Raw genomic sequence first — 72089 nt, 5'->3', positions numbered from 1 at the left:
CAGTTATTACCCCTCAACCATCAAGCTCTTGAACCAAAGTGGATAACTGAACTCAACTTCAATTGCCCCATCACTGAAATGTTCTCACAGCCTAAGGACTCACTTTCAAGGACTCTTCATCTCATGTTCTTGATATTTATTGCTGATTTATTTATTATTGTTACTATTATTTCTTTCCCTTTGGCTGCTGTGTCTGTGAACTTAGGGGCGATTTGCCCTGGCAATGTGATGAATTGAATACCGAGGCTTTGGGCCTACTCTGGGCTGCTCGGGGGATTTGCATCTTAGGACTCAATTTGGTAAGGAATGCTGTTGTTGCTCGCTTTTATTGTTTGTATGATGTGTGTTTTCTTTCTTTCTCGATGAGCATTGGGGGTTGGACTTTTTTTTAAGGTCATAAGACTATAAAACATAGATGCCAATATATCTTTATTTTAGATGAGGAGCCTAACGCTGTTCACAATGCTCAAGGTGAGGTCTCACCAGCATCACATCTTCCCTTTTGTATTCTAGCCCTCTTGAAATGAATGTTAACATTGCATTTGCCTTCCTCACCACCGACTCAAACTGCAAGTTAACCTTTAGGGTGTTCTGCACAAGAACTCCCAAGATTTTTGTATTTTCTCCCCATTTAGAAAATAGTCTGCACATCTATTTCTAATACCAAAGTGCATTTTAATTGGGTTCTTTTGGGATTCTTGCTTTGCGGCTGCCTGTAAGCAAACAAATCTCAACAAATTGTATAACTTTTTCATTCTTTGATAATAAATGTACTTTGATCTTTTTGTGCAATTTGCTGTCTTTCCACACTGGTTGAACACACATGGTCTTTCATTGATTCGGTTATGGTTATTATTCTATGGGTTTATTGAGTATGCACGCAAGACAATGAACCACAAGGTTGTATATGCATTTTTATAATTAATTTACTTTTCTGCCCCTGAGTTCAAGACCCCTTTTACTCTTTTAAAAAATTCTGTGACCATCCACCTTATCTATGCCTCCATGACTTTATAAACCTTGGTAAGCTCATCCTTCAGCCCCCTTTGCTCTGGAGAAACCAATCCCTGCCTAAGTTTCTCCCAAGTCCCAACAGTGGCCTTTGTCCTTCATGTCAGAGACAGTGGATTTGAGAGGTTCTGTCAGAGTAGCCTAGGTAATTAAGTGGACTTCATTAGGTAAAGCAGTCAGCAAAATCAAAGACAGTTCTTTCTTTTCCCTCCTCCCACCTGGCAGAAGGTACAAAAGCTTGAAAGCACGTATCACTGGACAAGGATAGCTTCTTTTCCGCCGTTATAAAACTATTAGATAGTCTCCTAGTACGATAAGATGGACTCACATTATGATCTTGTACCTTATTGTCTGCCAGTACTACACTTTCTCTGTAACCGTTATACTTATTCTGCATTCTGCTATTGTTTTACTTTGTACTACCTCAATGCATCATGTAATTAATTGATTTGTATGAACAATATGCAAAGCAGTCAGAATCAGGTTTAATATCACCAGCATATGTCATGAAATTTGTTAACTTTTTGGCAGCAGTACAGTGCAATACATGATAAGTGTAGAAAAAAACTGAATTACTGTAAATATTTATGTATATATTAAATAGTTAAATTAAGATGCAATATATATTATGTATATATATAATTATGTATATATTAAATTAATGCAACAACAGAAATTAAATAAAAAGCCTTTCACTGTACCTCAGTACATGTGACAATGATAAACCAATTTACCAATTTCGATGATGCACGTGAAGGTTTTCAAATGATACCACTATAGTTGGCCACATCTCAAATAACAATGAGTCGGAATACCGAAAGGAGACAGAGAGCTTAGTGACACGGTGTCATGACAACATCCTTTCCCTCAATGCCAACAAACCAAAAGAGTTGGCCATTGACTTCTGAAAGGAGTGGGGTGCCTTGCACGTGCTCCTGTCTACATCAACAAAGTTGAGTTTGAGATGTTGAGAGTTACAAATTCCTAGGAGTGAACATCACCAATAGCCTGTCCCATTCTAGCCACGTAGATACCCCCACAGTCAAGAAAGCTCACTAATGCCTTTACTTCTCCAGGAGCTAAAGATGATCAATTTTCATCAATGCCCCATAGAAAACTTTCTGTCTGGAAGTGTAACGGCTTGGAATGGCAACCGCTCTGCACATGACCACAGGAAAATGCAGAGAGTTGTGGGCACAGCTCAGCGCATCGCAGAAAGCAACCTCCATGCCAAGAGCTCTATCTATACCTTTTGCTGCTTCGGTAAAGCATCCATCATAATCAAAGACCCCACCCGCCCCGAGCGTTCTCTTTTCTTCCCTCTTCCATCGGGCAGATGATACAAAACCCTGAAAGCATGTACCACTTAGGTTCAAGTTAATTTCAGACTCTTGAACAGATAAGTTGCAAGGTAAGATGAACACATGACTTCACAATCTACCTTTTTAAGATCTTGCGCTTTTTCATTTACCTGCACTGCACCCTTTCAGTAGCCTTTACACTTTAACCTTCATTGTTATTATTTTACCTTATTCTAGTTCAATGCACTGTGCAATGATTTGATCTCAAGTCCAAGTTTATTACGACTCAACTTTAAACATGTATACCACCAATGAAACAATGTTCCTCTAGACCCGGGGTCCATGGACCCCTCAGTTAATGGTAGGGGTCCATGCCATGAAAAAGATTGGGAACCCCCGCTGTTTATTTTCCTTCCTCCCATCTGGCAGATGATACAAAAGCTTGAAAGCTCGTATCACCAGGCTCAAGGACAGCTTCTTTTCCGCTGTTATGAAACTATTAACTGGTCTCCTAGTATGATAATATGGACTGTTCACCTTTGAGTACAATATACCTCACACAGAACACATCAAGTAACATTACCAGAAATAAATTAACAAATAACAAGGTGCATTTATGACACAAGTCAAAAAATAAACAGTATACTGTTACCGGTGCTTCATATATGATGGGACCTGGGAGGTGGCAGGGAGCGCAATATAAACAGTATGCAAGACAAGCTGTTCATTTTATCTCGGTACTTCTGTTAATAATAAACCATAACAATGTCAAACATGATGTGTCAGATCTCTGTCAGCAGGACCCTCTACTCGACACCTTGCATTGCAAGTCTAATGCAATAAAATCTTAAAAGAGAAGTTGATCCCATTGACTTATTAACAGCTACAACCATGTTATTATTGGAACCCTGCTACTGCCTGGCACATGAAGGGTTAAAAGCCAAGCCAGCACTTTTAAAAGGAAATTAAATCTGCTGATATTTCTATGTATAATGTCACGAGTCCTTAGTATCCATGCAATTATATCCATAAACTAGCTCATTGGGGGATTTACTTATTTATGTTGGCAATATAATTGGCCCTAATAAACTCCATATCCTGTTCAGAATCAGTGGCATATTTATGGTTCTCTTAGTGAGTTGCTTAGCGGAAAATCAGGCTTCTGGTACAGGTGGAGATCTCCTCAAAGACCTAAAGTAAACAGCGTTTAATTGCTTCAGGTTTTTACCCCAGCCCCGGCTCAACCTACACTCCTTCCTTGCCTGTGTCAGACATCTGGGCAAGAGTCCTGTCATTTACTGCAGGCTCCCACCTTGTAAATCCTTTGTCTTCCTTCCCACTCTGGCGTGGCTGGAACAGTGCCAGTCCTTTCCATGCCCACTCTTGCTAGGAAAACCAAAATTTGTCAAGTTTATTGTCATGTTCATAACTAGAGTGAGATGCCGGCCAAATGAAAAAAAAAACAACTCCTGAGGAAGGGTCTCTGTCCGAATCGTCGACTGTACCTCTTCCTATAGATGCTGCCTGGCCTGCTGCGTTCACCAGCAACTTTTATGCATGTTGAATGAAAAACCTGTTTGCAGCAACATCTCAGAGAATAACAGGATGTAGAACAGAACAGCATGGTACCGGTCTTTCACCTCATGATATTGGAACATAGATCACTACAGCACAGTACAGGCCCTTCAGCCCGTGACCATTCAATCTACTCTAAGATCAATCTAGCCTTTCCCTCCTTCATAGTCCTCCATTTTCCTATCGCCCATGTGCCTATCTAAGGGTATCTGCCTCTATCGTCACTCTTGGCAAGGCTTTCCACATACCAACCACGCTCCGTCACAAACCACCACTGGCATTCTCTGTTTTACTGGTGGGAAGGAGATGATGATGATGACATTACCCCCCCCATACTTTCCTCCAATCACCTTCGAATTATGCCCCCTCATACTAGTCATTTCCACACTGGGAAAAAGCCTCAGGCTGTCCACTTGATCTATGCCTTCTATCATCTTTTACACCTGTTAGGGTTGTATGGGGTGTCAGGGAGGGGTAACACCTCTGGTGGGGGAACATGTCGCATCCTTTTCAGGGCGATTTGTCCACCTTTGGTCCCCACCTGGCACTCAGCTCTCACCTGTGGCTCCCCGTAGCTGTTTGCATGCGACAGCGGCCACACCCCGGGCAACAGTTTCGACAAGCCGGCTAAACCAGGTGAGGGTAGGCGACGGGTCTCGAACCCTCGGTGAGATAGGGAGTTGTCTATCCCAGCATGTGAAGACAGGCTCCGGCGGATTGAGCCGACAAGACCAATGGAAGGTCCAACGGTCAAGGCGGCGGTCTCTGCAAGCGTCGTGGAACGTGTAGAGCAGGACAAGACACAGAAAACGTCCTGGTCATCCACTGCGCCCAGTCCCATCTCCAGCCGTCTGGACTCTGTCTTGCCACTGGATCCAGATGGGAATTGGGAAGAGAGAGTGAGACTGACGCTGCACAACTCTCCCTCACTTAAATCCAAATCACGCGCTAGTCTCCACACCATCATAATGGTGTCGAGGTCCTCATCGATGACGACAACGGATGAACAACAACACCTCTGTCAGGTCATCTCTCATCTTTAGTTGCTCCAAAGTGAAAACCTGTAACTTGCTCAACCTATCCTCATAAGAGAATATCCTCTATATATTTATTACACCTGAACTTTCCTCCCACTTACCTTAAAGAGAGGGGGAAAGTGTAAAGCAGATATATGAGGCAAATCTTTCACACAGAGAGAGTTGAGTGTGTGCAATTCCCTGCCTAGGGTGATGGTAGAGGCAGAGAGCAAATGTGGGTTTAAGAAACTCTTAGATAAGTACATGGCTATGTAAGTTCGAGCTCAAGCTCAAGTTTATAGTCATTCAACTATTTACAGGTATACCAGCAAAAGAGACAATGTTGCTCCCGAACAAGGTGCACAACACCGTGCACGTAACTCGCACACACTAAGTAATATCACCACAAATAAATGAACAAATAATAAGGTGCATTTACAACACAAGTTAAAAAGTAAACAGTGTAACACCACTGGCGCTTCATACGCGATGAGACCTGGGTGGTGGCAGGGAGTTCAGTAGTCTCACAGCCTGGGGGAAGAAGCTGCCTCCCATCCTATCAATTCTTGGCCTAATGCTACAGTAGTTACTGACTGATGGTAAGGGGTCAAAGAGATTGTTGGACGGATGGAAGGGATCGTTGAGAATGCTAAGGGCCCTGCATATGCAGACCTCCTGTTAAGTATGTTGGATGGTTGGAAGAGAGACCCCATTTATCCTCTCAGCAATCCTCACAATCCTTTGTAGCCATTTGTGTTCAGATGCCTTGCAATTCCTCCACCAGATGGTGATACAGCTGGTCAGGACACTCTCAATAGATCTTCTGAAATATGGTGGTATGGCTGGTCAATGTGTGGGGGGAAAAGGGATTATATTAATTTGGAGTCATTGATTTAATTAGCTGAAAAGGAATGCCCTGTGCTGCACTGATCTATACTCTCTAATCTATAAATTATACATAAATTATACCTAGTTCAGCCTTGCCTTAGGCTGACTATCCAGCACAAGATCTCAGTATCAGCAGGTCACAGTAACATCTAAAAGGTTGAAAAGAAAACAGTATTCAGGGATGATCAAGATAAACAGCGAAGCATCAGCTACCTACTGACCCTTAAAGACAAAGGCTTTAAAAACGAGTTATAGGGAAAGATCGAATATGTTCGGGCTTTATTCCCTGGAGTAGCAGGAGAATGAGCGGATATTTTATAGATGTACTGTATACAGAATTAAGAGAGGTGTAATAGGGTGACTGTTTGCAGGCTCATTCCTTTCAGGCTGGGTGAGACTAGAAAAGGAAGTCATAGGTTTAAGGTGAAAGGTGAACTATGGAAGGTGAATCTGAGAGGGTAGTGTAGAGGCTTGTGTAATGCTTTATGCTAATCAACCGCTTTTTAACTCTCATCACTGAATGTACGTTCTCCCCATCACTGCATGAGTTTCCTCTAAGTGCCCCAGTTTCCTCCCACATCATAAACATGTACGGTTAATTGGTCACATGGGTGTAACTGGGCAACAGGGGCCCCTTACTGTGCTGTAACTCTAAATAAAACAAAGCTAAACTATGCTAAACTACATTCGGCGGCCTCTTTGTTACGTACCTTCATGGCCTTCTACTGCGTAGCCCATCCACTTCAAGGTTCAATATGTCGTGCATTCAGAGATGCTTTTCTGCACATCACTGTTGTAACACATTGTTATTTGAGTTACTGTCACCTTCCTGTCAGCTTGAACCAGTCTGGCTGTTCTCCTCTGACCTCTCTCATTAACAAGTTGTTTTCACCCACAGAACTGCCACTCACTGGATACTTTTTGTTTTTCGCACCATTCTCCGTAAACTCCAGAGACTGCTGTGCATGAAAATCCCAGGAGATTTGCAGTTTCTGAAATACTCAAACCGCCCCATTTTCCACCAACTATCATTCCATGGTCAAAGTCACTTAGATGACATTTCTTCCCCATTCTGATGTTTGGTTTGAACAACACTGAACCTCTTGACCATGTCTGCGTGCTTTTATATATTGAATTGCTGCTACATGATTATCTGATTAGATATTTGCATTAACGAGCAGGTATTCAGGTGTACCTAATAAAGTGGCCACTGAGCGTAACCTAAACTAAACTAAGAACATCGCAAACACAATTACATTAATGTAGTACAAAGGGAAAAGTAATAACAGGATATTGGCTTTGAATGTTTGCCTTCATAGGCTGGGGCATTGAAAACAGGATTTGGGAATAGTTTACAGCACCGGTTAGATTACACTTGGGGTGCGGAGTTCTGTTTTGCTATCCACACTAGGAAGAATGCGATTATACTGGAGAGAACAAAAAAGATATTCAACAGGACGTTGCTTGGATTGGAGGACATTAGTCATGAGGAGAGATTGGATAGGTTGAACTTAGAGCATAGAACATAGAACAGTACAATCCCTTCAACCCATTACGTTGTGCCAACTTTTAACCTGCTCCAAAATCAATCTAATTATTCTCTCCCATACAAATCCCTCCATTTTCTTTCATCCATGTGCCTGTCTAAGAGTCTCATAAGTATCAGTAACGTATCTGCCTCTACCACCACTCCTGGCAGAATATTCCACACGCCCACCAGTCTGTGTAAAAAATCTCTGTCTAATGTCTCCCCCTATATCAAAATTATGCCTTCTTGTCTTAGTCATTTTCACCCTGGGAAACATTTGCTGGCTGTCCACTTTCTCTGTGTCTCATATCATCATCACAAACCTCTATCAAGTTCCCTTTCATCCTCCACTCCAAAGAGCAAAGCCCTAGCTCACTCAACCTTTCTTCATAAGACATGATCTCTAATCCAGATAGCATCTTGGTTAATCTCCTCTGCACCATCTCTAAAGCTCTCACATACTTCCTATAGTGAAGGGACCGGACTGAGGCCCTCTATTGGTTGGGCTCGACCATGGTAGTTGTGTACTAGCTCTCTATGCCAGTATGCAAACCAGAGCAGTACGACATGGAGAGCGAGCTGTTGTCCATAAAGCAGGCTCACCTTCTCCACGCAGCTGATGAATGCAAAGGAAGGGCAGAGACTGACGCAGTTTGGCTCCAGCGGCATTGCAGGAGTTGCCAGTAGGCATTGAACTCAATATAGTGACTCCAACCCCAGATTTTTCCCTCAGGGTTTACTCCCAAAGCCTTCCCTGTGGCAGCGGAGGATTGAGATCAGAGTTTTCCTTCTCCTGGATGAGCTGCCAACCATGGTTGACAAGACCTACCTACCTGAAGCAACTGGTTTTAAGAGGAAGAGAAGCTGATAGGTGAGGCCAGGTGGGTAGGGGAGGGGTTGAAGTGAGAAGCTGGGAGGTGATAGGTGGAAAAGATAAAGGACTGAAGAAGATGGAATCTGATAAGACAGGAGAGTGGACCATGGCAGAAAGGAAAGGAGGAGGGGCACCAGAGGGCATGTATGGGCAAATGAGGGGAAGGAAATAGGTAAGATAAGAGCCAGAATGCAAAGAAGAGAGAAGGGGGAGGGGGGATGAGAAATTTTATAAAGTATTCAGTTTATACCAAGATGCAGCGAAAAGCTTACGAAAAATAGTGATGATGTCCGCAAACACACACAAAATACTGAAGGAATTCAGCAGGTCAGGCAGCACCTGTGAAGAGGAAGAAAGAGCTGATGTTTTGGCCAGGATCATTCATTAAGACTGGCGATGGTACGTTTGCTGAGAAAGGAAGGTTCTAAGGAAAGACTAACTCAGGGAGTTCAGAATAGAACCAAACTGAATAAGGAGGCATGCTACAATATATTATGAAGATTGGTGATTGGCTGGAGGGTTGGAAGAACAACAAATTTTGAAATCAGTTAAGAATGGCTAAAAAAAATATAGCTCTGGAGAGAAGGTGAATGTAGAATGGAGAATTAAATAACAAATAATATAGCAAGAGCTTCTGTAGGTATATAAAAAGCAAGAAAAGTAGTTAAAGGGAACATTGGTCCCAGATGTGATGAATCCAGAAAATTAATAATGGAAAAAAAGAGAGATAATTTCAGATCTCTGCATGGTAGAAGACATAAAAAAACTAATAATGAAAGATAAACAAGAAACCACAGGGAGTAAGGGGCTGAGAATTTCTATGAAAAAGATGTCAGGTGATAGAGGTGTGCAAGATGATAAGAGGCATAGATCAAATAGATAGCCAGAGACTTTTTCTCAGAATCAGAATCAGGTTTAATACCACTGACATATATTGAGGAATTTAATATTTTGCAGCAGCAATACAATGCAAACATAATAATGAGAAAAATGTGAATTACAGTAATAGTTGAATTAATTAAGTAGTACTAAAATAGAAATTAAAAAATAGTGAAGTTGTCTTCATGGATACGATGTCCATTCAGAAATCTGATGGCAGAGAGGAAGAAGCTGTTCCTGAACGGTGAGTGAGTGCCTTCAAGCTCCTGTACCTGCTCCCTGATGGTAGCAATGAGAACATCCTGGGTGATGGTGGTGCTTAATGATGGATGGCGCATTTTTGAGGCATCGCTCCTTGAAGATGTCCTGGATACTATGGAGGCTAATGCCCCTGATGGGGCTGACTGAGTTTATAAGCCTCTGCAGCTTATTTCAGTCCTGTGCAGTCGACCTCTGCCCCACCCCCATGCCAGACAGTGTTGCAGCCAGTTAAAATGCTCTCCAGGGTGAAAATAGAAAATGGAAGGGGACATAATGTTGAGGCAATTGGACGGAAGTATGGGGGGGGGGAGGTGGATGTCAGAGGTAAGTCTTTTACACAGAGAGTGGTGGGTACGTGGGACGTGTTGCCAGGGGTGGTGGTAGAGGCAGGAACATTGAGGACATTTAAGAGACTCTTAGATGAGCACATGGATGAAAGGAAAATGGAGGGCTTTTTGTGGGAGGGAAGAGTTAGACGGATTTAAGAGTAGTTTATAAAATCGGCTCCACATTGTGGTTTGAAAGGCCTGTATTGTGCTGTAATGGTTTATGATCTATGTGCACTGAATGATCAAAGGCTGATAAGTCAACTGCAATATTGTGTATCTGAGAGTCTTAATGAATGGTGGATGGGTAACTATAGAATTCCCTGGATTCGACAGATGTCTCAGGGCTATTAATGGAACAGTATCTGTAGTGTTGTATATAGTTTGTTTTTTATATACTTAAGATTAGTAGTATCTGTACTGGAGGCTGTTACAAAAAAGATTCACTAGGTTGCTCAATATTCTGAATTTGCTCGACATTTTGAATTTTTTGCACTTGGCCCCAGAGGAACACAGTCTTGTTCAGCTGTATCTATGTAAGGTTTGAATGATAATTAAACTTGATTTGATTTGATGGACGGGTTGATGTACGAAGAGAGATTCCACAGGGTTTGGTGTGTGGCTCTTTACTGCTTATGATACATATTCACAATGTAAATATTAAAGATTTTCTTTATTTGTCACATGGATATTGAACATACAGTGAAATCTATCACTTGTGTCATCATTCACCACAGTCCGAGGATGTGCTGAAGGCAGCCAAAGATGTAGCCACTCTTCCAGCGCCAACTTTGCAAGCCCGTATCTTACTAACTCTAACCCTTCTGTCTTTGAAACGTGAAAGGAAGCTGGAGCTCCTGGGGAAAACCAGCGGGGTCACAAGGAGAACACACAACCTCCCTACAGACTGTGAACTCTGATTGCTGGCTCTGTTATAGCGTTATGCTAACCGCCACACTACCATGCCATTCAGTTTGGATGTGAATGCAGGAGCATAATTGGCAATATGGAGACAGCACAATAATGTGGTGTTATGATTAGTGAGGAGGGTTGTCTAAGGCTTTAACTAGAGTGAGGTCAGATGGAAATTGGGCAGAGCACTGGCAGATGGAACTTAATCCTGACAAATACAATGTGATGCACTCTACAAAGTTAAATAAGCATTTGATATGTATGATAAATGGTTAGGCATTAAGGAATTAATGTCCAAGTTCATAGTCGATGAACTTAGTAGATAGGGTGGTAAAGAGGCAATATATCTTACTTGTCTTCTCAGTCTGGGCACAGAATATAAGAGTCAGGACATTATGTTGAAATTTTATGAAACACTGGTTAGGCCACACTTGGAGGTTGTGTGCAGTTCTGGTCACCACACTGTAGAAAGGCTGAGATCGTACTGAAGAGAGTGCAGAGGAGATTCACCAAGCTGCTACCTGGACTGGAAGGGATTAGTTTTTTTTTAGCTGAAGGGCACAGCCTCAGAATAGAAGGGCATTCCTTGAGAGAGAGCTGAGAAGGAATTACTTTAGCCAGAGATGGGTGAATCTGTGGAATTCAGGTCCACAGATTGCAGTGGAGGGCAAGCCATTGGGTATATTTAAAGTGGAGGCTGATAGAATCTTGATTAGTAAGGGCATCAAAAATTATGGGGAGAAGGCAGGAGAATGCAGTTGAGGGGGATGATAAATCAGCCATGATGGAATGGCAGGGCAGAGTCAATGGGCTGAATGGCCCAATTGTGCTCCTGTGTCTACGGCCTTATGGTCTTACTGGGAGAGGTTGGACAGGTTGGTTCCCTGGAGAAAAGAAAGCTGAGGAGAAGTTGAAGGAACACACACAAGCTTTCATCGAAGGATCAGCATTGGAGAAGGTGAACAGTTTCAAGATGCTGGGTGTTAACATCTCCAATGATATAACCTGGGTGTAACATACTGATAAAATTACAAAGAAGGCACAACAGGTAGCGATATTTCATTAGGAGTTTCAAGAGATCTGTTATTTCACCAAAGATTATTACAAATTTCTACAGATGTACCATAGAGAGCAATCTAACTGGTTGCATCACCATCTGGTATGGAGGGGTCACTGACCAGGATCAGAAAAAGCTGCAGAGATTTGTAAACTCAGCCGGATCCATTATGGGCACTAGTCTCCCTAGCATTGAGGACATCTTCAAAAGGTGATTCCTCAGGAAGGTGGTATCCGTCATTAAATACCCCCATCACCCTGGTCATGCCCTCTTCACATTGCTACCATCAGGGAGGAGGTATAAGAGTCTAAAGACACACACTCAACATTTCAGGAATGGGTTCATCCCCTCCAACATCAGATTTTTGAATGGACAATGACCCATGAACACTACCTCATATTTTTCCCTCTTTTTTTGCACTACTTATTTAATTTAATTTTCTATTTTATGTATATTTGTTACTGTAATTTACTGTTTTTATTACTATGCATTACAATGAACTGCTGCCACATAGCAACAAATTTTGTGACATTCCAGTGATATTAACCTGTTCTTTGTTCTAATTCTGCTGACCTCCAACATAAGGACAGGTATAGATAGGGGGGATAGTCAGAATCTTTTTCCTGTGCTAGGGGTATTGAAAACGAGAGGACATTGGTTTAAGTTGAGAAGTAGGAGTTTGAAATAGGATCTGCAGGGTGCCTGATCAGAAATATAAAGTGCTTTCTCTTTCCACAGAGACTGTAGACTTGATGAGTTCTTCCACTGTTTCTGCTTTTGATTTAGTGTGCAGCATCCGCACCTTTCATTAGCTACACTCACAACACGCTGGAGGAACTTTGAGTTCCCGCTGAGTTCCTCCAGTGTGTTGTGAGTGTTGCTTTGACCCCAGCATCTGCAGATTATTTTGTGTTTACGCACCTTTCATTATGTGCCATATCATATGACATGGGTGATCGTGATCTTTTGATGACCTTGGCAAATTTTTCTACAGAAGTGGTTTGCCTTTGCTTTCTTCTGGGTAAACTACTTCTGTAGAAGTAAAAAGCAGCGGCCCCAACACTGACCCCTGCGGAACTCCACTGGTAACCGGCAGCCAGCCAGAATAGGATCCCTTTATTCCCACTCTCTGTTTCCTGCCGATCAGCCAATGCTGGTAACTTCCTTGTAATTCCATGGGCTCTTATCTTGCTGAGCAGCCTCATGTGTGGCACCTTGTCAAAGGCCTTCTGAAAAACCAAGAACACCACATCTACTGCATCTCCTTTGTCTATACTGCTTGTAATTTCCTCAAGGAATTGCAGTAGGTTAGTCAGACAGGATTTCCCTTTCAGGAAACCATGCTGGTTTTGGCCTATCTTGTCATGTGCCTCCAGGTGCTCTGTAATCTCATCCCTAACAATCAATTCAAACAATTTCCCAACCCCTGATGTCAGGCTAACAGGTCTATAGTCTCCTTTCTGCTGCCTCCCACCCTAGTAGGAGGAAGCTGGGTGGGAATGTGGGAAAATTAAAATGGATTAGACTAAAACTGGTAGGGTGAAATTGGGGTGGAATGGTAGCATAGTGGTTAATGCAATGGCTTTACAATGGCAGTGATGGCTAATCAATGATCGATTTGCACCACTGTCTGCAAGGAGTTTTTAAATTCTCTCTGCGATCTTGTGAGTTTCCTCCCACGTTTCAAGCACATACTGCTTTGGCTATTAAGTCTTGGGTATATGCTCTGTTGGACCGGAAGAATGGTGACATTTGTGGTCTGCCCCCAGCACAATCCCTGCTGGTCTGATTTGATGTAAATAATGCATTTTCCAATGTTCCAATGAACAGGTGATAAATAAAGATAGACATTGTCTTTAAAGTCTTTGATATCAAATGTTGATAGCCATCACAGACTTTGTGGGTCGAAGGGCCTCATTTCCATAATGTACTGTGAACGGTTTTGTGCCGCAATTTAGGAAAGGATGTGCTGGCATTAGAGATTATTCTGCAGAAGTTCACAAAAATGATTCTAGGATTGAAAGGCTTATCATATGAGGCACGCTTGATGGCTCTGGGTCTGTATTCAGTGGAGTTTGGAAGAAAGAAAGGGGATCTTATTGAAACTTATGAAAAATTGAAAATTCTAGATAGAGAGATCATGCAGAGGAGTTTCCTATAGTGGGGGAGTCTAGGGACCAGAGCGCACAGCCTCAGAAAAGGACACCCCTTCAGAATCAATATGAGGAGGAAGTTTGTTAGCCTGAGGGTGATGAATCTGAGGAATTCATAGTCACAGGCGGCTGTGGAGGCCAAGTCATTGGGTATTTTTAAAGTGGATGTTAATAGGTTCTTAGTTAGTAAGGGCATCAATGATTGCAGAGAAAAGGCAGGAGAATAGGGTTGAGAGGGATAATAAATCAGCATGAGGCAATGGCAGAGCAGACCCAATGGGTCAAGTGCCAGTTTCTGCACCTGTGGGTTACAGTGGAAGCAAATATAAAAATACAGGTTTAGGAGGTTGTTAGACAGACACATGAATACACTGGGAATGCTGGGATATGCATCACATATAGGCAGAAGAAGTTCGGTCTAATTTGACATTGTGTTTGTCACAGACATCATGTGCTGAAGAGTCCATTCATGTCTGTACTATTCTATGTTCCATATTCTACGCACATGCTTACAGATCTAGATTTCAAATAGCCTGCTCTTCTGAAATTAAGAGATAATTACAGACATAGAACAGTATAGCACAGAAGCAGGCCCTTCAGCCCATCTAGTCTGTGTGGTAAAAATCATTCTGCCTAGTCCATCGACTGTACTAATTGCTATATGATTGCTTAGAATAAAATAAAAGTTGTTTCATATGCTGAAAGGGTGGTGTTTAATTTATCAGCTGGCAGTCTCTTTCATGAGTCCGTAAAGACGAGGCGGGAGGGGAGATTGAAAGACCTGATACAGGGTTGACATCGTCACTGAGGGAACTGGAGTGGATGTGAGGATGAGGAAGGTTCCTGCAGTGAATGCACCAGGCCACCAGGTGGAGTGTGGACAACATGGTTGATGGGCCCGAGGCAAAAACAATTTAATTCTGATTAACTGATAACAAACTTCATCCAACCTCTTAAATGTTGCGGCTCACAGAAAGTGTCAGAGTTGTTGGAGCAGTACATTTTTCATTTCTCTGGCTCTTGGTAACATGAGAGTCTTCCGCAAACTGGGACAGGTGTGTTTATTACTTGCTGGTTAGAGGGTATAATGGTAAAGGCACTGAGACACTAACACACACACACACACACACACACACACACACCACCCAGGTCTCATCACACAAGAAGCGCCAGCAGCATTATACTGTTTACTTTTTAACTTGTGTTGTATTTGTGGTAGTATTACTTTATGTGTTGAGTATGTGAGTTATATGTACTGTGTTGTGCACATCCGTCCGGAGGAAGTTGTTTCGTTTAGCTGTATACATGTGTATGATTGAATGACAATAAACTTGAACATGAACACACACACACACACACACACACACACTCACACTCACAAATGCACCCGCACATAATTACACCCTCACACACAGAATTGCACTCACAGGCATACACAGACTAACAACACTCACAACCACATACACAGACTAACACACACAATCATGCTCACACAAAGACACATTATCACACTAACAAACACACAGTACATTTGTATACACACATTGACACACCAAAGCACAATCACAATGATGTACACATGTATGCACACACACTAACACGCTAACACATAATCACGTTGAAACATACAGCTGACACACACACACAAACACACTAACTTCATCCAAGATACTGGCATTCACGCACACAAGCCTGATGAAGGGTCATGGTTGTTCATTCCTCTCCACAGATGCTGAGTTGCCCTTGAATGTTATGTTTGTTGGTTTGATTTTGAAATTCGATTATTGTTGATACATAAGACCATAAGATAAAGAAACAGAATTAGGCCAGTTGGTCCAGCGTCTACTCCGTCACTTCGTCATAGCTGATCCAAATTTTCCTCAGCCCCTGCCTTCACCACATATCCCTTCATGCCCTGACCAACCAAGAATCTATCAGCCTCTGACTTAAATATACATGAAGACTTGGCCTCCACAGCTGCCTGCGGCAAAGAATTCCACAGGTTCTCCGCTTTCTGGCTTAAGAAATTCCTCCTCATCTTTGTTCTAAAAGGACCACCCTCTATTCTAAGGCTGCGTCCTTTGGCCTTAGACTCCCCCACCATGACATATCCTGGACCCTGGCACCTGGGAGGTAAAATGCCATCCAGCAATCTTTTTCTCACCCACAGAACTTCCTATCTGTTCCCCTAACAAACCCCCTATAACTACAGCATGCCTCTTCTCCCCATTTCCCTTCTGAGACACAGAGGTAGTGCCAGAGACCCGACTACTGTGACCTTCCTCTGCTGGGTCTTCCCTCCCAACAGTGATATACCTATTGCTGAGGGGCATGTCCACTGGAGTACTCTGCATGATGTCAATCTACAGTTCAATGTCCCAATGCACCTCACCCTTCCCCTCCAAGTAATATTACCCTCTTGGCTCTTGATCTGTCTCCACTTTTGCATTCTGCTACTGATGGCTATGCCTTCACTCCCTCCCTAAAACTTTCCCTCTACCCACTTCCCTTTCCTCCTTTTGAAACCTCAACCTCATCACCCAAACTCTTTGCCAATGCTCTGATGTCTCGTGAGATCTGTTGCCTCAAGAAGCTTTTAGCAGTGTTGGAAATGAGAACTAGTCATGGAATCATAGAATCATAGAACACCACAGAGCACAAACAGGCCCTTCAGCCCATCTAGTCCATGTCAAACTATCAATCTGCCTACTCAGACCATAGCTTTCTATACCCCTCCCATCTATAGACTTATCCAAACTTCTCTTAAATATTGAAATCAAACTTGCATCCACCACTTCCACTGGTAGCTTGTTCCACACTCTCATGACTCCTTGTGAAGAAGTTTCTCCTCATGTTTCCCTTAAACATTTCATCTTTCACCCTTAATCCATGACCTCTAGTTGTAGTCTCACCCAATCTCAGTGGAAAAAGTCTGCTTGCATTTACCCTGTATATACCCTTCATAATTTTGTATACCTCTATGAAATTTCCCCTCAATCTTCTACGCACTAGGGAATGAAGTTCTAACCTTTTCGACCTTTCCCTATAACTCAAGTCCTCAAGTCCTGGCAACATCCTTGTAAATTTTCTCTGTACTTTTTCAGACTTATTGACTTCTTTCCTGCAGGGGGATGATCAAAACCTGACATAATACCCCAAATTAGACCTCACCGATATCTTATACAACTTCAGCTTCAACGTCGCACCAGATAGTCAGAGAATTGTAGAGTTATATAGCAGAAAACAGGCCCTTTGGCTCAACTGGTCTATGCCAGCCAAGATGCCCAAATTTGGTCTGCATTTCTCTAAACTTCCTATCCATGTACCTGCCCAACTGTATTTTAAAAGCTGTTATTGTACCTGTCTTAACCACTTCCATTGCCAGCTCATCTATAAACTTACCAGCCTCATTGCCTGTCAGGACCCTTCTAAATTTTTTACCCTGAAATACATGATCTCCCTAAAAAAGATAGACATTGTATTCACACTAACTGTGTCCCTCCAGTTCTATAAGATCACCCTCAGTCTCCTAAGCTCCAGGGAATGAAGTTCTAGCCAGTCCAACCTCACCCCATAACTCAGTCTGTCAAGTCCTGGCAACGGCTTCATAAATCTTTTCTGCACCTTTTCTAGTTTAATAACATTATTGTTTTATCGGGGTAATCAAAACTGAATGTAATGCTACTTGTGCGGTCTTACCACAATGTACCATTACAACATCGATGCCCAGTTTCTAAATTGAGTTAAATGATTGATGATAACCGGCATGCCAAAAGCTTTCTTTACCAACCTGTCTACCTGTGACTTCGCTTTCTGTGAACTATGTACCCCGACACCAATGCCCTTGAAAGGAAATTCCTACTAAAAATAGTGCACAAGGCCCAGTCCATCATGGGAAAAGCCCTCCCCTCCATTGAACACACCTACATGAAATGCTGATGCAGGAAAGCAGCATGCAGCATCTGGGGCCCCCACTACCCAAGGCATGCTCTCTTCTCAATGCTACCATTAGGAAGAAGTTACAGGAACCTGAGAACTTGCACCGAAGGGTTTCTGCCTGAAACATAGACTGTACTTTTTTCCATTGATGCTGCTTGGCCTGCTGAGTTCCTCCAGCATTCTGTGTGTGTTGTTCCACCAGGTTAAGGAACAGTTATTACCCCTCAACCATCAGGCTCTTGAACCAGAGGGGATAACTTCACTCAAATTCCCTTGCCCCATCACTGAACTGTTCCCACACCCGGTGGATTTACTTTCAAAGACTTTTCATCTCATGCTCTTGACATTTATTGCTTATTTATTATTAATATTATTTCTTTCTTTTTGCACAGTGGTTTAATGCCCAAGTGGTGCAGTCTTTGATTGATTCTGTTATGGCTATTATTTTATGGATTTACTGAATAGTGAACTAAACATTGAATCTCAGGGTTGTATATGGTGATATATTCACTTTGCTAATGAATTTACTTTGCACTTTGAAATCTAAGTTCCCTCTCTTCTGCAATAGTCTCCAGGGCTCTAATATGTAAATCCTACCTTGATGGACTTTCCAAAATGCTGTACACATTTACCTGATACACACTTAACTCTGGTTGTGTAGTGAAACCTGACTTACAAAACCATCATTAAGGACCACCATCATCCAAGCAAAGCTCCCTCTAGTTATTTTTTACAGCGGTGTGGACTGAGCAGGAAATTTTTACATGGTCTGAAAAGTGCTCAGTACTTCACACAGATTTTTTCTTTTTTGTGTTCCGTACTTTAAATGATTTGTTTGTAATATGCATACTATCAATATTTAGAATTAAAATTCAAAAATCACATACTTTTGATTTTATTTATTAATGTAAGGGTATAATGAAATACAATACAACTGAGAAAATCTTTCACATTTTGTAAACTTTTTCTAGCTGTGGGGCAACAAAGACCATATGCGTGGGAGCATTTCAGTTACCACATGGCCATGCATCTGTGCGCCCAGAGGGATCAGTGCACCCCGGCCATGTTCTCTTCTCACTGCTGCCATCAGGGAGAAGGTACAGGAGCCTCAGGACTCACCCCACCAGGTTCAGGAACAGTTATTACCCCTCAACCATCAGGCTGTTGAACCAAAGGGGATAACTTCACTCAACTTCACTTGCCCCATCACTGAACTATTCCCACAACCTATGGACTCACTTTCAAAGACACTTCATCTCATGTTCTCGATATTTATTGCTTGCTTGTTTGTTTGTTTATTTATTTATTTATTATTTCTTCTTTTTCTTTTGTATTTGCACAGTTTGTTCTCTTGGTTGTCTGTCCGTCCTGTTGTGCGCGGTCTTTCATTGATTCTATTACGTTTCTTGGATTTACTGAGTATGCCTGCAAGTATAGTGTATGAGTGGGGCAGCACAGTAGCGCAGTGGTTAGCACAATGCTTTACAGTACAGACAACCTGGGTTCAATTCCCACCACTGGCTGTAAGGAATTTATACTTTCTCTCCGTGACCGTGTGGGTTTCCTCCGGGTGCTCCACTTTCCTCCCACAGTCCAAAGATGTACTGGTTGGTAGCATAATTGGCCAATTGCATTACTTATTTAATTTAATCTTTCAATATATTTTCTTATTGTAATTTGTAGTACAATATGGAGAGCAAACTGTTGCCCATTTAGCAAGCTCCCCCTCCCCACACATCTGATGAACCCAAAGGAGAGCAGAAACTGAAACGGTTTGTCACCAGCAACTTTGTGGGAGTTGTCAGCCAGCAGTGAAAGCAAAGCAACACACACAAGATGCTGATTGGGAGACCACTTTGCCGAGCATCTACACTCTGTCTGCCAAAAAATTGGGATCTCCCAGTAGCCACCCATTTTAATTCCACTTCCCATTCCCATTCCCATTCCGTCTATGACCTCCTCCACTGTCACGCTAAGACTACACTCAGGTTGAAGGAGCAAAACCTTGTATTCTGTTTGGGTAGCTTCCAACCTGATGGCATGAATATCAAGTTCTTGAACTTCTGGAAATGCCCCCCCCCCACCTCCTTCACTATCCCCTATTCCCATTTTCCTCTCTCACCTTATCTCCTTACCTGCCCATCACCTCCTTCTGGTGCTCCTCCCTCTTTTCTTTCTTCCATGGCCTTCTGTCCTCTCCTGTCAGATTCCCCCTTCTCCAGCCCTGTATCTCTTTCACCAATCTACTTCCCAGCCCTTTACTTCATCCCTCCTCCCAGCTTCACCTATCACCATGTGGTTCTTCCTTCCCCCGCCACCTACTCCACCCCCTCCCCCACTTTCTTACTCTGACTCCTCATCTTCTTTTCCAGGCCCGATGAAGGGTCTCGGCCCAAAGCATCAACTGTACTCTTTTCCATAGATGCTGCTTGGCTTGCTGAGTTCCTCCAGCATTTTGCGTGTGTTGCTTGGATTTCCAACATCTGCAGGGAGCAAAGTTCTAGGATCCTCCTCTTAACCTCTCTGTCTGTCCATTTCTCTCACTCTTCCTTTCAGTACGACCAATAAGGGGTTTTAGGTCAGTATACTGTATATTTACAAACCCTCCTGTGAATCCTCGTGGATAAACATGGAGTTTATTTATATATTTAGTGATACACTGCGGTGTAGGCCTTTCTGACCCTTTGAGCCACGCTGTCCCAGTAACCCCGACAAACCTGATAAACCCTAACCTCTTCATGGGATAATTTACAATGACTAATTAACCTAGCTGGTACATCTTTTTACAGTGGGAGGAAACTGGAGCACCTGGGGGGAAACTCACACATTTCACGGGGAGGACTTGCAGAGACTCCTTACAAAGCAGCACCAGAACTGACCTCTGAACTCCAGAATCCCCCCCAGCTGTAATAGCATCATGCTAACCACTATGCCTTTTTCTGTTGCTACTTCTTGAAATGGGTGTGAGAGATGGGAGATAAGAGAGGTAGATAGAGAGTGAGAGAATGCCAAGGGGAGAAGGCAAGAGAGAACAGGAGTAAAAGAGAGAGAGAAAGATGTGCGTGGGTGTGAGATGGGCATAAGAGAAGTGGATACAAGATGAGAGAGGGAATTTCAAAGACAGGGTGTGAGAGGATAAGAAAAATAGGGAAAGAGAGATGCCATGGTGAAAGTAGAGGGGAAGAGAAAGAGGCAGACATGAGATAGCAAGTGAAAGGGAGAGAGGGGGAGAAAGGGAGAAACGACATGCATATTTGTGTGAGAAAGAGATAAAGGAGCAAATGGAAACAGAGAAAGACTCCCACACAGGCAGGAAGCAAGTGAGAGAGGTTAATATGTAAACAACAGGAATTCTGCAGATGCTGGAAATTCAAGCAACACACATCAAAGTTGCTGGTGAACGCAGCAGGCCGGGCAGCAGCTGTAGGAAGAGGTGCAGTCTGGTCTGCTGCGTTCACCAGCAACTTTGATGGAGGTTAATATGTTCTTTGATTTGAAAGGAGATTTGATCATTTCTTCATCTTTCTATCCATCATGGAAGATAAGATTAAAAATACATATCAGCCCCCCTGAGGATTGAACAAAGGAAATGAGGGGAACTTATTTCCAGTGGGTTCTGGAATATACTCTTCAATGGTGTTCAAAGTACGTATGTGTCACCATGTATAACAATGAGACTCATTTTCTTCTGGGCATTCACAGTAAATACATTTGTACAAAGGAACACAATAGAATCACTGAAAGTCTGTACACAACAAGATGAACAAACAGCTAATGTGCAAAAGACAATAAACTGTGAAAACACAAAAACACAAAATAATAATAATAATAATAATAATAATAATCCATAAATGAAGACTGCTTCAGAGTGAGTCCATAGGATATGGGAACAGATCAGTGTTGGGTGAGTGAAGATGAGTGAAGTTATCCCTTCTGGTTCCAGAGTCTGATGGTTGAGAATTAATAACTGTTCTTGAACCTGGGGAAGTGTGGGTCCTGAGGCTCCTGTATTTTCTTCCTGAAGGCAGCAGTGAGAAGAGAGCGTGACTTGGATGGTGGAGGTCCCTGATGATGGATGCTGCTTTCTTACGACAATACTCAATGGTGCTCGATGTGATGGGCAAGTGGGTGGTTAGTGAGGTGGCACGGTGTCCTGCTGTTTACTCTGGGTTTCTCCCTGCTCTCGGTGAGGTACTCCATGCCATCCTGAATACCCTTTCCCAACTTATGGGCCAGGAATTCCCAGCATGGACCAGAAATTCCCAGCATGGACCATAAATTCCCAGCATGGGTCTGAAATTCCCAAAGTGGGCCAGAGAGGACATGGGCCAGAAATTCCCAGCATGGACCATAAATTCCCAGCATGGGTCTGAAATTCCCAGAGTGGGCCAGAGAGGACATGGGCCAGAAATTCCCAGCATGGACCATAAATTCCCAGCATGGGTCTGAAATTCCCAGAGTGGGCCAGAGAGGACATGAGCCAGAAATTCCCAGCATGGACCATAAATTCCCAGCATGGGCCTGAAATTCCCAGAGTGGGCCAGAGAGGAATGGGCTAAAAATTCCCAGCATGGTCCAGAGAGGACATGGGCTAGAAGTTTCTAGCGGTCAGAGAGTATGTGTTCAAACACATCTCTGAATTTTTTCCTTTGTCCTCCTTCAAATCTTCTTCCTTACATTTCAAAAGTGCCTATGTTTCAAAAATACTCTAAAAATCTAAGTTCTATATAATTAAAATTAAATGAAATCTTAACCTCACAATCTACCGTGTTAAGGGCTTGAGCAACAGACAAATAATGCTGAGGAACTCAGTAGGTCAGGCACCATCTATGGAGGGAGACAAAACCTAGTCCTGAGGAAGGCTCATGCTCTGAAACATCGACTGTTATTCCTCTCCATAGATACTGTCTGACCTGCCGAATCCCTCATGTCTCATTGTGGCCTTGCATTTTATTGTCTGCCTGCACTGCTCTTTTCTGTAACTATAACACTTTATTCTGCATTCTGATATTGTTTTCCCTTACATTACTGTTGTGCTTTCTTTTTAACTCCAAGATAGATCTTCAGAGACATTGACACTCAAAAACTGGAAACTACTCACCCTTTCCAATGCTGATCCCTCGGTGAGGACTGGTGTGTGTTTCCTTGGCTTCCCCTATCTACAGTCCACAATCAATTCCTTGGCCTTACTGACACTGAGTACAAGTTTGTTTAGATACACCTATCAACCATCTGATCTACCTTGCTCCTAAACACCTCCTTGTCATTATTGGAAATTCTGCCAGCAGTAGCTGTGTCATCGGCAAATTTATAGAGGGCAATTGAACAGTGTGTACGTCATTAAGGACCTCCATCACCCAAGACATGACTTCTTCTTATTGCTATCATCAAGGAAGAGGTACAGAGGACTAAAGATATGTTTCAGGGATAGCTGCTTCCCCTCCACCATCAGATTCCTGAATGGGGAATGAACGTGAACACCACTTCACAAATTTTTTTTCTTTTTTTTTAATTGCTCCCTTTGTTTCTCATATATATTAGTGATCTGGATGAATGGAATAGCAGACGGAATTTAATACAGACAAGAGCATGGTGTTGCACCTCAGTAGGACAAAACAGTGGACGATAGGACGCTGAGGAGTGAGGTAGAAAAAGGAGAGCTGGGAATACAGGTTCATGATTCATTAAGAGTGGCGTCACAAGCAGATAGGGTCATAAAGAAAGCTTCTGGCACATTGGCCTTCATAAATCAAGATATTGTATACAGGAGATGGGACATTATGCTGAAGTTGTATAAGATGTTGGTAAGGCCTAATCTGGAGTGTTGTGTGTAGTTTTGGTCACTCACCTACAGGAAAGATATAAATAAGGTTGAAGTAGTACAGAGAAAATTTACAAGGATGTTGCCGGGGGTGGAGGACCTGAGTTATAAGGAAAGGTTGGTTAGGACTTTGTTCTCTAGAGTGTAGAAAATTGAGGAGATTTGATAGAGTTGTACAAAATTATGAAGAGTATAGATAGGGTAAATGCAAGCAGGCTTTTTCCACTGAGGTTGGGTATGACTACAATCAGAGGTCATGGGTTAAGGGTAAAAGGTGAAAAGTTTAAGAGGCATATGAGGGGAAACTTCTTCACTCAGAGAGTTGTGAAAGTGTGGGATGAGCTGCCGTCAGTGCAAGTGGTGCATGCGAGCTCGATTTCAATGTTTAAGAGAAATTTGGATAGGTACATGGATGGGAGGGGTATGGGGGGCTATGGTCTGGATGCAGATTGATAGGAGTAGGCAGTTTAAATGCATTGGCATGGACTAGATGGGCTGAAGGGCTGTTTCTGTGTTGTACATTTCTATGACTCTCTGAATTTATGACACTTTTGGCACTATTTAATTTATATATATAAAATATATATATATATATAGTAGTGTGCAGAATCCTTAGGCACATATATATAGCTAGGGTGCTGAAGACTTTTGCTCAGTACTTTAGTAATTTTATCTATTGCACTGTACAGCTGCAAAAAAAAGTCATGACACATGTGAGTGATGATAAACCTGATTCTGATACGAGTCTCTACTGTGGACAAAGAATGGGAAGGGGGCAGGAGAGGGGGGATCATGGTTAGAACAAAGGAAAAAGAGGGGAGGGAGCAGGAAGCACCAGAGAGACATTCTGTAATGATCAATAAGTGAATTGTTTATAATCAAATGACCTTCCCTGGTTAAGAAGGCATACGGTGTATTAAGAAGGCATACAGTATATTGAACTTCATCAATCATTAAATTGAATTTAGGAGCCAAGAGGTAATGTTGCAGCTATATAGGACCCTGATCAGACCCCACTTGGAGTACTGTGCTCAGTTCTGGTCGCCTCACTACAGGAAGGATATGGAAACCATAGAAAGGGTGCAGAGGAGATTTACAAGGATGTTGCCTGGATTGGGGAGCATGCCTTATGAAAACAGGTTGAGTGAACTTGGCCTTTTCTCCTTGGAGCGACGGAGGATGAGAGGTGACCTGATAGAAGTGTATAAGATGATGAGAGGCATTGATCGTGTGGATAGTCAGAGGCTTTTTCCCAGGGCTGAGATGGCTAGCATGAGAGGACACAGGTTTAAGGTGCTGGGGAGTAGGTACAGAGGAGATGTCAGGGGTAAGTTTTTTACTGAGAGAGTGGTGAGAGCGTGGGATGGGCTGCTGGCAACGGTGGTGGAGGCGGATATGATAGGGTCTTTTAAGAGACTTTTGGATAGGTACATGGAGCTTAGAAAAATGAGGGCTATGGGTAAGACTAGTAATTTCTAAGGTAGGGACATGTTTGGCACAACTCTGTGGGCTGAAGGGCCTGTATTATGCTGTAGGTTTTCTATGTTTTCTATGTTTCTACGTCTCACGCTGGGCACCTGCACCACCACTCCCCATCCCTGGCACTCCTTCCCTGCCACCTGTACTATCTGTATTATCAGAGTATACAGATTCTCTGGTTAGCATGGAGCAGATGGGCTGAAGGGCCTTCTTCCATTCTCCAGGCAGCCATGAAATCAAGAAGGAAAAGAAAGGCTGCAAAATCAACAACCCCCAAATCCCCCAACCCGCACCAAAACTGAGCAAAATGGATCAGGCACCTTGACTCCCAAATTCCTCCACCCACTCAAAAAACAAAAAGAGCAAAAGGGACCAAGCACATTGACCTCATCCCCTTCCCCCCAATCCTTGTTCCTGCACAACAACACAAACAAAGTGGATCAGGCTCATTGACCCCCCCCCCCCAAATCCCTCCTTCTTGCGCAAAAAAATGAGAAGATCGGGTGAAAAATGCAGAATATAATGACCATAAGACTGAAAAAGAAGAGTTTACAGTCCAAGTCCACATCCAAAACACAGAAAAAACCTGGACTACATTCTTATGGCACAGTGGCAGGCTCTCCTTTCTCTGGTACATAGCAACTGATCAAAAGGCAAGCAGCCAGTGCCCAGCCTCTGCACTCGCTTGGATATTTCAATTTCCCTCATCATCCTAATCGGCAAAATGGAGCCAAACATTAACTTGCACCCTGTCCTGCAACCTGCCCACTACGAGGTTCGTGCACGCTGCCTCTGTCTCTCGGAGACTGTAGAGCGCTGGAACACCCAAACAATCTCTGAACTTCTACTCTTTCCTTGATGTTTCAATTGCCCTTGTCGCTTTAATCGGTGAAGAGTGTAAGCTGTAATCAACGAAATGGGGTCAACCATCAGCTCGCCAACCTGCAGCCTTCACACCGCAAGGTTTGGTCACACTGCGTCTGCCTCCTGGAATCCTCTCGGAGACTGCAGAGTGCTGAAGAACTTGAACAATCTCCAAACAGCAAAACACAAGCTCCATCAGATCCAGAGTCACATTCAAGATGCGAAACAAACATAAAAGACATAAAAGAAGTGAAAAAGATAGTTTCATGATCTATCTAGAAGCGTTGTATGTAGGCGCCAACCTGACTGGATGACCTTACTGTTGCAATGAAATGATATGTATGGATGGCATGCAAAATGATGTAGTTCACTGCACCTCAACACATGTGATGACAAACTGATTTATAAATTGGCCCCAGGGTAAGAAGCCAACCATTTAAGACGAAGATGAGAAGTATCAGAAGAGAGGTTTGGAACTTTGAAATCCTCCTATCTAGTGGGGTTCACAATCTCAGCTGGTGTGTATTCAAGGATAAGTATGACAAATTTTTCAACATTATTTGAATAACAAGATCAGTAGTAAAGTGGCACACTGACATTTTCACCAATAAGGGCATATTGGTGGACTAGGTTCAAAGTTAAAAGTAAATTTATTATCAAGGTGCATATATGTCACTATATGTAACGCTGAGATTTGTTTTCTTGCCGGCATACTCAATAAATTCAATAACCAATGAAAGACTATACCAGCAGGATGGACAAACAACCAATGTGCAAAAGGCAACAAACCATGCAAATATAAAAATAAAGAAAAAATATGATAATAACAAATAGATATGTAATAAATATTGAGAACATGACACATTGAAAGTGAGTCAAAAGATTGTGGGAACAATTCGATGATGGGCTAAGTGAAGTTGAGTGAAATTATCCCCTTGGGTTCAAGATCCTGATGGTTGAGGGGTAATAAGTGTTCCTGAACCTGGTGGTGTGAGTTCTGAGGCTCCTGTACATTCTTCTTGATGGCAGCAGTGAGAAAAGAGCATGGCCTGAGTGTTGGGGGTCCCTGATAATGGATGCTGCTATCCTGTGATAACGCCTTATGTAGATGTGCTCAATGGTTGGGAGGGCTTTACCCGTGATGGACTGGGCCGTATCCACTAGTTTTTATAGGATTTTCTGTTCAAGGGCACTGATATTTTCATTCCAGGCTGTAAAGCAACCAGTCAATATACTTTCTATCACACATATATAGAGGTTTGTCAAGGTGACGGATAGAAAAGGTTTAGAAGGGTTAATTGAGCTGTGGGGCTGAATACTGACTAGCTTTGATGGGCATCTTGGTCAGCATGGAGCAGACGGTCTGAAAGGCCTGCTTCCATGCAATACGTCTCTACAACTTTATGTCTACAGCCTCAGTATCCTAGAGATTCCATTTCTCACTCCAGATCAAGAGAAATTAAAACATATGCAAGTATTTCATAGTCTGAAAAATGGAAAACCAATTATGACCAGAATCCAAAGTTTAAACCCTTAAGCTGTAAAGAAGGCTGAAAATGAGACTTTACTATAGAAAATATTTTTTCATGGTCGGTGATGCAATGATATAGATAGATTGTGTGTCCATGAGTTATCTCACAAATCCAGCTGCCCAAGGAAAGAAAGAGAAGAATGCTTGTGGCTTACTTCATCCAAGGAACACTGGTTTCAAAATACTTCAACCAGCTCATAAATAACTGAGTCCCAAGGGTCCCTAAGCCCACTCCCAAGGTCTGGTTTCAGTTGCAAGAGGCACATGAGTTACTTGGCCCATCACCATGTGGTCTTGGGTTACCTCATTCTCCACTCTCTAACAACTGGCCCATTGCTTTCTTTATTTTGCTTTCCATGTTCGCAGCCAGGAGGTCATGGGTTCAAATCCCATTCCAGAAAATGAGCTCCAAAGAAAACGCGGTATACAAAATTATGAGGGGCATAGACAGAGTAAATGCAAGCAGGCATTTTCCATCTGAGGTTGAGGTTGGAGGAGACGAGAACTAGGGGTCAAAGGTTAAGGGTGAAAGGTGAAATGTTTAAGGGGAACATGAGAGGGAATGTCTTCACTTGGAGGGTGGTGAGAGTGTGGATTGAGCTGCCAGTGGAAATGGGGGATGAGGTTCTGATTTCAACGTTTAAGAGAAATTTGGATAGGTGCACGGATGGGAGGGGCATAGAGGACTGTGTGCGAACGTCAATGAGACTAGGCAGAATAACAGTTCAGCACGGACTAGATGGGCCAAAGGGCCTGTTTCTGTGCTGTAGTACTCTATGACTCCATGACTCCAGATCAGGTGGACACTTTGGCCCAGTAATGGACTCCACATAAGGTATTCTCTCAGAGGAATGAAAAATCCCTTGGCCACCATTTCAGAAGGAGGTGGTGATTTCTTTTGTGTTCCAGACAATATTTATCCAAAGACTGAGTATCTGTTGCTCATTACTTGAAGCTTACTGTGCATAATTTAGTTGCAATTGTACAGTGAGTGCATTTTAAGGGTGTTATTAAGTCACATGTACAATGATAGAACGGAAAAAAAACTTGTGCTAACATACTATTCAGGCAGATCAGAATCAGATTCAGGTTTATTATCACTACCATACACAGTATTATTAAAAATCATAGGCCAAATATATAGCTAGAGTGCCGAGGGCAATTGCACAGTAGTGTCGTAATTTTATGTGTGGCAATGTATTGCTGCCAGAGATAAAACATATGTGAGTGATGATAAACCTGATTCTGATTTGTGGACTGAGAGTGGGAAGGGCAGCAGGGAGAGGGGAATCATAGATCATAAGACCATGAGATATAGGAGCAGAATTAGGCCATTTGGCCCATCGATCTGCTCTGTCATTTCATCATGTCTGATCCAATTTTCCTCTCAGCCCCAATCTCCTGCCTCCTCCCCGTATCCCTTCATATCCTGACCAATCAAAAATCTATCAAACTCTGCCTTAAATGTGTGGCATGTGGCCAAGTGGTTAGGGCATTGGACTAGCAATCTGAAGGTCATGGGTTCGAGCCTCGGACGAGGCAGGGTGTGTGTTCTTGAGCAAGGCACTTAACCGCACAATGCTCCAGTCTACCCAGCTGAGAATAGGTACTGGCAAAAATGCTGGGGGTTAACCTCGCGATAGACTGATGTCCTATCCGGGAGGGAGTCTCGTACTCTCAGTCGCTTCACGCCATGGAAACCGGCATAAGCACCAGCCTGATGGGCCACAAGGCTCGTGACAGACCTTAATCTAATCTGCCTTAAATACACATATACAACAGCTGCTTGTGGCAAAGAATTCCACAGATTCACCACTATCTGGCTGAAGAAATTCCTCCACATCTCCGTTCTAAAAGGATGGCCCTCCGTTCTAAAGCTGTGTCCTCTGGTCTTAAACTCTCCCAGTATAGGAATCATCTTCACCGCATTCCACTCTATCAAGGCCTTTCACCATTTGTTAGGTTTCAATAAGGTCACCCCTGATTCTTCTTCAATTCACAAGAATAAAGGGCTAGAGCCATCAAATGCTCTTCATATGCTCATCAAATTATTTTTGTGAACCTCCTTTGAACCCCTTCCAGTTTCAGCACATCCTTTATAAGATGAGGCACCCAAAAATGCTCACAATACTCCAGTGAGGCCTCTCCAGTGCTTTATAAAGTCTTATCCTTGCTTTTATATTCTAGTCTTGAAATGAATGCTAACATCGAATTTGCCTTCCTCACTACAGACTCAACCTGAAAATTAACCTTTAGGGAATCCTGCACAAGGAATCCCAAGTCCCTTTGCATCTCAGTTTTTTTTTTGTATTTTCTCTCCAATAATATAATCCAAGAAAATAGTCAATCCTTTCATTTCTTCTACCAAAGTGCATGACCATAAACTTCCTGACACTGTATTCCATCTGCCACATCTTTGCCCATTCTCCTGCTATGTCTAAGTCCTTCTGCAGCCCTGAAAAGTACCTGCCCCTCCATCTACTTTCATACCATCTGCAAACTTTGTAACAAGGCCTTCAATTCCATCATCCAAATCATTGACACATAATGTAAAAAGAATCGCTCCCAACACAGAGCCCTGTGGAACACCACTAGTCACCAACAGCCAGACAAAAAAGGTTACCTTTATTCCCACTCTTTGTCTCCTGCCAATCAGCCACTGCTTTATCCATGCTAGAATCTTTCCTGTAATACCATGGGCTCGTAGTTTGATAAGCAGCCTCTTTTAAAGGCCTTTTAAAAATCCAAGTACCCAACATCAACCAATTCTCCTTCGTCTATCCTGCTTGTTACTTCTTCAAAGAATTCCAACAGATTTGTAAGGCAAGATTTTCCCTTGAGGAAACCATTTTATGATGTGCCACTAAGTACTCTGAGACCTCGTCCTTAATAACCAACTCCGACATCTTCCCAACCACTGAGGTCAGACTAAATGGCCTATAGTTTCCTTTCTTCTGCCTCTCTCCCTTCTTGAAGAGTGGAATTACATTTACAACTTTCCAGTCTTCCGGAACCATTCCAGAATCTAGTGATTCTTGAAAGATCATTCCTAATGCCTCCACGATCTCTTCAGCCACCTCTTTCAGAACGCTGGGGCGTAGACCATCTGGTCCAGGTGACTTACCTACCTTCAGAACTTTCAGTTTCCCAAGAACCTTTTATTTAGTTATGGTAACTTCGCACAATTCATGATCTCTAACACCTGGATCTTCCATTATATGGCTAGTATCTTCGGTAGTGAAGACTGACACAAAATACTTATTCAATTTATCCACCATCTTGCTGTCCCCATTATACTACCTCTCCAACATCATTTTCCAGCAGTCTGATATGCACTCTCGCCTCTCTTTTACACTTTATGTATTGGAAGAAACTTTTGGTATTCTTTTTAATATTATTGGCTAGCTTATTTTCATATTCCATCTTTACCTTCTTAATGACTTTTTTAGTTGCCTCTGTTGGTTCTTAAAAACTCCCCAATCCTCTAATTTCCCAATAATTTTTGCTCCATTATATGCCCTCTCTTCGGCTTTTATGTTGGTTTCGTTGTCTTTTCCTGCCACAATTGTGTCTTCTTACCTTTAGAATACTTCCTCTTTGGGACATAAATATCCTTTGCCTTCTGAACTGCTTCCAGAAGTTCCAGCTATTGCTGCTCTTGCCGTTATCTCTACCAGTGTTCTTTTCCAATCAATTCTGACCAACTCCTCTCTGACCAACTCCTCTCTCATGCCTCTGTAAACCCCTTTACTCCACTGTAACACTGATACATCTGATTTTAGCTTCTCCTTCTCAAGTTTCAGGGTGAATTTGATCATATCATGATCACTTGCCTCTAAGGGTTCTTTTACCTTAAGCTCTCTAATCAATTCTGATTCATTGCACAGCACCCAGTTCAGAATAGCTGATGCCCTAGCTGGTTCAAGCAAGAGCTGTTCTGAAAAAAACAACTTGTGGCTCTCTCAAAAACCTCCTCCTGGGATCAAGCACCAGCCTGATTTTCCCAATCTACCTGCATATTGAAATCCCCAATGACTATTGTAACATTGCCTTCTTGGCATGCATTTTCTATCTCCCATTGTAATTTGTAGACCACATGCTTACTGCTGTTGGTCTGTATATAACTTCTGTCAGGGACTTTTTACCCTTAGCTCTATCCACAATGATTCAACACCTTCTGAGCCTAATGATTTGATTTCATTTTTTACCAAAAGATCAATGCCACCTCCTCTGCTTTCCTGCCTGTCTTTCAATACAATGTTTATCCTTGGACATTAAACTCCCAGCTATAATCTTCTTTCAGCCATGATTCAGTAATGCCTATAACATCACACATGTCAATCTGCAGCAGTGCTGCAAGTTCATCTACCTTATTCTGTATACTGAGCACATTCAGATACAACACCTTCAGTCCTGCATTCACACTTTTTGATTTTGTCCGCCTTTTATGTTGCAACTCATCCTGTTGACTGCAATTTTGCCTTATCAACAGCCTCTCCTCGCCACACATTCCCTCTTCTTGTAAACCAGCGCTATCATCTGCACTGTCAGCACTATCATTCACCTTTCCAATGATATTTCTTGCATTGAACTACAGACAGCTCGGGAACTAGTCGCACCATGTTCAGCCTTTTGTTTCCAAACATGTCTGAGATTTTACCAACATCTGTCTCCACAACCTCTCCACTAACTGTTCTGACACTCTGGTTCCCATCCCCCTGCCACTCTAGTTTAAACCCCACTGTGCAGCATTAACAAACCTTCCTGCTGAGATATTAGTCCCCCTCCAGTTCAGGTGCTAACTGTCCCATCTGTACAGGTCCCACCTTCCTTGGAAGAGAGCTCAATTATCCAAAATTCTTGTGCCCTCCCTCCTACACCAACTCCTTAGCCACATATTAAATTTTAGCCACATATTAAATTGTATAATCTGTCCTTTAACTTAGCACCTAAGTCCCTGAACTCTCTATGCAGAACCTTGTCACTCGTGCTACCCATGTGATTAGTATTTAAAGGGACCATGGCTTCTGGCTGTTCACCCTCCCACTAAAGAATGCTAAGAACTCAATTCGAGATATCACAGACACTGGCACCCAGGAGGCAACATACCTATCAGGGAATCTCATTCTCGCCCACAGAACCTCCTGTCTGTTCCCCCAACTAACGAATTCCCTATCACCACAGCATGCCTCTTCTCCCCCACTTCCCTTCTCAGGCTCAGAGGCAGACTCAGTGCCAGAGACACGATCACTGGGACTTTTCTCTGTTAGTTCAACCCCACCCCCCCAACAGTATCCAAAGTGATATACTTGTTGTTGAGGGGGATGGTCACAGTAGATACTCTGCACTGGCTCCTTAATCCCTTTCCCCTTCCTGACTGTCACCCACTCTACCGTGTCCTGAACTTTGGTTGTAACTATCTCTCTATATGTGCTATCTACCCCCTCAGTGCCCGGAATGATCTAGAGTTCAACCAGTTCCAGCCCCAACTCCTTAACATGGATTATTAGAAGCTGCAGCTGTATGGACCTCACAGTTGTTGTCATCAGGGACACTGGAGGTCTCCCTGCCTTCCCACATCCTGCAAGAGCAGCATTCCACATGCCTGGCCTCTCCACTATCCTAACTGAGCGGGTATAAAGAAGGGAAGGAAAAAAAAACTTGACCTTGAGCTTTTCTTTCCTTTCCTTTCTCTGACTGAAGCCTCGAAGGGCAAAAGCCTTAAGACCACCACTCTGACTCTGTCCACTACAATGATGGCTTGACCCTGCCTTCCCTTAATTTGCTCTTGCGAATCAATCCCAAATGCCTCTGCTATCAGATTTATATATGCCCATGAACCCATGAACACTACCTAATTATTCTTTTCCTTTACACTATTTATTTTGTAATTTATAGAAATTTACGACTTTGCACTGCACCATTGCCATAAAACAACAAATTTCATAACATACTGTACTGTGCAAAATCCTTATGTACATATATATAACTAGGATGCCTAAGACTTTTGCACAGTACTGTATTTGATATCATGGAGAGGATCAAGTCAGTAAATCTGGTGGGAGCAAAGGATACTGGGAATGGTGAGGGTGGAGCACCATGGGATGGGTGAGGGACAGGTGGCAGAGAAGAGGTGCTGGGGCTGTGGAGGGAGGATCACCCAAGTGAAGAGACACCCAGCCCTGCTGAAGGGTCTCAGCCTGAAACATCGACTGTATTCTTTTGCATAGATGCTCTCTGGCCTGCTGAGTTCCACCAGCATTTTGTGTGTGTTACTTGGATTTCCACTTGTTTGTGAGCAAACTATTTTCAAAAGAATGTTTCTTTTCATGAATCATGGTTGGGAAGAGGGGAAGGGAGAGGGGAGGGAGCACAAAGCACCGAAGAGACATTCTGTAAGGATCAATAAACCAATTGTTTGGAATCAAATGACCTTGCCTGGTGTGTCAGGGCTGAATGTGTCTTCACTGGGCCATACCCGCTGCAGAGCCCCTGGCACTTCTTCTCTGCCACCTGATCCTCCCCCTCTGGGGCTGACAGAGCAATCTAGCACATAGCTGTCTCTAGGGGAGTTTGGTGAAGCTCAGAGCAGGGTGTGAAACCAGGAGGCCAGGAATCCGGCAGATGAGCCCAAACCCATGATCAACCCCATCTCTCAATTATCTCGCCAATTAAAGCATCGAGCAAGATTGAAATTGATGAGGACAAGAGCAGAAATTGAGTTGGTGTTTAGCACCATCTGCCTGCGCTTGACTGACCCCCGTTTCCCTCTTGCTCGCTTTTGCCAGCGTCTTTTGGGCACTAAGCAGGGTTTGACCATTGTGGCTTGTGGATTGGACTTGGTTTTAGGGAACTCTGCAGTTCATGTTTTGTGTGTTTCAGATTTCTGGTTAGTCCTCTTTTATTGCTATTCTGTGTGATTTTGATTGGGGTAGACTGGCTCTGCGGTCTGTGGAAAACCAATGACACAAACTTATATTGAACTGAACACTCCTAGACTTTTTCAATGCTCTGCATTTTGATGTTACATTTTCTGTGTGTTACTCACTCGCTTTTTGCCATTTGCACAATTCGTTTGGTTTTTTTTGCACGTTGGGTGTTTGATGCTGAACGAGTTCCAAGTGTTCCTTTGTTTTGTGAATATCTGCAGGAAGAAGATTCTCAGGGTTGTATACCGTATCCATACTTTGATATTAATGTACTTTGAATCTTTGAATCTTGGAATCCTCATTGCCATCTGAGATTTTACTAACCACAGTAATTGGAGAACTGAGTTTCAGAGTAATGAGGTCATGTTGCAGCCATAAAGTAGGCGTAGTCAGCATCGTTTCCTCAAGGGAAAATCTTGCCTGACAAATCCGTTGTAATTCTTTGAAGAAGTAATAAGACAATGGATAGACAAGTAGGATAGACAATAGTTGATGTTGTGTACTTGGATTTTCAGAACACCTTTAACAAGGAGCCAAACATGAGGCTGCCTAACAAGCTATGAGCCCATAATATTACAGGAAAGATCATAGGATGGATAAAGCAGTAACTGATTGGCAGGAAGCAAAGAGTGGAAATAAAGGGAGCCTTTTTTGACTGGCTGCTGGTGACAAGTAGTGTTCCACAGGGGTCTGTGTTGGGACCAATTCTTTTTACACTATGTGTCAAAGATTTGGATGATGGAATTGATGGCTTTGCTGCAAAGTTTACAGTCAATATGAAGATAGGTGGAGGGGTAGGTAGCTTTAAGGAAGTAGAGAAAATATAGAAGGACTTATATTAGGAGAATGGGCAAAGAAATGGCAGATAGAATACACTATCAGGAAATGCTTCGTCATGTACTTTGATAGAAGAAATAAAAAAGTAGACTATTTTCTAAATGGAGAGAAATACAAAAACCTGAGATGCAAGGAGACTTGTGAGTCCTTGTGCCGGATTCCCTAAAGGTTAATTTGCAAGTTGAGTCTGTGGTGAGGAAGGCAAATACAATGTTAGCATTCATTTCCAGAGGACTAGAATATAAAAGCAAGGATGTGATGCTGAGGCTTTATATAGCACTAATGAGGCCTCACTTGTAGTATTGTGAGCAGTTTTGGGCCCCTTATCTTAGAAAAGATGTGCTGAAACTGGAGAGGGTTCAAATGAGTTTCTCATAAATGATTCCAGGATTGAATGACTTGTCATATGAAGAGTCTCTGGGCCTGTATTCACTAGAATTCAGAAGAATGAGGGTGACCTAATTGAAACCTGTTGAATGTTGAAAGGCCGTGATAGAGTGGATGTGGAGAGGATGTTTCCTATGATGGAAGAGTCTAGGACCAGAGGACACAGCCTCAGAATAGAGGGGCATCCTTTTAAAATAGAGATGAGGAGGAATTTCTTTAACCAGAGAGTAGTGAATCTGTGGAATTCTTTGCCACAGGCAGCTGTGGAGGCCCAGTCTTTATGTATATTTAAAGCTGAGGTTGATAGATCCTTGATTGGTCAGGGCATGAAAGGATAGGGGAGAAAGCAAGAGATTGGGGCTGAGAAGAATATTGGCTCAGCCATGATGAAATGGTGGAACAGACTCGATAGTCCAAATGGCCTAATTCTACTCCTATACCTTATGATCTTATGGTCATTACAAAGCTTTAGTTAGGCCACGCTTGGAGCATTGTGTGCAATTATGAATGCCACATAAAAGGGAGGATCTGGAAGAGGATTATTAGGACACTGTTGGAATTAGAGGAGAGGCTGGACAAGCATAGGTTGTTTTCTCCGGCGCATCAGAAGATAAGTAGAGACCTGATAGAAGTTCCTAAGTTTATGAGAGGTATAGATATAGTCAAAACCTTTTTTTATTCTCCTGGGTCAAATTCTCTGTACTAATGGGCGTACATTTAAGATGAGAGTTGGTTAAGATAAAGGACATGTGTCGGGCATCTCCCACACATGTGTGGTGGGTGCCTGGAATGCTTTGGCGAGGGTAGTAGTGGAGTTGTTTAACAGACCCCTAGACAGGTGTATGTAAATGAAGAGAATGAAGATATTTGGTTTAGTTAGGCACTTAATTATTGTAGGAATTAGCTCACAGCAGCAATGTGAGCTGAAGGGCCTATTTCTGTGCTGTACTCTTCTATCTTATAACCACCTCCGCTGTTAGCTATCTATCTGTGATGTGAACGCCCTTTTCTCCAACCTTTTGCGAATCCTGATCTGCCGAGCATGTCTCACAGTCCCGCTAATTGCCACACACTACACCCTGAATGCCCCATTTACCCATTTCACACAAATTATTCCTGAACCAACCCCAGAGACAGAAGAGACTGCAGATGCTGCACTCTGGAACATCCACCAATCTGCTGTTGAAGGGTCTTGGCCCAAAGCATTGACTATTTGTTCATTTCCATAGACACTCTCTGACCTGCTGAGCTCCTCCAGCATTGTGTGAGTGTTACGCTAGATTTCTAGAATCTGCAGAATCTCTTACATTTATGACATCCAACAATTTGTTCTGATGCAAGGTTTGGACTCTAAATATAGACTATTTCTTTCTCTACAGATGCTGATCAACACACTGCGGTTCTCCGGAAGACTGTTACTCTGCTCCTGTTGTCCTGTTGTCCAGTCAGCCCTCACCCATCCACTCGATAACTTATATCCAAAACATTTTTCTCTTTCAAAGTTACAGGAAGAGATTAGCTTTATTTGTCATTAATGCATTGAAACGTGTTTTAATGTCCTCAGCATCACATCAAATCAGCCCAGATTGCCCATAAGCGTCACCATGCTTCCAGCACCAACATATCATACTTACAGCTAAGCATTTGAAATGTGGGAAAAAAAATTCAAATCACCTAGTGGAAACCCACACAGTCACAAGGAGAAAGTGCAAACACCTTACAGGCAATGGTGGGAATCGATCCCGATTGGTTATGGCTGGCACCGGCGTAAAGCAAGTCGGCTAATTGCTGTATTACCATTCCACCCCAAGCTCTCACAAAAGTATTTCTGTCTGAGATGTCCACTCTGTTTTTGATTTTATTTGAGTCTGTACATCAGAGGCGGGGTGGAGATATGTCGCTACCAAAGGAGGTGTAAGGTGCTTCTTCCTTCTGCTAGTTTGCAGGTCACCCTTGGGTAAGGTGTAGCATCTGCTTATTCAAGGTCACGTGAAGTCATGGGAGCAGGTGGTGGATGGTCGTATGAGCAGCTGGTGCATATCACAAGTCCTGGTTATGCGACCACTGACGCCAGGCAGACAATCTCTGAAGAGTATTGATAATGGCTGAGGCCACCCTCCTTGTAAAGATACTGCCCAGAAGAAGGCAATGACAAACCGCTTCTGGAGAAAAATTCACCAGGAACAATCATGTTGTCCGCCCAGTTCAGATGACATGGCACATAACAAACAAACAAACCTAGAGCACTGTCATATAATTTGTTAATTTTTATTTCGAGATACAGTACGGTTTCAGGCCCTTCAGGCCCAACAAGCCCACGCTGCCCAATTATACCCATGTGACCAATTACTCTACTAACTCGTCCGTCTTTGGAATGTGGGAGGAAACCGGAGCACCCGGAGGAAACCCAAGCAGTCACGGGAAGAACGTACAAACTCCTTATAGATGGTGGCAGAACTGAAACTGGGTCACGGTCCCTGCAATTGCTTTATGCTAACATCTAAGCTACCATGCTGGCCCTAACAAGAAACAAAGGCAATGATGGAAACCAGTGGAAGCTCAGTGTTCGGAAAGCTTGTTTCCTTTGTAATTCATCACGTAATTACTCTGAGAAAGCATGGATTGTTTGACCACACATGAAAACATTGCCGAAACCTCACTTTTCTTGTCCACAGAAAGCATTCTGTGTTATCACTGTGCAAACAGCCGCTCACCAAAGTCAATGCCAAACTAACTTATCTCAGCGAGGAGGATGAAAAGCTAACAGGTCACACAATGGAACAATAACTACTGTACTTGATTGTGTCCAGTTGATTAATGTGTAGTTAAACAGGGAAGTGGTAAAGACTACCTTGGGAAGAGAGAGTTAAAGCTCTCTCTTCCCAAGGTAGTCTTTACAACTTCCCTGCTTACAGCTCCACAGCTAAGATGATCAAGCAGTCATTTTGCCATCAGAATCCGAAGGGAGAACTCCACACAGGTTAGGATGTCACTATAGTAGTGTTGAATCTTTCTCAGAAAGTCACAGAGTTGTATGACATAGAAAACAGGTTGGACCCATGACCTGACAATTCATGTAACTAACTTGCACCTTATTATTTACCTGCACTGCCCTTTCTCTGTAGGTTCCATAAGTTTGTCATAGCTGGGGATAAGCTCCCACTGCTATTAAATTAGATTCTTGATTGGTTGGGGTATGAAGTAGTAAGGGGAGAAGACAGGAGATTGTGGCTGAGAGGAAAATTGGATTAACCGTGATGAAATGGCAGAGCAGACTCAATGGGCCAAATGGCCTAATTCTGCTCCTATATCTTATGGCCTTATAGTCTTAAATACTTCCAATGGCATATGTCTCAAATAGCCTCCGATAACCAAGTCCAGCTCCCGGCCTTCACGCGTGGCTTTACTACTAAGCCCAGCAGAACTATTTCTACCGACAGAAGGGGAAAGGCTAGTTACTGGTGCTTTAAAACCAGTCACTTTAATGCATTGAGTTGCTGCCACAGGATTGGCTGATTAACGAGCAGGTGTACAGGTGTACCTAATAAAGTGGCCAATCAGTGTATATCCACGCTGGCTGGTAAAAGAAAGATATAAGTAATAACCTCCTTCTGTAGTGCTCCTGCAGTTCGTGGAAACTATCTTTTACTGTTAAATGACAATAACCGCTTGTCCATCAAACCAACTGACTATATCCCTTAAAAACCCTTTAAAGCTCTTCATATCACATACCTGCAATCTGACTGGCAAGCCATTTATTGATTAGAGCAGAAAAGCTCCCTCAAGGTGGGAGAGGCCTGATTTCCTGAAGGTGTTTATGTTTTTTGGAAAAATAGAAACACCAGGAAGAAGCTGAGTTTCCTTTTCAAACTAATTACTTCATATCCTTTTACACCGTCCTTCTGGGTGAACGCTTTGAGTGTCACACTGGTGTTATTTAAGAAAAGTAAACCCACACAATCATTAAATGTGTGCGCTGTTGAAATCCTGCCCTTTTCCAAAGATTCGACCTTCAGTAATTGACACCCTTGGGTCTGTTATTGGCAAAAGGTTACCCTCTGGGCTGGCCCACTAATTAGGCCGAAGCGCTAATCTACTCTGGCCTGATTGACAAGGCAGCCTGCTCCTTGACTAATTGCCTACTGCGGGAAAGCACCTGGACCTGGGGCATCAAGGGATCCCAGCAAGCCTCCTTCATTCAGTTCGCTCGCCCTGCTCGCTCTTCCTTCACCCCTCTCACGGGCGTCTTGTCTTCAACAAAACACCAGCAGAGTAAGTGAGAGTGGAGCGGGGAACCAGGCAAAGGTTCACCGACAATAGGATGGGGCTTGATCATGCCAGGGTGGCGGGGCATCGCTGGTTGTGGCAAAGAGGTGAAGTTGCATTGCTGATAGAGCTGTGAGAGTGCTGCCAGAGGCCGAGGTCAATCCTGACGTCAGGCACTGTCCGTTGGGATTTTGTACCTCCCCCCACCCCATGACTGTGTGAGTTTCCTCACACATTCCAAACATGTGCGGATTGGTAGTGCGAGGATGTGGGTCAAAGAAAAGCAGGTTCAGTGCAGATGCGTGATATGTGTCTATGATGCTGCAGTAAGCAAGTCTCCTGTTGCATCTTACTTCACTGTACTCGTACACATGACAGTAAAAACCATAAGACCATAAGTCATAGGAGCAGAATCGGGCCACTTGGCCCATTGAGTCTGCCTTGCTATCCCATCATCAACCCTCCATTTTCCTGCCTTACCCCCGTAACAGTTACTAGTTAAAAACCTATCAGCCTCGGCTTTAAATATTCCCAATGGCTTGGACTCCACAGCCATTTGTGGCAATGAATTCCACAGATACACCACCCTCTTTATAAAGAAATTCTTCCTCATCTCTGTTCTAAAGGTACATCCCTCTATTCTGAGGCTGTGCCCTCTGGTCTTAGACTCCCCCACCATAGGAAACATCCTCTCCACGTCCACTCCATCTAGGCCTTTCAATATTCGAAACACCAGCAAGTACAGGCCCAGAGCGATCAAGCACACATCATACATTAATCTTTCATTCCTGGGATCATTCTTGTGAACCTCCTCTAGACTCTTTCCAATGCCAGCACCTCTTTTCTTAGATAAGGGACTCAAAACTGCCCACATTTCTCCAAGTGTGATCTCACCAGTGCCTTATAGGACCTCAGCATTACATCCTTGCTTTTATATTCTAGTCCTCTCGAAATGAATGTGAAGCCCTTCACGGACTTGATGGGCTGAATTGCCTGTTTCCATTCTGCATTTCCAAACCCCTATACTGTACCTACACCACTTACTCATATATGTGCTTCTCATAAAACACAGAAGAGCTCTGCCTTTTTCCTGTTATGCCACTGGCACTTAGGGCAGCAATGAAGGTCAAGTCAAGTCAAGTCAAATTTATTTATAAAGCACATTTAAAAACAACCCATGCTGACCAAAGTGCTGTACAATCCATAACAGGTAGCTAAAATCACAAATACAAGAAACACAGATATAAACACAAAGCATACAGTTTATATACTCAAAATAAACAACACATGAGCCTAGGCACAAGCCAAAAATCAGCCACATCAGGAAGATTCAAATGCTTGTGAATAAAGGTAAGTTTTGAGCCTGAACTTAAAAGAGTCAATGGAGGGGGCAGATCTGATAGGGAGGGGAATGCTGTTCCACAGTCTAGGGGCTACAACAGCAAAGGCACGGTCACCCCTGAGCTTAAATTTAGATCGCGGGACAGCCAGGAGCCCCAAGTCAGTCGACCTGAGGGACCTGGAAGTAGAATAAGGGGTTAGGAGGTCTGTGATATAGGAGGGGCCCAGTCCATTTAGGGCTTTAAAAACAAACAGGGGAACCTTAAAATCAATTCTAAACCGTACTGGTAGCTGGTGGAGAGAGGCCAGGATAGAAGTAATATGGTCCCTCTTCCGGACACCTGTCAGGAGCCTGGCTGCGGCGTTCTGAACCAGTTACAGGCGGGACAGGGACGACTGACTAATACCAGTATACAGGGAGTTGGAGTAATCCAAGCGGAAGGATATAAGGGCGTGGATGACTTTCTCAAGATCTTTGAAAGAGAGAAACAACTTGATTTTGGCAATAGTACGAAGCTGGAAAAAACTGGCTTTTACTACTGCATTAACTTACTTGTCAAACCTAAAGGCGGAATCAAATATCACACCAAGGTTTTTGACGTGGGGTTTGACAAGGGTGGACAGGTTACCAAGACTGTTGGTAATCACTTTGATGGAGTCAGGGGGCCAAATAGGACAACCTCAGACTTGCCTTCATTCAGCTGTAGAAAGTTTTGTGCCATCCCACACTTTATGTCCTCAAGGCAGTTCATGAGGCTGACTAGATTTGACTGGTCGTTTGGTTTCAAGGTCCTCCATCTCTGGCGTTGTTCACGGTTTCCTTCATCATGTCAGTAGTTTCCTCTCAGTTTTCACCACTGTCAGTCATGCAAGTCCAAGGGTGGAGACTCAGGAATATCTTCGCACTCAGATGTAGAAGGGTTCTTCACTGCAGTTTCTGTAACAATTTTGTTTTACAAGTCAAGATTGTCAGACTTGAGCTGAACCCCTGGAAATGGAGAACATAGAAGAGCACAGGACAGGATCTGACCATTTGGCCCACAATGTGTTGAAAACCAAGTCAACTGAAGCTGCATTTCTGTCTGCACCCGACCCCTATCCTTCCATCCCCAGTCTGTTCACATGGCTCTGTAAGTGCCTCCGCCACTTCCCGTACCCGTACTTGTATCACCTTGCACTTGTTGGATGGTGCACCACCCTTCAGTATGTAGGCAGGCAGAATGTGAAAGAAACCTGGCACGGTTCACAGGACATTCTGCAGATGCTGGAAATCCAGAGCAACACACACAAAATGCTGGAGGAACTCAACAAGTCAGGTAGCATCTACGGAGGGTTTAAAACAGCCAACGTTTTAGGACAAGACCCTTATCAGGACCAGAAATGTAGAGGAATTGGGGGAGGGGAGGAATACAATTTGCTAGGGTCTTTGGTGACGTACCAAATCTCTTCAGACCTCTAGGAAAGTAGAGTTGAAGTGCTTCAGTACAGTGATCCCCTTCCTCCATTTTGCTTCTGAGACATGACGGATTTACAGGGGACATCTTCGACATCGAGAGAGAGAGAGAGAGAGAGAGAGACCAAAAGCCGTGTCTCCACATAATCCTTCAATCTCAGTGTCAGGAAGTGTGAACAAACGTCAGTGGTCTCTCCCAGTCCAACACCCAATAAACACACTCAGTCAATTCCATTGCACTCACTAAGTTGATCGCATGTCCGTCACCGGGCTCCTGGAACAGACACTCTTCTCTGGGGAGATGAAGTTTGGGCCAGATCAGTCAGAATCATGTTGCTATTGGTAAACACAAGAGATCCTACAGATGCTGCAAATCCAGAGCAACACATACAAAATGGTAGAGGAACTCAGCAGGTCAGGCAGCATCCAGGAGAGGAATAAAGAGTCAACATTTCGTGCTGAGACCCTTCATCAGGTTTATTTTTTTACTATTGTTTATTTATTGAGACAAGCACGGAGTAGGCTCTTTTAGCCTATGGAGCCGCACTGCCCAGAAATCCCCGATTTAATCCTAGCCTAATTGCAGGACAATTTACGATGACCAATTAACCTACCAACTAGTACGTCTTTAGACTGTAGGAGGAAACCAGAGCACCCCGAAGAATCTCATGTGGTCACGGGGGGAGTGTACAAACTCCTGACAGGTTCGGGGGGGGGGCTTTATGAGAATTTGACAGTTAACACTGACAACTTTTGTACTTCCTTTTGCTGGCATTGAGAAACCTGAAGAGAGACCTGTCGTACGTGCGCGGCCTCTCCGGTGAACGATATCTGTAATCTGTCAAGTAGGGGACCGTGCACAATTCTGATTTGATGGAGACGTACGTGAGAGTACAGAGGAACATCTGGAAAACTTCTGAACTGCCCGCTTCGCTGCCGCTGCTACTGTGTGGTAACCAGAATCTCTGGAGCAGAAGGCCCCGAATGCTCGGCTTTGCTTGTTTCAGCGGCCGGGGCGAGGTCGAAGGCGCTCGGGAGGCTGTATCGGAGGGGCTGGTCAGAGGCTCGAAGTTTTCAGATGGACGGACTCAGTGTCGACTGTGGTCGGCTGCTTCCAAGGTATCGAAAGTTGACGGTGCCTGGAGGTTTATGGCAGGGAGTTTCTCCCTTTTGCCGCCTGCTATCGGGGACTCGGGGACTTTGAGACTTTTTTTACCGTGCCCATGGTTTGTTCTTTATCAAATTATGGTATTGCTTTGCACTGCTGTAACTATATGTTATAATTATGTGGTTCTGTCAGTGTTAGTCTTTGGTTTGTCCTGTTTTCTGTGATATCACTCCGGAGAAACATAGTATCATTTCTTAATGCATGTATGCATTTCTAAATGACAATAAAAGAGGACTGAGTGTTCTCATAATCTAATATGCAATGATGAAAGGTGTGTTCAGAGAGGATGGGGGGCGTTGTTGTCTTCAGTGGAGGGGTTTAAGGGGATGCCCAATCCAATTGTTATTTTCAAACCTTTATAACTTTCTTTCAAGGCCGTCACTCCTACACAGGCCACCGACAGCAGCTCGTCATAGTCCATTGTCCTGGGCCGAAGTTTGATCAGCCCTGTGGCTTCCACTTCCACCACACAATTTTGTACGTCTGCTAGGCGAGGATCTTTTCTCTCTCAGGGATGGGGTCTTTGGAACTTCTGTAGCCATTTCTGTGGCTCAGGGTCCCAACCCTCCACCTTTCGCAACTGGGCTTGGGAGCATCAATGGCAGTTTTCCTTTATAATGGGTGCTAGCATTTCCCTCACTATTGCTGTAAGGCTAACTCTTTTGTAGTTCCTGAATTTTTGTCCTTTCTTAAACAGTGGGGTTACATTTATTGCCTACCATTCTGAGGGAACTGTTGTGGAATCCGTGGAAATTTAGAAGCTGTCGACATGTATGCCCACAGGCACAACTTTCAGTCTTGCAATGTGTGTCATCAGATCCCAGACATTTAGCAGCTTTCCCCTGCAACGTGTGCCATTAGGCCTCAGGCATTTACCAGCTTTCAGTCCCATTATTTTCTCCTTCACTATTTTTCACTAATTTGAATTTTCTTTTAGTTTGTCGTTCATTCTCAGTCTCTTTCAGGCTGAGTGGCTACACAAGTTAGTCGGGAGGTTAAGAAGGCATATGGCATTTTTGACTTTATTAGTTGAGGCATTGAATTCAAAAGTCAGGAAGCTATGATGAAGCTTTACAAACTCTAGTTAGGCCATATCTGGAGTACTACATACAGTTCTGGTCGCCCTGTTATAGGAAGGATGTTGAGGCTTTGGAGAGGGTGCTGAAGAGGTTTACCAGGTTGCTGCCTGATTAGAGGACATGTGTTATAATGAGAGATTGGACAAACTGGATTGTTTTCTCTGGAGAGGCAGAGACTGAGCAGAGATCTGATGGAGATTTACAAAATTATGAGAAGAACAGGTGGAGTAGACAGATGGAATCTTTTTCCCAGGGTAGAAATGTATAATAGCAAAGGTGAGAGGAGGTAATTTCAAAGGAGGTGTGATGGGCAACTTTTTTTTACAAACAGTGTGGTGGGTACTGGGAATGCACTGTCGGGGTTGGTGGTAGAGGTAGATACATTAGGAATATTTAAGAGATGTTTAGATAGGCACGTGAATGTGAGGACAATGGAAGGATATGGATTAGTTTAGTTGGATATTTGGTTACTAATTTATTTGGTTCAGCACAACATTGTGGGCTGAAGGGCCTTTCCTGTGTTGTACTGTCTGTGCTCTATGTTCTCTGTTACTCTCTACTTCTGAAAGGTTTCCTACATCGTTCTATGAAATCAGACAAAAATATGTTCAATATTTCTGCCATTTCCTTCTGCCCTATTATAATTTCTTCAGTTTAACCCGGTAATTAACTTTCAGTCATCTTTTCCTTTATGCATATTTATCAAAACTTTTCCCAATTCTTTGTATTTTACTTGCCAGCTTAGTGTGGCTATTAGTCTGCCCAAGAACGCAAGAAGTTGCAGAGATTCATAAATGCAAGGTTCATGCAGATGCTGGAAATCCAGAGCAAAGCACCCAAAAATGTTGGAGGAACTCAGCAGGTCAGGCAGCATCAATGGAGAGGAATAAAGAGACAATGTTTCAGGCAGAGTCCCTTCATCAGGAGCACAGCAATTGTACTGTGGACTCAGACCAGTCCATCACACAAAGTAACCTCCCTTCCACTGACTACGTCTACATTTACTGCTGCCTCAGAAAATCAGCCAGCATAATGAAGGGGGTTGATGTTCTGTTGTGCTCTGTTAGTTTTTTTGAGCGGGGGAGAGTGGTTTATGGGGGAATCAATGTTCCTGTTCCATTTTGTGTGGGGGAACGGTGTTTTTTTGGGGGCTGATGATCAGAATGCCATTCTTTTTGCACGGGTTTTCTGTTTCTCTCTGAATGGTTTTCATGTTCTTTCTTTGTTTTGTGGCTATCTGGAGAATACAAATTTCAGAGTTGTGTATGAGCACGTGCTTTTATAGTAAATAAGCCTCTGAACTTTGAACTTTGAGAACATCTCTCACCCTAGTTATTCATTTTTTTCCGACCTTTCCATTAGGCAGAAGATAAAAAAAAAAGCTTGAAAGCACTTTCCACGAGGCTTAGGAATCAGAATCGGAATCAAGTTTATTATCACCGGCATGTGACGTGAAATTTGTTAACTTAGCAGCAGCAGTTCAATGCAATACATAATCTAGCAGAGAGAGAGAAAAAAATAAAATTTTAAAAATAAATAAACAAGTAAATCAATTACGTATATTGAATAGGTTTAAAAAAACGTGAAAAAACAAAAATACTGTATATTTAAAAAAAAGTGAGGTAGTGTCCAAAGATTCACTGTCCATTCAGGAATCAGATGGCAGAGGGGAAGAAGCTGTTCCTGAATCAGTGAGTGTGTGCATTCAGGCTTCTGCACCTCCAACCTGATGGTAACGGTGAGAAAAGGGCATGCCCTGGGTGCTGGAGGTCCTTAATAATGGACGCTGCCTTTCTGAGACACCGCTCCCTAAAGATATCCTGGGTACTTTGTAGGCTAGTACCCAAGATGGAGCTGACTAGATTTACAAGCTTCTGCAGCTTCTTTCGGCCCCGTGCAGTAGCCCCTCCACACCAGACAGTGATGCAGCCTGTCAGAATGCTCTCCACGGTACAACTATAGAAGTTGTACCATGACATGCCAAATCTCTTCAAACTCCTAATGAAGTACAGCCGCTGTCTTGCCTTCTTTATGACTACATCAATATGTTGGGACCAGGTTAGATCCTCAGAGATCTTGACATACAGGAACTTGAAGCTGCTCACTCTCTCCACTTCTGATCCCTCTATGAGAATTGGTATGTGTTCCTTCATCTTACCCTTCCTTAAGTCCACAATCAGCTCTTTCTTCTTACTGACGTTGAGTGCCTGGTTTTTGCTGCAGCACCACTCCACTAGTTGGCATATCTCACTCCTGTACGCCCTCTCATCACCACCTGAGATTCTACCAAAAGTGGTTGTATTGTCAGCAAATTTATAGATGGTACTTGAGCTATGCCTAACCACACAGTCATGTGTATATAAGGAGTAGAGCAGTGGGCTAAGCACACACCCCTGAGGTGCACCAGTGTTAATCGTCAGCGAGGAGAATATGTTATCACCAATCCACACAGATTGTGATCTTCTGGTTAAGAAGTCGAGGATCCAATTGCAGAGGGAGGTACAGAGGCCCAGGTTCTGCAACTTCTCAGTCAGGATTGTGGGAATGATGGTATTAAATGCTGAACTATAGTTGATGAACAGGATCCTGATCTAGGTGTTTATGTTGTCCAGGTAGTCTAAAGCCATGTGGAGAGCCATTGAGATTGCGTCTGCTGTTGATCTATTGTGGCGATAGGCAAATTGCAATGGGTCTGGAACAACTTCTATCCTACTGTTATCAGACTCCTGAATGGACTAGAACCTTTTAGAAGATGAGCTTGTGATCTCCCAATCCACCTTGTTGTGACCTTTTCATTTTATTTCAAAGACTTCAAGATTCAAGATTCAAATTAGATTTATTATGAAAGCAGACAGCAGAAGAGAGCCAGAAGAAATGCAGCCATGGTTGCTACCACTACTACATATACATGTCCCACCTGCAACAGAGTTTGTGGGTCCAGGATAGGACTGTATAGTCATCAAAAATCTCACTGTTAAAGGAGTGGACGTCATCATCGAATTTCGATGGACAACCGTAGAGAGAGAGGGGTATGTAATATGCAACCCTGGGATTTGTCTTCCCACACGAAACAAAGAAATCGTGGAACCTGTTCAAAGAAAAACATCAAACCTTCAGCATGTACAAAAAAGGAACAAATTGCGCAAATGGCAAAATAATGAGCAAAAAACACAATATAAAACATCAAACTACAAAATGAATGAAAGTCTAGTAGAGTTCAGCTTCAACTCAGTTCAGTTCAGTCTAGTGCTGTGTTGTTTGTAGACTGCAGGTTGCAGAGTGTGACGAAGGCCCATCACTAACTACGGACGGCACATGGCACACTCAGTAAAACACTCATCCCCAGCAGTAATAGTGACTGGGTCTGAACCAGAGCTGCTGCATGGAGCTGTCTCATATCGAGGCAGCAGCAACCTGCACAGGTGTGCTGATGGTGGAGGATACCATCTTTAATTGGATAATTGAGTTAATTAGCTTTTGGTTGGTCTAGGGGGAGGGGCTTAGCAGTTATAAGCCTCAGGTTACCAAGGCTTTGGGTTTTTTTTCTTTTGTGTTTAGTCTGAGGATGGCTATATATATATTAGTATTTTTTTCCAGTTTTCTTTTCTTGTTTTGTGGTAAATAAAAACACCTCAATCTATTTTTGCGACTCAAGTCATCTTGTTATTTTTCTTAAACAATTGACCCACAGTTTTTTGTGACACAGAGCCAGCCTGCCCTGATCAAAATCGTATAAAAAAAGGAGCAAACTGTACGTAGAAACACATCATAACATGAACTACAGAGTCCAAACCATAAACCTCGTCGATTAAACTTTGCCCAAGACCCAAGGCTCTACCTACCCTGCATATTGTCTGTAACTATAACACTATACTCTCCATGATTTGCTTTTGACTATCTCCATGTACTTATGCAAAGGGTGATCTGTCTGGATGACAAACAAAAGTTGTTACCTGTATCTCAATCCATGTGACAATAATTAAACCAATATTGATAACATTCCTTAATCTTTTCTGTCTTTTTGCTTTTTCCTTGCCTGATTATTGTCAGTATCCCATTTGAGGAAATCTAAAATATTCCTAACATTCAACCTTAGTACTTCCTGTGGCAATATTATGAAACTTTTCCTTTAATCTAATGCAATATTTGACTTTTCCAGTTAACATGACTGGATCAACTTTCCAGTTGAATATTGTGCATTGAGAAGGTACAGTACATATTTAATGTGCAACATACATAAATACTTTAAATGTTAGCCATCGCTGATATCCCCAAGCTATGATCCACCATCCACCATTCATTTGTTTTTCAAAGTTCAAAGCTCAAAGTAAAATTTACTATCAAAATACATATATGTCACCACATACAAACCTGAGATTTTCTTGAGGGCATACTCAATAAATCTAAAATAGAATAATTACCATAATAGAATCAATGAAAGCCCACGCCAACTTGAGCATTCAACCAATGAGCTAATGTGCAAATGCATAAAGAAATAAATAATAATAATTAATAAATAAGCAATAAGTATTGAGATCAAGAGTCCTTGAAAATGTATCTATAATTTGCAGGAACATTTCAAGTGAAGTTGAGTGAAGTTATCCCCTTTGGTTGAAGGGTAATCACTGTTCCTGGACCTGGTGATGTGTGTCTTCAGGCTCCTTTATCTTCTTCCCGATGACAGCAGCGAGATTCAGCATGACTTCTAGAACTCTGACAAACTTCTAGGTATATAGTGGAGAGTATGCTGACTGGCTTCATCACAACCTGGTATGGAAACCCCAGTGCTTTGAATTGAAAATCCCGCAAAAATTACTGGATACGGCACCCAATATTGGATGCTGCTTTCCTGTGACAATGCTTCGAATAGATATGCCCAGTGGTGGGAGGACTTTACTTGTGATGGACTGGGCCATGTCCATTAATTTTGTAGGATTTTCCATTCGAGGGCATTGGTGTTTCCACACTAGGCTGTGATGAAGCCAGTTAGTATACTCTCCACTGTATACCTAGAACTTTGTCAGAGTTTGAGATGTCATGTGAATCTTCACAAATTCCTAAGTCGAGGCACTGTTGTACTTGCTTTGCAATTACCCTTACGTGCTGGGCCTTGGGAAGATACTCTGAAGTAATAATACCAAGGAATTTAAAGTTGCTGACCCTCTCCACTCTGATTTGCTGACAAGGACAGGCTCTTGGACCTCTGGTTTCCTCCTGCTGAAGTCAATAATCAGCTACACACATAAAAGTTGCTGGTGAATGCAGCAGAGGTACAGTCGACGTTTCGGGCCGAGACCCTTCGTCAGGACTAACTGAAAGAAGAGCTAGTAAGAGATTTGAAAGTGGGAGGGGGAGGGGGAGATCCGAAATGATAGGAGAAGACAGGAGGGGGAGGGATGGAGCCAACAGCGGGAGAGGTGATTGGCAAAGGGAATATGAGAGGATCATGGGACAGGAGGCCCAGGGAGAAGGAAAAGGGGAAGGGGGGGGAAAAAGCCAGAGAATGGACAAGGGGTATATTCAGAGGGACAGAGGGAGAAAAAGGAGAGAGAGAAAAATAATGTGTGTATATAAATAAATAACGGATGGGGTACGAGGGGGAGGTGGGGCATTAGCGGAAGTTAGAGAAGTCAATGTTCATGCCATCAGGTTGGAGGCTACCCAGACGGAATATAAGGTGTTGTTCCTCCAACCTGAGTGTGGCTTCATCTTTACAGTAGAGGAGGCCGTGGATAGACATATCAGAATGGGGATGGGACCCCATCTGTTATTTATTTATTTATACACACACATTCTTTTTCTCTCTCTCCTTTTTCTCCCTCTGTCCCTCTCACGTCTCACTATACCCCTTGCCCATCCACTGGGTTTCCCCCCCCTCCCCCTTTTCTTTCTCCCTGGACCTCCTGTCCTATGATCCCCTCATATCCTTTTTGCCAATCACCTGTCCAGCTCTTGGCTCCATCCCTCCCTCTCCTGTCTTCTCCTATCATTTTGGATCTCCCCCTCCCCCTCCCACTTTCAAATCTCTTACTAGCTCTTCCTTCAGTTAGTCCTGACGAAGGGTCTCAGCCTGAAACGTCAACTATACCTCTTCTTAGAGATGCTGCCTGGCCTGCTGCGTTCACCAGCAACTTTTATGTGTGTTGTTTGAAATTCCAGCATCTGCAGATTTCCTCATGTTTGCGTCAATAATCAGCTGCTTGGTCTTGCTGACAGTGAATAAGAGTTTGTTGTTGTGGCATCATCCAGCCAGATTTTCAATCTCTCTCCTATGTGCTGATTTGTCACCGCTTTTGATTTGGCCAACGACAGTGGTGTTATCAGCAAACTTGGAGCCATGCTTAGCCTCACAGACATAAGTGTAAAGCAAGTAGAGCACACCGAATTTCAGCATCTGCAGTCTTGTGTATTTTTATAGTCCTCCCTCTTGTTGGTTCTTTGACATACTGATTAGAAGAGCATCTTTATCCAAAAGTTCAAATGTAAATTTATTATCAGAGTACACATATGTCACCATATACGAACCTGAGGCTCATCTTCTTGTAGACATCATAGCAGATAGAATAAAAAACTACACACAAAAACGGACAAGCAACTAATGGGTAAATGAAGACAAACTACAAATGCAAAAAAAAGGCAGCTAGTGATAATAGTGAATAAATAAATAATATGTGATTCTGAAAACATGTGTTGTAGAGTCCTTGAAAGTTTGTCCATAGGTTAATTATGTTAATTATGATAATTTAAATTTATATATACATGTTTATCCTCATCTTGGAATGTACTGTGCTGTTGCTGCAAAAGTGTTGGACAGCAGAACCTGCAGGATTGTCGACCAAGAGCTGGGGTGTGTGATTGACGCCTTGGCTGGCATGGCCGTAACAGCCTCCTTCAGTGCTGCAAGTTTTCATGATTCTCCGGTTTCCACACTCCTTAAAAACTTCAGCCAAAGCTTTGACCCTCCATCCCCATGTTCCTCGATGTGGCTCAATACCTAATCCTGTCATATGTCAGCTCATTAGGACATTCCACTCTGTTGAAGATATTTCCTGTTCCTAATGAAGTGGCCACTGAGTGTATGTTCATGGTCTTCTGCTGCTGTAGCCCATCTGCTTCAAAGTTCGATGTGTTGTGTGTTCAGGGATTCTCTTCTGTACACTATTGTTGTAATGTGTGGTCCAGTTTGAGATGGTGCTGGTGAAGCACGGTGACTTATTGTAAGTAGCAAACAAAACAAACAGAGCTACTAACTACTCTATTAATCACACCTTTTCTTGTAAATGATGATTCCAATCAACAGCCTGTAACTTCCGTTTCGGGGCTAAGCTCTTGAATTGGATGCATGACGTGGAATTTTTGTGGTGGGAACTGAAGTCTGTAAGGTGTCAGACAGTTGCATGGTGTGTATGGCCTGAATCGAGGCGGCAGGATTCGAACCCCAGAGTAAGAAATAAGCCAATGTATTGCCATTGTTGGAGCAGACTTGGAGGCAATTTGATGTGGCAGAAACGAGGCAAGGTGAATGGAGACAAGGCCCAGGCCCGAGAGCAAAAAATGACCCAAGGTTTGATTGATTTAAGCACCTTGCCAAATTAGAAAGGTCAGGTACAGACAGGATAGAAGTGGTGGGGTTCAGACCTGACAGTATATCAATATTGCAGGGCCCCAGGTTTGAGAGCAAGGAACAACCCAAGCTTTGGCCAATTTAAACACTGGGCCAGATTGAAAAGGCCAGGGCACTGAGGTCAGAGGCAAACGACGGGCTGGTTCAGCTCACTGCTCCATGAGGTTTACTCATCACTACACTGAAATAGAGGCTGTGGCCTGCAACTAACAGGCTCCTGCATCAGCTGCAGTGATGACTGTTTTTGTGAACTTCACTTTCATGAACTTCCGTTGCTTGCTTGCTCTTATTAGCATGATTTGTCTTTTTTACTGAACATCGGGTGTTTGATGTTCTTTTTTAAGTGGGTTCTATTGGATTTCTTTGTTTAGTGGCTACCTGTAAGGAGACAAACCTCAAGATAGTATACTTACTTTGATAATAAAGTAAAATCCAATAAACATAGTATATTTACTTTGAGAAGGAGAAGATGGTGGCACGATGCAGCGTGCAGCGGCCACTCCGGTGAATGATATCTGCTACCTGTCAAGTAGGGTGCCGTGCACAATCCTGATTTGATGGAGACAGATGCGAGAGCACGGAGGAACATCTGGAGAAACTTCTGAAATGCCTCCTTCGCTGCTACTGCTACTGTGTGATCCAGAATCTCTGGCGGAGAAGACCCTGAGTCCTTGGCTTTACTTGTTGCTCGGCAGCCGGGGCGGGGTCGAAGCACTCGGCAGAGGATGGCGCTCAGGAGGCTGTATCGGAGGGGCTGGTCGGAGGCTCGAAGTTTTCGAACGGACTCAGAGTCGGCTGTGGTTGGGTGCTTCCAATGCATCGGCAGTTGTCGGCGCCTGGAGGTTTATGGCAGGGAGAGTTTCTCCTTTTTGCCACCAGCTATCAGGACTATTGGGAGTCGATCGGAACTTTGAGACTTTTTTTTACTGTGCCCATGGTCTGCTCTGTATCAAATTACGGTATTGCTTTGCACTGCTGTAACTATATATAACTATATGTTATAATTATGTGGTCTTGTCAGTGTTAGTCTTTGGTTTGTCCTTTTTTTTGTGATATCGCTCTGGAGGAACATTGTATCATTTCTTAATGCATGCATTTCTAAACAACAATAAATGAGGTCTGAGTGTCCTCATAATCTAATCTAAACTTTGAACTTTGAACTTTCAGTTACTGTCACCGTCATGTCAGCTTGAACCAGCCTGGCCTTTGACTTTTGTCGTTAACAAGGCATTTTCGCCCACAGAACTGCCACTTACTGGATGCTTTTTTTCTGCACCGTTCTCTGTAAACCTGAGAAACCGTTGTGCATGAAAATCCCAGGAGATCAGCTTTTTCTGAGATATTCAAACTACCCCATCTGGTACCAACAATCACTCCACAGTCAAAATCACTGAGATCAGATTTCTTCCCCATTCTGATGTTTGTTCTGAACAGCAACTGAACCTCTTGACCATGTCTCTATGTCTTACGCACTGACTGGTTGGCTGATTAGATATTTGAATTAACGAGCAGCTGCACATGGGATTAACTATGATTCTCTTAAGGAGGCAAAGCAATGGAGGAGTTTTGCCTTCCTCAGTAACATTCTGAGCTAGTTGCTACTAACTATGGATATCTTCCCCTTCCCTGTTTCATTGCAAGTTGCGCCTCCTCCCCACTCCCAGTGGATATGCACACGCCACCATGTGACGTTCCATCAAAAGGAAACGGATGCGGGTGTTGGGGCGATACCATAGTGCTGGCAGATATGAGCCAAGAATGTGGACACAACACATTAAACTGCAAAAAAAATGTTCCTTTTATGGTGTTTGAATGGACAAAGTGCCCCATTATAATGCGTCAGTCCTAATTTACTGTTATGACAATATACCACTTGTCCTGGTATGGCGAGTTGCCAGTGGTTAACTTGTCAATAGTATAGTATTCCAGGTGTTCAGTGAAGTGGGTGGACAAATGGATGGCCGTAGCTCATGAGACAAGCAAGAGCCGATGGGCATGGAAAGGAAGAATATGCTCAGGGTTTCCAAGTCAGATCAAGACCTTGGCGGTCACCAGGATCCCGCTGAAGCTTTGCTCTGACTCTGCAGTGCACTGGCCATGGATAGAATCTAGCTACCTGCCTAGCGTTCCTGTTGGACCGCACTGCAAGCAATGACTGCTGAGTGTTGGACCCGCAGTCGAGACGGGAAGACGATGCCGGGGTTTCCTCGTCAAGAATGACAAGTGAGTGCTGGAGGTTGCAGTCACCGAAGAGGTGATGTTGAGTTGCCATCGTCTGGAGAATTCCTTCGATGTGGAGGAGCCATTGCTGGGTGACTGCTGGCAGTGGACAGAGATGGTGGAGATTGTGCCACGTCTCCAGAGGTCCAGGTGTGAATACGATGCCACACTGGGATGTTGCATATCATGTGTAGAAGTGGCTTGCCCAGGCATAGCTGTGCTCAACACTCCACTGAGATGTGTGTGGACGATGCTACATGGACAATCTGGAACATTTGTGCTGATCATCAACTCATTTTGCTATGGCGTATGCCGAGACTTGGCTGCTTCCTTTCTCGGCTGCATGCTTCGGGTTTGGCATTATTGTTACAGTCCGGTTAGTTAAATAAAGTACATTAAACAGCAGCATTGGGAGGGCAAGTTGCGTGTGTGACATCACGGCAACAGGCACTACCCGTTGGCATTATCAGTGAAGCTCACGTTGCCTAACCCAAACGATTCGCCATATGCTTCACAGCCCACAACATCAGGCAATTGCTGATTCAATAGTCCTCACCACCAGGCCTGTCACTGTTTCCCTCATTAGAATGGTAGGGACTGAATTGAACAGTGGACACGACGTTTTAAGCTATGAAAAATGCACTGTATTATCCATGGATGAAATGAACTCAAATAGCCACTGAGTTCGTGAGCTAAATCTGTGAAGATAATGGAACACAAGTTTCCCATTCTCTCCAACACTTGGTGTAAAAGTTCTTTGTTCTTTCTCTGGCTATGATCCCACACTCTGGAAAATTAAGAAAAAGCACAGTTCAGCAACAACTAGAGACCACTACAGAGGATGAGATCTTCTTTCTACTTGGCAGGCTCATTGCGGGAACACCCTTCCATGAGTAAAACATTTCCTATACTACTGATTTGCACTCTTGCCTCTGTTAAAAATTGATGCTTCAAGTCCCACAATCTACCGAGAAAAAAATGTCTCAGCTATTGTTCTGGTGCGATAGATCCTCACCTTAACCAGTCTCTCAATATTAACTGAAGGTCCACATCCTGGGGACTGTCCACCAAGTGGAATTCATCAAAACCTACTCGATACTGATAGGCCTCGATAGAGTGGATGTGGAGAGGATGTTTCCGTTAGTAGGAGAGTCTAGGTTCTGAGGGCACAGCCTGAAATGAGGAAGAATTTCTTCAGCCAGAGGCTGGAAAATCTGTGGAATTTTTTGCCACAGAGGGTCGTAGAGACCAAGTCATTGGGTGTACTTAGCACAAAGTCTGATGGTTTCTTGATTGTTGAAGTGGTAAAGGTTTACAGGGAGAAGGTGGGAAAAAGGATTTTGAAAAGCAAAATCGGTCGTGATTGAATGGCAGAGCAAACACAATGTGCCAAGTGGCCTATTTCTGTTCCAATACCTGATGGACTTGTGGTCGATGTCTCTCTTCAAGATCTTACAATAATACAGTTGGTAGAGCCTCAGCCACACTTCAGTTACTGTGCAGCTAGGCACTCACACAGTTTAGAAGGAGCAGGGGTTGCAGAATCCAAGAGTTGCTGAGAATGTAAGGAGGATACAAGGGGATCACTGTAAGGATTGTGTAAATAGGTGCTTGATAATTGACATGGAATTAGATGGGCTGAAGGGCCTGTTTCTGTGTTGTATCTCTCCATTTCTTTACTGAGGGGAATGCTGTCCCTGCATCCTTACCAATATTTATCATTTAACCAACCTCTTTTAAGTTGGTTTAAGCTGATGTTATAGAATTTAGAACAGTGATTACCAAGTCACCAGGAGCAGGAGGTCATAGCATTCATTCAGCCCGGAATTGGGCCCTTTGGTCCAACGTGTCCACGTAAACTATGTTGACCCTCTCGTAAGCGTATTAAGATGCTTCTGAATGTCGCTAATGTGCCTGCCTCAACCATTATTTCTGGTTGATCATTCCAAATGATTCCACACTTTGCATGAAGAAGCTGCCCGATGTCATTTTAAATCTCTTCCGTCTGTTCTTAACTCCATGCTTCCTTGTTTAAAGCGCCCCCTCCCTGGTGAAAAAAGATTATGTGCTTTCATCCTGTCTATGCCTCTCATGACCTTGTATACCTCTATCATGTCACCCCTCAATCTCCTACGTGCCAGGAAATAAAGTTCTTGTCTACCCAATCTCTCTTTGTAGGGAAACGATAAAGTCATGGTGAGGTGTTGTTTTTCAGTAGGGATCTTAAACCAATCCTCAGCTGGTTCAACAGGTGAGCATCAAGGATCCCAAAACACAATTTTGAATAAGAATTTCCCCCTCTTCAGCTGAATTATTGACTTGCTGAAACACATTTGACCTCATCAACGTTGTATGACGTGGGTGATCATGGTCTTATCCATGACCATGATTGTTCTTGGCAGATTTTCCTCCAGAAGTGGTTTGCCATTACCTTCTTCTGGGCAGTATCTTTACAAGATGGGTAACCCCAGCCATTATCAATACTCTTCAGAGATTGTCTGCCTGGCATCAGTGGTCACAAAACCAGGACTTGTGATATGCACCAGTTGCTCATATGACCATCCACCACCTGTTCTCATGGCTTCACATGATCCTGATCATAGGTCTAAGCAGGTGCTACACCTTGCCCAAGGGCAATCTGCAGACTAACAAGGAAAGAGCACCTTACACCTCCACTGGCAGAGACGTACTGTATCTCCACCCAGCCTCACAAATCACATCCGTGCTTATAAAATATTGATGACAAGGCCTGGCAATCTTTGATAACCAAAGATCTTAAGGAATTTGTAGCGCAGAGTGGAAATATGGAGTTCAGTTCGCCATGATCTAAATGACAACCAGAACCGAAGATTTACCTGGATGCTGCCTGGATTATAGAACATATCTTATGAGGAAAGGTTGAGTGAGGTAGAGCTTTACTCTTTGGAGAGAAGGAGGATGGAAGCTGACTAGATAGTGGTTTTGAAGATGATAAAAGGCATAGGCAGAATGGATAGCGTGTACATATTTTTTTGCAGGACGGCAATGGCTAATACCAGAGGATATCCTATTAAGGTGAGTGGAGGAAAGTTTATGGGAGAGGTCAGAGGTAGGTTTTTTTACACAGAGAGCGGCAAGTGACTGGAATTCTCTGCCAGGGGTGGTGATAGAGGCCGATACATTGAGACTTTTCAATAGGCACACTGGTGAAAGACAAAATGGGAGTGCTATGGGCTGTATAGGAAGGAAGTGTTGGATTCATTGTGAAATAGGTTAAAAGATTAGCACATATTGTGGGCTGAAGGGTCAGTACTATGGGCTTCTGTGGTCTACACTTAGTGGCCATTTTATTAGGTATCTCCTTTACCTAACAAATTAGATTATGAGAACACTCAGTCCTCTTTTATTGTCATTTAGAAATGCATACATGCATTAAGAAATGATATAATGTTTCTCTGGAGTGATATCACAGAAAACAGGACAGACCAAAGACTAACACTGACAGAACCACATAATTATAACATATAGTTACAGCAGTGCAAACCAATACCATAATTTGATGAAGAACAGACCATGGGCACAGTAAAAAAAAAGTCTCAAAGTCCCGAGTCGATTGACTTCCGAGTCCCTGATAGCAGGTGGCAAAAGGCAGAAACTCCCTGCCATAAACCTCCAGGCACTGGCAACTTGCCAATACCTTGGAAGCAGCCAACCCTAGCTGACCCTGAGTCCATCCGTCCGAAAACTCCGAGCTTCCGAGCAGCCTTTCCGATACAGCCTCCTGAGCGCCATCCTCTGCCGAGCGCCTTTGACCTCTCCCCGGCAGCTGAAGCATGCAAAGCCGAGGATTTCGAATCCTTCAGCACCGGAGATTCTGGTTACCACGCAGTAGCAGCGGCAGCAAAGCAGGCATTTCAGAAGTTTTCCAGATGTTCCGCTGTGCTCTCATGTCTGTCTCCATTAAATCACAATTGTGTATGGTCCCCTACTTGACAAATAACAGATATTCATCACCGAAGTGGCCGCGTGCGCTGCTGTCGTGCCGCAATTTTCTCCCCCCTCCCGGGAGGATCTTGGCTGCTGAGTGCATATCTGTGGTCTTCTGCTGCTGTAGCCCATCCACTTCAAGGTTCAATGTGTTGCATATTCAGAGATGCTCTTCTGCACACAACTCTTGTCACACATGTTTATTTGAGTTACTGTCACTTTCCTGTCGGCTTGAACCAGTCTGGCCATTCTCCTCTGACCTCTGTCATTAACAGAGCTTTTTCACCCACAGAAATGCTGCTCACTGGATGACTTTTGTTTTTTGCACCATTCTTTGTAAACTCTAGAGATTGTTGTGCGTGAAAATCCAAGGAGATCACAGTTTCTGAGATACTCAGAACACCCCATCTGGCACCAACAATCATTCCACAATCAAAGTTACTTAGACTATACTTCTACCCCATGCTGATGTTTGGTATGAACAACAACTGAACCTCTTGACCATGTCTGCATGCACTGAGTTGCTGCCACATGTTTGGCTGATCAAATATTTGCATTAACGAGCAGGTGTACAAATGTACCTAATAAAGTGGCCATTGGGTGTAAGCTCTAATAGGCTTAATGGACTGAATAACCTTTCTCATCCTTTGCCCATAGATTCCAACTACAACAATGGCAACTCCACACAAATCCCATGAGGATGTAGAAGACTATAGAAATATGAAGTTTCATTTTTTGCACAGTCACTCCCTACACATACGTTATTAAAAGCCAACGTATCCCAATGCCATAGGCTCTATGATGACTCCACTTTCCAAAGAATACAAAGGTTCATTTATTATCAAATTATACAAATTATATCAAATTATCCAGATAGCCACAAAACCAAGAAAGAAAAGAATGGCAGCATGAGTATCAACACCACCCCCCAACTCCCCCCACCCCCAGTCGCAACGCCCCACACAAAAAATGAACAAAAATGGAACACCCCCAAATCCCCCTCCCAGCACAATAAAAAACGAGAAAGGTCAGGCGAAAAACACAGAATATAAAAAACTGTAAGACTGAAAAAAAATAGAAACATAGAAAATCTAGAGCACAATTCTTCGGCCCACAAAGCTGTGCCAAACATGTCCTTACCTTAGCAACTACTAGGGTTACCCATAGCCCTCTATTTTTCTGAGCTCCATGTACCTATCCAAAAGTCTCTTAAAAGACCATATCGTATCCACCTCCACCACTGTCACCGGCAGCCCATTCCACGCACTCACCACTCTCTGCGTAAAAAACTTACCCCCGACATCTTCTCTGTACCTACTTCCAGGCACCTAAAACTGTGCCCTCTTGTGTTAGCCATTTCAGCCCTGGGAAAAAGCCTCTGACTATCCACATGATCAATGCCTCTCATCATCTTTTACACCTCTATCAGGTCACCTCTCATCCTCCATTGCTCCAACGAGAAAAGGCCAAGTTCACTCAACCTATTCTCATAAGACATGCTCTCCAATCCAGGAAACATCCTTGTAAATCTCCTCTCTACCCTCTGTATGGTTTCCATATCCTTCCTGTAGTGAGACGACCAAAAGTGAGCACAGTACTCCAAGTGGGGTCTGACCAGGGTCCTATATAGCTGCAACATTGCTTATCGGCTCTTAAACTCAATTCCACGATTGATGAAGGACAATGCACCATATGCCTTCTTAACCACAGAGTCAACCTGTGCAGTAGCTTTGAGTGTCCTATGAACTTGGATCCCAAGATCCCTCTGGTCCTCCACACTGCCAAGAGTCTTACCATTAATACTATATTCTGCCATCATATTTGACCTACCAAAATGAACCACTTCACACTTATCTGGGTCGAACTCCATCTGCCACTCCTCAGCCCAGTTTTGTATCCTATCAATGTCCCACTGTAACCTCTGACTGCCCTCCACACTATCCACAACACCCCCAACCTTTGTGTCATCAGCAAATTTACTAACCTATCCCTCCATTTCCTCATCCAGGTCATTTATAAAAATCAAAAAGAGAAGGGGTCCCAGAACAGGTCCCTGAGGCGCACCACTGGTCAACGACCTCCATGCAGAATAAGACCTGTCTACAACCACTCTTTGTCTTCTGTGGGCAAGCCAGTTCTGGATCCACAAAGCAATGTCCCCTTGGATCCCATGCCTCCTTACTTTCTCAATAAGCCTTGCATGGGGTACCTTGTCAAATGCCTTGCTGAAATCCATCACGTCCTCAAAAAATTTATTCGGTCTCATAAGGCACGACCTGCCTTTCATAAAGCCATGCGGACTATTCCTAATCATATTATGCCTCTCCAAATGTTCATAAATCCTGCCTCTCAGGATCTTCTCCATCAACTTACCAACCACTGAAATAAGACTCACTGGTCTATAATTTCCTGGGCTATCTCTACTCACTTTCTTGAATAATGGAACAACATCCGCAACCCTCCAATCCTCTGGAACCTCTCCTGTCCTCATTAATGATGCAAAGATCATTGCCAGAGGCTCAGCAATCTCCTCCTTGGCCTCTCACAGTAGCCAGGGGTACATCTCGTCTGGTCCCAGTGACTTATCCAACTTGATACTTTCCAAAAGCTCCAGTACATCCGCTTTCTTAATATCTACATGCTCAAGCTTTTCAGTCAGCTGTAAGTCATCACTACAATCACCAACACTTTTTTGTAGTGAATACTGAAGCAAAGTACTCATTAAGTACGACTGCTATTTCCTCCGGTTCCATACACACTTTTCCACTGTCACACTTGATTAGTACCATTCTCTCACTTCTCCATCGTCCAAGTCCATATCCAAAACGCAGAAAACCACTTCAAATTTTAATCATCCATCTTGATTTTAACTGTCAGAGTGACACATAAATTTGCAGAAGGAGCTCAGCAGGTCAGGTATCATCTGTGGAGAGGATTAAACAGTTGCCATTTCAGGCTGAGATCCTTCATCAGGACTAGAAAGGAAAGGGGTGGAAGTCAGAATAAGAAGTTGTGCATATACTGTCTGAGTTCTCAGCCAACAATAGCAGAAGACCATAAGATCATAAGAAATAGTAGCCAAATTAGGCCATTTGGCCAATCAAATCATTTGGCCCACTATTTCATCATTGCTGATCCATTTCCCTGTCAGCCCCAATCTCCTGCCTTTTCCCCATATCCCTTCATACACTGACTAATCAAGAATATATTAAACTCTGCTTTAAATATACCCAATGACTTGGCCTCCACAGACGCCTGTGGCAACAAATTCCACAGGTTTACCATGCTCTGGCTAATGAAATTCATCCTCATCTCCATTCCAAATGGACGTTCTTAGTTTGGGGCTAGACTCCCCAACTATAGGAAACATCTCCTGCACACCCAGTCTAACTAGGTCTTTTAGCTTTTGATAGGTTTCAATGAGGTACCCCATCATTCTTCTAAAATTCCAGCAAGCACATGCCCAGAGCCATCAATCACTCCTCATATGCCTTTCATTCCCAAAACCACTGTCGTAAACCTCTTCTGATCCCTCTCCAATGTCAGCACATCGTTTCTCAAATAAGGAGACCAAAACTATTCAGAATACTCCAAGTGAGTCATCACCAGTGCTTTATGATGTCTTAACATTACATTCTGGCTTCTAAAGTGAGTAGGGAGGAGAAAATGGCGACACAACACAGCGCGTGCGGCTGCTCCGAAACGATATCGTATTTGTTAAGTAGGGGCCATGCACAATCTTGATTTGATGGAGACAGATGTGAAAAGCACAGAGGAATATCTGGAGAAACTTCTGAAATGCCTGCTTCGCTGCCGCCGCTACTGTGCAATCGAGAATCTCCGGAAGGGAAGGCCTCAAATCCTCAGCTTTGCCTATTGCCTGTTGCCAGGGCCAGGGTCGAAGCACTCGGCAGAGATGGTGCTCGGTGCTTGGTGTCGGAGGCTCGAAGTTTTCGTACGGACTCAAGAGTCAGCTGTGGTCGGGTGCTTCCAGGGTGCTGCATCGGTAAGTTTGCGGCGCTGGAGGTTCATAGCAGGCATAGAGTTTCTCTTCCTTCTACTGTCTGCGTGAGATGATGTACTTTCGAGAGACCTTGAAACTTTTTTTTTACCATGTCCATGGTCTGTTCTTTATCAAATTACAGTATTGCTTTGCACTGTTGTAACTATATGTTATAATTATGTGGTTTTTGTCAGTTTTTTTTGAGTCTTGGTTTGTCTTGTGTTTCTGTGATATCATTCTGGAGGAACATTGTATCATTTCTCAATGAATGCATTACTAAATGAAAATAAAAGAGGACTGCGTGTCCTCATAATCTAATCTAGTCTAATCTAAACCTACAGACATCCCCACTAAGGGGCAATCTACAGTGGGCAATTAAGCCACCTCCTTAACTTCAAGATGTGGAAGCTGGAGCATTTACTGTCTCACGTGAACACAAAGAGTGCAACCAAAGATCAGGATTGAGCCTTGGTCCCTGGAGCTGTGCGGTAGCAGTCTTAACTGTTGTGCTAATATTCTCTTTCGCCCTGTAAGTTTTTGAGTAACAAAACTACCTTCTGAGTAAATTCAGGAACCTTTCTGAGACCTCCCATCCTTTTCAGGAGTAACCCAGCGTGTCTTGTTTGTAAGCGGCATTTTCTGGTGGCCAATCCTTTCAATTCCAGTCCCCATTCCTGTCCCATTCCCATGCCAACATGATGGTCTACAACCTCTTCTACTGCCATGATGAGGGCACTCTCTGGTTGGAGGACCAGCACCTTACATTCCGACTGTCTAGCCTCCAACTTGATGGCTTGAACATTGATTTCTCTCAACTTCCAGCAATTTCTCCCCTTCCTCCTTGCCCTTTCCTCTTCATTTCCCTGCTCTGCCCCCCACCCACCACCTCCTTATCGCTTCCCCCAGCGTCCCTCCTCCTTCTCTTTATCCCATGCTCCGCTCTCCTCTCTTATCAGATTCCTTTTTCTCTACATTTGCCTTTTCCACCGATCATCTCCCAGCTTTTTACTTCCACCCTCCCCGACCCCCTGGCTTCATCTATCACCTTCGAGCTTGTACCCATCCCCCTCTCCCTCCCCCACCTTCTTAATCTGGCATCTTCCCCTTTCCTTTCCAGTCCTGACGAAGGGTCTCCACCTGAAACTTTGACTGTTTATTCCCCTCCATAGATGCTGCCTGATCTGAGTTCCTCCAGCAGAGTGTGTGTGTGTGTGTGTGTGTGTGTACGTCTTGTTTGTATTCTGTTCAGGAATTCTTTCTCTGCCCCTAACACTTTTAACATGTTGCTGTTTTCCACTGCTTTTTTTTTTTGCAGGGAACAGGGGGGGCTTTATCTAAAAATTCCCCTTCTGAGCCAAAGGGAATTTTTTCCCCTTCTCTAAGAAATGATTTATGAGTATTAATCGTGGAATTTGTACCCTGTTGGATTGGACCGAGCTGAGGCAGCTGGAATCCAGCATCTGGAAATGCTATTGAAAGGGAAATTCTCATCCTGGGAGAGGAGAGGGAAGCCAGGCAGGATCTGAACCAAATGCTTTTATTGATAATTATATAACCTCCCCTGAGTTCTGTGCAAGGTTCCCAGCCCCAACCTCACCCAATTTACCCCCTCTCTCTTGTTGCTGATTTCCACCCCCCCCCCCCCCAACAGAACCTTGGGCATAAGTTCCCAGTGATAACCACAGTCACACAACAGTGAAAGAAAATAAACTTGGTCACTTTTAATTGAGTGTCAAACATGCTATAAATCACCAGTCATTTTTCTTTTAAGGCGCAGAGTGAGAGTTTTGCAATATTTTCCACTGCTTCTTGAGGAAAAAAAACCTTTGATGGGAAAATAATATGGCTTTGTTAGAATCAGACTTGGCAGCCTTGTGGAGTTGGGTCACCTGCAAGCATCTACACGTAGGCCGAAGCCTAACCAAGGCCTCAGTTCAGGACTGGGAATACGTCAAGATTTTCATGACACTTCTCTGCTGAAATCAGACATACTTCGCAGTGAACCATACCAGTACCTTCAAACTCTGAGACTGAGATTGATAGCACAGCAAGATATTATTTCAAAGTGCGCGAAGAAAAATGTCCAGCAACTTACACAAAACAAAGAAGGCATTATTAAGTTGTTTAAGACTGCTTCATGGGTTAGACCCTAACTACCAAAACGCTAAAGGCTGGAGCTGAGTTACAATGTCAGAAGTTCACACACATAAATATTTAATTAGTTTTGAGAGAGGAAATTCTTTTAACTTCAATTGACTGGGAATTTGACTACTCCATCTTGTAAAGCCACTTGCTCAAGTGTATAATCTGGGCTGTATGCGAAGCTCCTAAAAGCCGCATGGTCTAACCACCATTCGTGCTTCTTTTATCACTTTGGCAGAAGAAATAATTTGCGGCCAATTCATCTCAACTAGAAACCACAGCTATCTAAACCAAGGTTAGAATGGTGCCACTCACAGTTGGCACATAAAACATCATGAAAAAACTGTGTACAAGCCAGTCATCTCGGGATTCACTAACTGAAAGATAGGTCAAAGGCAGAAATCTTGCTTGAGTAATACATACAACAGCGACTACTGAGTGTATGTTTGTGGTCTTCTAGCCCATCTGCTTCACGGTTTGATGTGTTGTGCATTCAGAGGTGCTCTTCTGCACACCACTCTTGTAACACGTGGTTATTTGAGTCACTGTAGCCTTCCCGTCAGCTTAAACCAGTCTGGCCGTCCTCCTCTGGCCTCTCTCATTTACAAGACTTTTTCACCCACAGAAATTCTGCACAGTGGATGTTGTTTTTGTTTTTCACACCATTCTCTGTAAACTCTCGAGAATGCCATGTGTGAAAATGCCAGCACATCAGCTGCTTCTGAGATCTTAAACCACCCCATCCAGCACCAACAATCATTTTACAGTCAAAGTCACTTAGATCACATTTCTTCCCAATTCTGATGTTTGGACTGAACAATAACTGAGCCTCTTGACCATGTGTGCATGGGTTTATGCATTGAGTTGCTGCCACATAATTGGCTGATTAGATATTTGCATTAATGAGCAGGTGTACAGGTATTCCTTATAACGTGGCCATTGAGTTTAGATTCGTACAGAGCAGAAACTGGCCTAACTGCTCCATGCTGACTAAGATTCGTATCTAACCCAGTCCCATTTGCCCATATTTGGGGCATATTCCTCTAAATGTTTCCTGGCCAAGCACCTTTTAAAATGTTGTGAATATACCTGTCTCAACCACTTCCTCTGGCAGCTCATTCCATCTACCATCCGCCCTTTGGTTGCCCCTCAGGTTCCAATTAAATCCCATCCTTCTTTCCTTAAATGTATGTCCTCTGGTTCTTGATACCCCCACCCTGAGAAAAAGACAGTGGGCTTTCAATCTATCTATGCTGCTCAAAATTTTATACACTTCTATAAGATCACCCCTCATTCTCCTGCACTCCAGTGACAAAGGCTCTGTAACATAGTGGTTAGCACAAAGCTTTACAGTACCAGTGACCTGGGTTCAATTCCCACGGTTGTCCCTCAGGAGTTTGTACGTTCTTCCCATGTCCATGTGGGTTTTCTCCAGGTGCTCTGGTTTACTACCACAGTCTAAAGACCTACCGGTTGATAGGTTAATTGGTCATTTTAAATTGCCCATGATTAGGCTAGGGTTAAATTGGGAATTGTTGTGCTGCTTGGCTCAAAGGGCCTATTCTGTGATCTATCTCAATAAATAAGTAAATAAATTTATAAAAATAACTCTGTCCCTAGGGTCCCAGCAACGACCTCAAGAACCTGCTGTGCGCTCTTTCCAGTTTAACATTAGTTATCCCAATGATACTTGCTCGAACACAAGAACTGAAACAAGTGCTTACTGTCAAAGAGTCATACGGCACAGAGCCAGGCCTTTCAGCCCATCTAGTCTGTACTGTCCACTAATCACCCATTTACTATAATCCAATGTTCTTTTCTTTTTCTCTCCCCAAATTTTCATCACATTTCCACTAGAATGAATACCTTCAATCCAATGATACAGAAGTTACTGGCACATCAGAAACCCTAAATCACCAAAGGAAGGGGAAATCAAAGGAACATGTATTAATCCTCAGTAGGGGTCAGTGGTGGAAAGGATGAGCACCTGGATATTAGCATCTTAGGGGATCTATCCTGGGTCTAATACATGAAGGACGCATGCCAGCAGCTCTACATTGTGAGGAGTTCGAGAAGATTTTGTATGTCACCAGAGCCTCCTGCAAATTTCTGCAGATGTATAGTATAGTATAGTGGAGAGTATTACGTATGGTCAGTGCTGAGGTATGGATCAGAAACATGGACTCTGAGGAAGGATGACATGAAACAAATTAATGCTATGGACGAATGTTGAAGATCAGCCGGGTAGAGAAAGTTTCAAACGAGAGAGTTTTGTCCGAAGTTGATAGACCACAGATACTGCTGGAGAAGATCATGAAGTTAAAAGTTGCTTATTGTGGACACGTTACGCGGAGAGATAACACCTTGTCGAACTTGCAATATGGAAAGGTGGAGGGAAAGAAAGGAAGGGGAAGGCAAAGAACAATGCGGCTGGATAACATCAAGGATTGGACCGAGCTGGACAAGACTAGGGATGTTGTGGACAAGTGGCGGGACAGAGTGGCGTGGAGGGAAGTCGTCCGCCAGCTGGAAATTCCAGATGCAACCTAACGACGACAGTGGAGAGCATTCTGACTGGTTGTATTACAACCAGGAGGAGGTTCCAATGTACAAGATAGCAAGTGGCTGAAAAGGGTTGTAGACTCAACCTACTCCATCATGGGCACAACCCTCCCCACTAATGAGGACATCCACACCATCCCAGACATGTCCACCTCTTCTCTACAATCAAGAGGAGGTACAGGAGCCTGAAGATACAAACTCAATGATTAAGAAGCAATTTCTTCTTTTTTGCCATCAGATTTCTGAACAGTCCACAAACACTACCTGGTTGTCCTTTTTTTTGGCACTATTTATTTATTTCATAATTTACATTAACTTTTTTTTATCTTTGCACAGTTCTGCTGCAGCAAAACAATGAATTTCATGCCACATAAAACAGTGATAATAAACTTGATTATGAAGGACATCTATCACCTTAACCTGGTCTGATTTATAGGTAACTCTAGAGCCAAACCAATATAGCTGAGCATCAACATTCCTCTGAAGACACCTAGCACGCTCTGTGGTTGAAGCATGTCTGTGCGTGCCCAGAAACTCTGAAGGGATATACACTCAGTGGCTACTTTATGAGGTACACCTGTGCTCTGGGTCATTAATACAATTATCTAATCAGTCAATCACGCCGCAGGAACCCAAGCATAAAAGCCTGCAGACATGTTCAAAAGGTTCAGTTGTTGTTCAGACCCAACTTCAGAATGGGGAAGAAATGTGATCTGAGTGACTTAGACTGTGGGATTATTGTTGGTGCCGGACGGGGTGGCTTCAGAATTGCAGAAACTGCTGATCTCTGGGATTTTAACACAGAACACTTCACAACAAATGGTTTAAAAAACAACAACAAGAAAAAAAAAACATTCAGTGAGTGGCAGTCCTGTGGTGAAAATGCCTTGTTAATGAGAGAGGAGAATGGCCAGATTGGTTCAAGTTGCGGGAAGGTGACAGTAAACCAAATAACCACGCATTACATGTGTCGTGCAGAAGTGCTTCTCTGAATGCACAACACATCAATCCTTGGAGCGGAGGGGCTACAGCGGCAGAAGATTATGAACATACAGAAATGCCTCACTGACTACTGTATTAGTTACCTCCTGTATCTATTAAAGTGGCCGCTAAGTGTATATAACGAGTTCTGGATGGCGAAGCTTGGGAAGTATTTGAAATGTGGCACAAAGTTATAAAGCTTGTTCTCCCATTTTGTTCATCAAAGGAAACTTTATAAAAGGACACAGGAGGATATCAGGGTCTGTCAGCATGATTTCATCAGCGAATGATTTTCTGTCCACACACTATCAAATTAACAGCCCTTGACAGCTGAAACCTCTTGCTGGGGTCATATTGTAAACTTTAGGTCACTTGAAATCCAATACCTGTCCCATCACTCGAAAAAATGATTTAAATACTTTGCAGGTTGTTTTGCAGGAATAAGACAATGGGGAACAAAAGAAAGAGAGAAAGAAAAGAAGAAAGTGATAGAGAGAGGGAGGGAAGGACAGAGAGAAGGAGAGAGGAAGGGTGGGTAAAAGAGAGAGAGAGAGAGATTCCTTATCAAAATCCCCATGACCTGAAATCAGAGGGAATAAACCATTAAAACATGGAACTGTACAGAACAGTACAGGCCCTTCAGCCCATGATGCTGTACCAACCCTTTAAACTAGTATATGATCTATATAACCCTTCTCACCCACATGACCCTCAATTTTTTCATCATCCATGTGCCTTCCTAAGAGTTTCTTGTGTCCCTAATACATGCTTCTACCATCACCCTTGCATGCACCCACTACTCATTGTGTCAAAAACTTACCTCTGATATCTCCCCTATACTTTCCTCCAATCACCTTAAATTATCCCCTCTCATTTCTGCCCTGGGAAAATGTTTCTGGCTGTCCACTCAATCTATGCTTCTTATCATCTCGTACAACTCTATCAAGTGACCTCTTCTTCTCCTTCACTTCAAAGAGAAAAGCCCTAACTCACTCAACCTATCCTCATAAAACATGCTCTCTAATCCAGGCAGCTTCCTGGACTGGGTCGAGACAACAGAGACTTATGGAGAAGAGGAGTTCGGTGAGTAATGAACTGGACGAGTTCGCGGCGCTAGCCAGGCGTCAGAGAACATTTCGGGAGTGCAGTGTTATGTGTTACACTGGAACGGGTCTGCACGAGGACATACCCGATCAAAAGTTCTCCATGGACGGCTCCCAGACCGTTCCGGCTGACCGGAAGTGCACTGAGAGCAGTAAGCGTAAAGGAGTTGGGGGCTTGCTGTTCGGGTTAACAACAGATGGTGCAATCCGGGTCATATTACGATCGAGGAACGTGTTTGTAGACCGGATATTGAACTTTTTGCTGTTGGACTTCGGCCACATTCCACCGAGATACAACACTGGGCGGCACGGGAGGTCTTTCCTGCCTGTGGCCATCGATCTTGCAGCTCCTCCAAAGGAGGGTCAGACACCCTGAGCCAATATGCTGGTCCTGGACTTATTTTCCATCTGGCATAATTTGCATTTTGTTGTTTGATTGTTTGTGGTTTTTGTATTGTTATATTTATGCTCTATTCTTGCTTGGTGTGGCTGTAACGAAACCCAATTTCCCTCAGGATCAATAAAGTATATCTATCTATCTATCTAAATCTCCTCTGTACCCTCTCTGAAGCTTCTACACCCTTCTTATAATGAAGTGACCAGAGCTGAACACAGTACTCCAAGTGTGGTCTAACCATGGTTCTATAGAGCTGCAACATTATCTCCTGGCTCCTGAAGCTTTTCATGCCATTTTGCCTGTGCTGCCTCATTCTTCTTCTTCTTCTCCTTTGGTTGTCCATCGAAATCCAATGACGACGTCCACTCCTTTAACGGTGAGATATTTGATGACTATACAGTCCTATCCTGGACCCACAAGCTCTATTGCAGGTGGGACATGTATATGTAGTAGTGGCTCTCTTCTGCTGTCTTCTAGTTGTTCTTTCCATTTCCAGAATACAAACCCCGTCCCTACACATCTGTCGCCAAGTGGTGCGGTCAGCGGCAAACTCCTCCAGGTCTTTGGGTCTGATCTTGCACTTCCTTAAAGCATTCTTCATCTGATCCTTATAGTGCTTCTTCGGCCTTCCAGCTGAGTGTCGACCATGATGTAGCTGGCCTTCTTCTGAACAGTGCCTTTACAAGATGGTTGACCCCAGCTGTCATCAATACTCTTCTGAGGCAGTCTGCCTGGTGTCAGTGGTTGCATAACCAGCATTTGTGATTGCTCATATGACCATCCACCACCTGCTACCATGGCTTCACATGACCCTGATCAAGGGGCTAAGCAGGAGTTACACCTTGCCCTAGGGTGACCTGCAGGGTAGCAGAGGGAAGGAGCACCTTACACCTCTCCTGGCAGAAATGAATCTCCACCCAGCCACCTAACTAGTTAATTAATTCTGTTCAAAGGTTTATCACTGCTGGAGAGAGCACTGGTAACATCACTCTGTGTACTCTGCATTGCATAAAGGATAAACACCAGAGAATCTGCAGATGCTGGAAATCTGAGCAACACACACAAAATGCTGGAGGAACTCAGCAGGCCAGGCAGCATCTATGGAAAAAAGCACAGTTGACATTTTGGGCCAAAACCCCTCGGCAGGACTGGAGAAAAAAAATGCTAAGTTGTAGATTTGACTTTCACTTCCACAAGCTGGGGTCACCCATCTTGTAAAGGCACTGCTCAAAAGAAGGCAATGGCAAACCACTTCTGTAAAGACCATGATTGTCCACATCATACAACATGACACATAATGATGATGATGATGAATTAGCTAGCTCTAATGAGGCAGCACTGGCAAATTGGCTAGAAAAGCTTCAGGAACCAGGCTTTCAAATCTACTCCTCAGCTTTTTTTCTTCAGTTCTGCTGAAGGGTTTTATCCCGAAATGTTGACTGTACTTTTTTTTTTCCATAAATGCTGCCTGGCCTGCTGAGTTCCCCCAGTATTTTGTGTGTGTATGAAAGCAATACCACTTGTATTGTAAGCGGTTCAGAAACGATTAACCATGACTGTCTTGCAAGAAAATGTCAAGCATACAGTCCCTCTTCTTGTTCAAGTTTGGAAGAATGATTGAGACACAGGTAACAGCAGATGCTGGAATCTGGAGCAAAAAAAAATCAAGTTCAAAGCAAATTTATTATCAAAGTACCGTGGCGAGCATTCGGTCTATGATGACAGACGAGAAAAGCTCGTTTATCTCAACTGCTGTTTTTATTGCGACAAGCACAATAACAGACCGATTGCGATCACCCGGTGAGAACTGTTCAGTCGCATACAGGCGGAGGGCGTGATTATTACACACTCCAGTTACAGTCGGGGGACCCACAAACACACAAGTGAACAGCTGTATAATCTGAGCTAAAATGTAACAATGAATGAACTTGAACATCTCACCATAATTCATTAAAAGCATTTTAAAACAGAACAATAAGTAGCGCTGTCCGCTAGGAATGCTGGGGCTAGCTTTTGATCACACCCCAGAGTGCCACAGTATGTGTGTGTATATATATCACTATATACTACCCCAAGATACATTTTCAAATTTCCAAGTATATATACCATATACAACCTTGAGGAAGATGGTGGAGCTTAGTCATGATGGCACTAAACGGAGACTCCTTTGTTTGCATCTTCAGAAACAGCTCTATTTCCATCTTTAATATCTCTAT

This window comes from Mobula birostris, chromosome 4, assembly GCF_030028105.1.
Source record: "Mobula birostris isolate sMobBir1 chromosome 4, sMobBir1.hap1, whole genome shotgun sequence".
Taxonomy (NCBI): Eukaryota; Metazoa; Chordata; class Chondrichthyes; order Myliobatiformes; family Myliobatidae; genus Mobula; species Mobula birostris.
Note: the sequence above shows the minus strand (reverse complement) of the source record.